This window comes from Gavia stellata, chromosome 17 (genome assembly GCF_030936135.1).
Source record: "Gavia stellata isolate bGavSte3 chromosome 17, bGavSte3.hap2, whole genome shotgun sequence".
NCBI lineage: Eukaryota > Metazoa > Chordata > Aves > Gaviiformes > Gaviidae > Gavia > Gavia stellata.
In genome coordinates this window covers 9,180,610-9,252,698 of record NC_082610.1, presented here as the reverse complement: position 1 = coordinate 9,252,698, position 72,089 = coordinate 9,180,610, and the positions used below count along the sequence as shown (strand labels likewise).

At 40.1% G+C, this 72,089-nt stretch overlaps 1 protein-coding gene across 1 annotated transcript; it reads right to left on the bottom strand.

Moving 5' to 3' along the window:
- Positions 1-19,723: 19,723 nt before the first annotated feature.
- RCN1 (reticulocalbin 1) lies at positions 19,724-33,874 on the bottom strand. The gene is made up of 6 exons (XM_059825757.1): positions 33,654-33,874; positions 28,604-28,797; positions 26,835-27,013; positions 26,234-26,294; positions 23,119-23,318; positions 19,724-22,163 (listed from the first exon to the last, which is right to left on the bottom strand). Exons 1-6 carry the CDS (start codon positions 33,872-33,874, stop codon positions 22,056-22,058), a joined length of 963 nt encoding a protein of 320 aa, XP_059681740.1. The 3' UTR covers positions 19,724-22,055.
- Between the last annotated feature and the right edge of the window lie 38,215 nt (positions 33,875-72,089).

The following is a 72,089-nucleotide window of genomic DNA, read 5'->3' as shown; positions in this document are numbered from 1 at the left end:
ATGAGGAAATAAAGATATTGCCCTCTAAAATCTTGTCAGCCAAAATCCAGCTGTTTGTTGCTGCATCCTAATCCTTTTTGCTTTATAGGTTTCTGCAATGATATGATTTTAATTTAATGGGTGTTACTGAATTTATTTTCAGAATTGTGAATCTCCCTGTCACAGATCTTATTAATGCAGATTAAGCGTGAGGAACATTCTTAGTGACCAGGATGGGCATGTTGGTATGTATTTCTTGATTGTCCCTTGGTCCATGCAAGGGAGGAGTCATCAGTGATCTGGGAGATGTAGAAAGCACATGTGGGATGGGTCTGTTTTCTTTCTAATTTAAGAAAGTTAAGATGTGTGTTTTCGTCACAGATAATTTCAGGCAATTTAAACTGCAAGGAAGATGTACGTATTTTATGTATATTTGTGATAGTTTTCCATATTTTTTATTAATATACTGTTGTGTTTGGATAGTTCTCAAGTATTTGTTATTATCTATTCTTCTCAAGTGGATGTTAAACACGGCCTTGCACAGCTCTTGGTACATTAAAGGTAATTGGCAATATTATTGATATTTGCAGGCATGCACTGTTTCAAAGGATTGCATTATGATGAGTCTTTTTTCACTTAATCATCCTTTTTCCTCTGCCACTGTAGACTAAGTTAACTCCACTGATCACTATATGAGAATTTGAACCTATATTTTATTGCCAGTGATGTCAGAATTCATGTGAAGGTATTAATATGAACCCTTTTATTCAGACACTTAGTGGAAAAATATAGTGCAGTGAAAACTACCTGTTTTCATGGTCTTCTTGGTACCTAGAAAAATCTTTCATGCTTTGTAACTTCTTATTGTATTATGTAGGACCCATGGTAGTTTGGTGCACTTGGCAAGTGTAAGAATGAATGCAGAAATGTTTCAACAGATGTCACAATTGTGCATTATTTTGTATTTTTGCTGTTTTCAAATACTTCGTGCTTTTAACAGCACTCTTGTCCTACCAGGAGGAAAAAAACAAGTTTTATGTGTATGCTCAGTGTTAACCAACATGGTGCAAGGCAGCTTCTATAGCGTGCTTCACATGGGCAGCACAGAGCTCTGTAGCAGCTGTAGTGACACACATGCAGTTAATAATAACAACAGCCCAAAGCCTGGATTTATAATTCCCAACAGCTGGAACAGAGCTTATTGCATTTGCCAGTGTATTTCAAGGCACTTGAACTACTGTAAAGAAAACCCTTTTGTTGCTACTTTCAAACAGAAGATAATATCTGCTAAAGAGTTAATTATATAAGAAAAATCAGTAGTTATTAGCTAGGAGAGAAGTTTAGCGGTATGGCAACTGTATGACAAGGAAGGAAATCATGGTAAAAGAAGGATGGTAGAATAACTTAGCATGTAAATGGATAATATTCTGAGTCTTGTATGTGTCATGTAAAGTATTTAACAAATCAATAATTTCCATGTTTACCAAAGCATATAATTTCAGTTTGCTTCAGTGGTGCATTAAAATGATGGAAGTGTGGTAATAGTTGTAATATAGTTTAGTTTAAAAGAATGACTTTTAGCAGAATTATATCAGAATTTGGAGATGTTGAGCTGATGTTTTGTATGTCATGAAACTGATTTTTTTTTTTACAAGGAGAAAGACCTCATTTATGTTTTTTTTAAAGTACCTAATTGTAAGCTGATGTTTTTATGTGGTTGTATTTTGTCCATAAATTGATGTTGCAAAAAGTTATTGCTTATGCCTAGAAAAGAGATTTCTGGATTCTTTTTCAGAATGTGTTCATCTTCCCATTTGTGCTTAGAGGTGAAAATGATTTTGAAAGTGCACTTTTTTCCAATTTGAAGGTGTATTTTTATTTGTGCTTTTACTTTCAGTATAGGGCTGGCTGGCTTTTACCTTTACAGATTAATGGAAAAATACAAGGTCTGCATTCATCCAGAATTTTGATTGCAGCATATAAGCTTATAAATGTCAAAATTTAAAGTAGAGATATTGTTGAATAATGTGATGTTGAAATGGTACTGTTGCACTAACATTATATCCCTTTCATCTTGCTGTGTGTGTAAAATTTTCTTGAAGAGCTGCATATACTTTTAATGCCCTACTGCAGAACTGTTCTATATGCTGTGCCTTTCATCATGTGTTAATGTAGCCTTTGCCTTATCCAGTTGTCTGTACTTTTGGCTCTTTCAGGCCAATATCTCTGACTCTAGAGGAAATGCTTAACATCTGAAATTAGTTGTAATTATCAATATTTCTCTCTTCCCTCAATAATTCTTAAAGAACTTTGAAAACCAAAAAACTAACTCCCAAAGGTGATTGAAACTTGTAATTTCCTTTTGCTCAACGTGAAGTTATATAATCCTTCAGCACATTACATGGTTGTCCTGGGGCATTAGGGTATTAGTACTAATGGAAAGACATAGTTATTACAAACAATTCCAAATTTCACGGTGTGTATCTTAATAGCAGAAAGGGATTTTCTCATGATTAAAAAGAAAAATGGGTGGCAAAATAAGGAAGAAATGCTTGTTACATAGGATGATTCCCTGGAGGCTTAATTACTGGAAAAACAAATAGGAGGTAAACGTTCAAGATGTTTACAGGTTAAACATTCCGTAAGTATCTTTTAAATAAGAGTGTCTGCAGCCTTTGGAGCAGCTAATTGCTCAAGAATCACAGCCATTTATGCTGCCTTATTTTCCCCTGGGATCGACACTCACAACAGGATAATTCTTACCCTGATATAAGTGTCACAGTAGGGACTCAGTGTAATTTGCTGATATGATATCAAAAATAGCATTAAGGTAATTACATTTTGCACTCGTAATGTTTCACAGGCAGTAATATAACTGAAAACTACTCTTTTTTTCGGTTGTAGTAACCTGGCCATTCCCCACCAGAACCACTTTTTTTTTTTCCTTTTTCCTCTTAAGGTACAGCAGTGAAGTTACTTAAAAGTTTGGGGGGTTTTAAGTGTCTTCAACAGAGAAGTGTATCCAATAATCAGAGTTAAAGAACAAACTGAATTAACTATTACACTGTTTGACTTCTTGGATGTTCTCTAGACTAAGCTGATCCATTGCATGATTTGTCTTCAGTGCTGTTCCACAGCAGTTTGAATTCAACCCTTTGTTCCTCTCATTTTTTGGAGGAAAAGTAAAATGAGTAGATTATTTTTTGTTGTTGTTTGGATGTATTTCTGTTGACAAAATTAAATCTTGGTGTTGAAAAATTAAATTCTCGCTAACACTAACTTTAACTTGTGAATTATGCAGCCTATGTAAGGAAGATCAGTATTTGCAGCTGTTAGGATTACCTGATCATACTGCTGTTCTTACAGTCCAGGGTAATGAGAGTGCATTGAAGAAGTGATTACAGCAAGAAAACCAGACATTAGTTGGTTGGAAATTGGCATCAAGCTCTGGATTTAAATTGAGCTCCTCTAGTTTACACCAGGTGACAGAATGGATAGGGACAGATAAGTTATCATTTAGACTCAGCTTGACCAGAGATTTTGCAAGACTTTGTAGTAAGTTGGTGGTGTTTCTTTCAAATCTTTTCTCAGTTTCTGGGAAATGCCCAACAAGTCCTGAGAAGCACTTTCTTATTTACATGTGAGTTCTTATTTAGATGATATCTGATCATCTTATTTAGATATTTTAGATTAGATTTACCACTTTGGTCTTACAGAAAGGGTGATTGCTCATCAAATTCTGGTCCAAACAAGCAAAGGTATCCCAGAGATGGCAAACGTGAGGGATCAGACTTTAAGCTTTTGTAAACAGTAGTGTAATACAGACAACTTGAAGAACTGATGGTTATGTTCAAACTAGGTAGTGTAACTGGTATGGTTGTCGGCCCACAAAGCCTCCCCAGGCTGCCCCACTGAAAGCTGGCTGCAAGCTGCTCTGGAGCCAGCTGTGAGTTGGTTCTGCTTCGTCCAGACTCCATGGAGTTCATGCAGGAAAAAAATAACAGTATTTTTCTACCTGGCATTTGCTCACTGAACACGCTGCCCATGGTTGACTGTTTCCTTTCAAACACTGGGCATGAAAATGAGGAGGGGAGTCATGCTGGACTGAATATTTATTTCTGCAGCTGTTATAATTTTAATATATAAAGAAACAACCATTTAAAAAGAGATTGCTCTTCATTACAAGAGGCACTCTGAGTAACTCAGAGTTAAAGCTTAGAAATGAAGGCTAATTGATATGGTGTATTTGAGGGCTCTCTTGCAATGAGAGGGCTCTCTTGCAATTTGAGGGCTCTCTTTCCCCCCTCCCACCCCATACATAGGGGGGGGGGGGGGGAAGAAAAAGGCACATTTTAATATAATTTTTATTTTGCTATTGAACCAGTGCTAAGGACCCAGTGCTTGCAGACAGACAAATGCTTGCCATTACTCTGTGCTCAAAGGCAACGTTGAAAGTGACCTGGAACAGGCAGGAACTGACTTTTTTCTGCTAATGTGATATGAAAGTTTTATCGTATTAGGAATTTTCTGTCATGGTGGATTAGTATCAGGTCATATTAACGTTCATTTTTACTAACTTACAATGAAATGTGCTAACGTGACTACACTTCACTATCACATGAGGAGAAAAAAGCAGAATGATTTTATATTAATGTGATACTATAGAAAGATTTCAATACCTCTGTCCCGTGACAAGTAGGAAGAAGTTAAAAGTAAAATAAAATACAATGGCTTGGGACAAGGAGTTTGTGATTTTTCCGAGGGATGAAACTGCTTCACCCCCACCCCCCCAACATCATGTCCATATTTGTTTAATAGTTCCTGGATTTTTGAAGTGATTAATTTTTAAAGCAGTTTGGGCCTGATTTTGTAATTATGGTTGCTCTCACGTTTCTAGTTAAAAGTCATTGAGAGCTGCAAATACTGAGTATCTATACAAAACAACCCAAGGTGTTCCAGGCTGATTATCCCTTGACTTTCAGCAAAGCAAGTGTTGTCTCAAAATCTTGACCTAGAAGCCAAATTAAAAAAAAAAAAAAGGGGGGAGGGGGTGTGTTTAAAAAAAAAAAAAAAAAGCCACCATATTGTGTCGATGCTCCATCATGTACAGAATGCTGTGGCCAGAAATAATTAACAGGCACAAAGGGTGGCAGTCAGGCATTTGGCTGTATGATTGTACCTGCAAGGTTTCTTTCATCTGGAGCCAAAATCTGATAAAAATGGCTAATGTTAGAAAAGTTCAATCTTATCTAAATTATGACCAGAAAAAGCCTGGTTTTAATCTTGGCTCCAAACTTCATACATAGATGAGTTTGGCTCCTAAATTTAAAATCAAGTAACCTCTAATTCTGAAAGTCTGTACTGTGGCTTTCAATTTTTCCTTTTGATACAGCTAATATTCCTAAAAGCTTTGGTCTGAAATAAAAGGGGATGAAACCTTTCAAAAACTCCAAAGAGATGATAAATTAAAATGCACTTATTTTCAGAAGTACAGGATTTTCTTCATTAGATGAGATCCATGAGTAAGACTGGGTTTCCTGCTAGAAGGTGATGAAACATGTTTACACCAGGTCAGAGGACATGTGCACTCGTCTTGCTGCATGTGTAGCCCTTTGCTACAGGCCCTTGGCAGGTAAGGGGATGAGACCCCCCCTTCCCCCCCTTTTTCAGTGTGAAGGTAAAAGGTATATTTTTCAGTTGCTATTATAAGTAACAGAAGTGCTCTTGAGACTGGTCTGGAGTCAGTCCACCTTTTGCTGTTTGTCATACTCGCCCTGCATTGGTTGCGCAGTGACGACTTCCAGGAGGACTGTGGAGCTGCAGGGCAGAGCTGGAGGTGCTGTACCTGCTCTTGTGTTTTAACACCTACAAATGCGATAGGTCTTTGTGCTCAAAAGAACGCGAAGGGCAGGCAGACATGGTGGGCTGTCAGTCTGTGTCACAGAACAGGACACTCTCTCCATCGACTGAACTGGAGACTTCAGCACTGCCATCGAGCTGGGGCAGAAGTCTCCCCCTGATCTAGGTTGTTCCAACTGCCTTTATGAGTATCATCGTTGAGCTGATCAGCGCTCAGAGATATAAAAAAGGTGGTCTCTACCCAGGGAATTTGGTATCTGAAATGCTCTGCATCATTCAAAATGCTGACTTGGGATACTAATGCAAGCAAATCTCCTAATCCATGGGTCAGCACAGGGGTAATAGCCAGCTGCTAACGGATACTGGGGAGGAGGTGTAGAAAGCCAAGCTGAGCTTGATCTTTCTGAGGAATGTAAGAGAACATTGTATTAGAGAGAAAAACTCTGAAGTTTTTATGTCAGTATATTGGAAACGCATTTGTTAATCACATGTAGTCAATTAAAACTCTTGCAGGTTAGACACCCTAGCCTCTTCAACCTAGTGCTGTCCCCATGAGGTTCAGAAGCTTCTCATCAGAATGGCCTTGATTAAAATGGCAGCACCACTATCCGTAGATTACTGCTTTCCATCATTAATACTGTGTTATCTCTCTCTTCAGACTGATTTTTAATTTTTATGTTTGCAATTATAAGTGATTTATAGGAAGATTCATTGCACAACCTGTCCAGAATCATTAAATTCACCTAGGTTGAATAACCTGATGTTCACCTGGAAATAACCAAATCAGTGACATTATCTTACTGAATTTTCAGCTACCTTAGAGGTATAGAGCTTATCTTTTCTTCTTTCCTTTTCTTCCACTCAAGTATAGTGGCTAGTGGTGGTGATGGGGGAACCAATTTTATTTCATAAGAAGTAATTAGCCAAGTCTGAAAGGTGTGCACTAATTACAGAATGCTGTATATCTTGTGTAGCTGATTGCAGCACAGGTTTCTGAATGGTAGCTATGATTTTTTCCAAACACTGTTCAGTAATTTGAAATGTTATTAGGGGATTAACTTTCCATACGAAAAGCTAAACTAATACTTATTATACAGATTATAACAGCAAGTGGCCTAAGAAGCTGTTGAGGCCATTATTTTGCAGGCTGTAGTCACTGCCAAAGACCAAGCAGAGTGCAGGGTAACCAGCCCAGCTAGGGGAATGTGCGGAGCACCATCCTCTGCTGTTCTTCGCCCCTCCTACCTCTGCCAACACAAGTCAAGCTGATGGGCTCCATTTATGAACATGACTCCTAAATAAAGAGGCAGAGGAGAGAGGTGTAGGGATTGTTGTCTGTTACATTGTTTTGCTGCAGTTGCAAATCAAAGTATGCTTGATCATACTGAATTTTTAGCTGTTTTGGAATGTGGTTGTCATCTTATTTAGAAGCCAGTCTTTGGGAAAAGACTACATGGGTTTACTATTTTGAGAAAACAGCTGAGTAGTACACCTTTAAATATTTAGTTCATTTTGGTTGATATTGGGTAAAGCCATTTTTCGCACTCAGTATTTTTAAACCACATTAAATGGCTTGTTTTGATGTATTCTTTGTGGTGGTGTTAGCTGTTGTTTATTCTCCCTCCTTCCTCCCCAGGTTTTATGCTTCTATAGAGCCATATATTCTCTCTTTATGTGACCTCTGTTACTTGTTCAACACACGGGAAATCAAACTGAATTCCTCCAAGCTAAAAGCATGAGGCTGCAGCTAGAGCTAAAGGCTTGTAGTTACAGTAAAAACCTCCCATTCCCTGTGAACGAGGCAATAGCAAATGCAGACCTAATTTTAAATGAAGGCCATACAGCTATGATCATGGCGAATGGATGTGGGACTATGTGGCGTAGTAGTTTGTGCCAGTGGTGATGGAGAAGGAAGCTCTTAGATTTCTCTGCTGAATAAGTCAGCACTTAAGTGCGGGGCTCAGATTGGGGACTGCAAAATGCACACTAATCGGTGGATGGAAAATATCTGTGTACGGTTTGAGCTTCTAGGGGAAATGTAACCCTGTTTTGCAAAAGAAAGGTCTAAATTATAAAGCTGGCTCATCTTTTCAATTCTATACCCTAGTTTATTGTTAAATCCCACTGGCACCACCCCCACCCCCCCAAAAAAAAACCCCAACCGCATTGCCATCCTTGTAATAAGAAAAAAAAATCAATGAAAAAATATATAATCAAATAATATTTACACTGTATTATTTACACTGAGTTGTATTCTTTGTCTTGTAAAGTGCTTGGTCAGTCCAAGTATAATTCTTGATTAATAATTTAAAGTAGCTTTCCTTTTGACTTTTTTTTCCTCTACCTTTTGCCTTAATTCTGGATTCTTTGATAGATTAACTAGTGTACCTCTTCCTAAAAGGACTTGCATCTTCTCTTTAACAAATGTGCAAATTATTTTATTGAAAAGTAAATGATCTCTTCTTCCCCCCACTCACTTTATTAATCAAGGCTTCCTTTTCTTTGCATTTCAGTGCTGTTTCTGTTTGTAAAATTATTAGCCTATCCCACTGTTTGTACCAATACATGATTAAACAGCTTATCGAATGCACTTTGTACATATTTCTGGAATACATTTGCTATTCTAAATTGTTTAATGCATTTAGCTTCCAATGTGAAACTTGGGGAAATTATTCTGAACATCTCCACATCAGGTTCCCATTGCCTCCCTTTGTCTATCCTAGTGGTAATATCCTTGGAGACTTTCTCCTACAAGCATCTCTAAAACCCTTAATTGAACCACTAGTGTGCTTGTTTAAAGTGTTTCCCTCGCTTGGTTTTCTAAAATGATTTTTAAGCTTTCCCTACATACGTTTTCAGTTTCCCTAGGCTTTCCCTTAACTAATGGCATTACGATGGTCTCTTTCTTGTCTTCAGGGATCTCTCTTGAACTACGTGAACTTGTAAAGTGTCAGTGAAGACTTCTCTCAATTTCTGTTCCCACTTTTTTTGCTCTCTTGGATATCTGATGTCTACTCTGTGGGCTTCCTTAGGGCTCAGTTATAAGTAGCTCTGCATCCTTTTGCAAGAGAAGAAAGGGGCATAAGTCACTCCCTTACTCCCTTGCATGGGCTGTTTCAGGGAGGAGGGCACAACGTGAAGGAGCAGTTGCTGCTACCACTGAGCTGATAGGGAAAATAAGTTGTACCAGTAAAAAGTTGGCATAGGTCATATTACCAGTGGATCAAGCAGTAAATTCCTGTGACTGCTTATATCAGGATGTGCCAATACAGTGCTTGCATCCTTAGTTTAGTTGTCTAATCAAAGTTGGAAAGCTCAGACTAAAATAGCAGTGAAGTCTTTTAGGATATAGCTCTGGTTTACGTGTAAAGTCAAAGTTATGGGAAGCCTTGCAGGAAAGATTGAGGAAGATCTATAGAAGACCCAGTGTGCTGATAATTTTAAATTGTTTCTCTCAAAAGTTTACTTTGATTTAGACAAATCATGCAAAAAACAATGTTATCATAGTTCTTTTAATTCAATAGAGCTCAGTTACCATGAAAAACTTCACCTTTCCACTTTTTATCATTATTACAGAGTAAGGAGCCAGATAGGTCTGCTAAAGTCACTTTGCCCCAGTAACCTATTGCAAAACGGTCATTGTGAAGGGCTGGCATGGTCTGTACCATTTGCTGTCATGTCAACCAGAAGTAACATGCTGGGAACGCTCTGCGGCTGAGATGGGGAAGGACAGTGTGTGCAATGAGCTATAGCCCCGTGCTCCGCCAAAGCTTCTGAAGGACCTTACCTAGGAAGTGCGTACAGCTCCCAGTCGCCACACACCGATAATTAGAGTCTGTGAGAAGGGCCGTTACCTTCACTCATGCTGAGTGAAGATGCAGTGCAATAACTGCAAAAACCAAGGGAAGGAATTGCCCCTCAAATGTCTGCTACTGCAGAAGGTGAGGTTGGTTATGCACTGATGGTACTTCACACAGTGATCACCTTGTCTGTTTATTCAGTTTGCCTGAATGTGAGTAAAGGTACTTTTCCTTGGTAAGTGCTGTCAGTGCATAATTTGCATTGAGACAAGAAAGCAGTAAAGGTGGGGAAAAGCCTTAAAACCCCCTTATAGGAGTATTCAGGTACGTTGCACCAGATAGTTATACCTTAGAATAGTTGCAAATTAAATGTTCCTGGAAGTCACTGTGTTTTAATTTGATCTGTTTCACTCTCATTCTGGAAAGCGAATTCTTAATTCTTTCCTTTTGTCCTGATTTAAAAAAAAAAAATTAAAAAAAACCCAAACCAGAAAGCCCCCCTCTCATACTGAGAGGTTTTGAGCTGTATGATTCACTTTTGGTTCTGTTTCATTTGGTTTAGCCTTTTTCTTTTAATACTTAATCAAATCTTTCACTTCTCATATTCTGTGGATGGGTTCAAAAGCTTTTTTGTTTATCTTACGTATTGTTCCATATATCTGTCTTGAGCCATGTTGGCTTCTCTTGTCATTTTGACACTGATTTACTGGAATGAACTTATATTTTAAACTCCGTTACCATTCTTTAAATGCCTTCCATTTCACATTAACATTTCTCAACAATAGGTAGTTCTAATTAGTTTTTTCCAGCCTGTTTGCAAAATCTAGCACAATGCCTTCTGAAAATAAACATACTGAAGAATATCAGACATCTTAAGATAATAAGTGATCAAGTGACTTTGCTGCTGGTAGTTCATCTATGTTCTGTGTGTGCTTGTACCTAGTTATATATGTATCAAATAGTCATTTAACTCCTAAAGAAAAAAGTTTACTTCTGGTAGAAGATCTACTCCAGAAACTCATTTTTTTCAGTGACCTATAGTAAGTTGTTTCAAAGGCTTTTGAGTAGGTCATAGATTTCCATTAGGATGTTCCAAAAGAGCTCTCATATTCCTGTTGATAATGTTTTGATGGCATTCTCACTCCCCTCTGATATGTGTATACCTGTCCTTGTCTTGATCTTAAATAGGCTTTCAATTCTTCTGGAGACAATGGAAAGCTACAGCAGTACCAGGATATCTTTATAGGCCTCAGTGAAAGAAATTTGCATATATGTGGACATTGTTATTCTGTTTTAATCCAAACAGCTGAAGAATTTGCTTCCTCATCTGTCTTTCACGTGCTGCTGCACACACATCCATTACATGTCCTCTAAAGCAGCAAAAAATTGCACAGGGATGCTTTACTCAATGTTCCTTTTTATCTAGGAGGATTGTTTACAGCCGGATTTATTTTAAACAGTGCCTGTGGATGTAAATGAGCATAGGTACATTAAAAGAGAGAGATAAAATGTATTTTTTGGAGCCATACCAATTAATACTAACTGAGGGTTGATGCATTTGCATTGTGCCATTCTGACCTGTGTGATTGTTTTCTCTCTCCCTTGTATGCTATTTCTTCATGGTTTGGTGGTCTTGAGGTATGAATTTTAGTCAAATAAAGTTAAACCTGTAGTTGTTTTCTTACTTGTATTACAGTAACTCTTAGGAATCCAAGTCATGGCAAAATTTCACTGTCCTAAGCACTGTACTGGCGCTGAACCAAAAGACATTGCTGAAGAATTTACAGCACAAGAAAAGGGAAAGCACATGGGTGGAGGCAAAAGAAGGAATGCATGTAGCTGTGTTCGACACTCAGGATGGGACTGGTGGAAGTCCTAACAAGTTTCTTCTTCCCTACCCTCTGAAATGTCAATTGGTCTGTTAGAGAGCTTCCTTTCCTCCTCTCCGTTTTGTCTTGGTGATAGACAAAACATAACATGCTTGTTAGCAGTTATATTTTTAGAAGACATCATGGCTGAGGAGAGCTTTGGGAGGGCATTGTGAGCTAACTAGTTTAGAAAACCCTCTCACATATGAGGAACAGCATGGGAGCATACGCACAAAATTTTTGGCTTCTATTTCCACTTTAAAAAAGGAACCATTTGTGTTGTGGGTGAATGATAGGAACAAAACTTCCAACAGTGGGTGAGAGATCAGGGATATTGGGGACTGTAGGCTGTGGAGAGCTTTGAAAGTGAAGATGAGTCACTTAGAGTTTGTTGGATTGGAGGGAGTGGAGGCTCTGCTTTGCAGTAGTGCTTTAAGCTGAGCATGTGCAGGGACAAGTCTGTTGTCAGGGAAAATGGTATTGTAGTAATAAGGTTATGAGTAATGAGGGACTGCCTGATTAAAAGTTTTAGCTCTGTGGATGGACAGGAGAAGTCTTGTATAAAAAGAGACTTCAAAGAATGCATTCCAGAAACTGGGTTTGGATGGAAGTCTAAAAGAAATGTAAGTGCAACTTGATCAAAGCAGACTGTTACTCCTTGCCTGAGTAGATATTTACAGTAAATTTGGCACTACCGTTTTTCATCTCTCTCAAATTTTCAAGGGGGCCAGAGCACAAAAAGTGAAACAGATTTCATTTGTGCAAAGGTTCGTTTTCCAGGTTTGATTGGAGAGCAGTTGGATAGGTAAAATCCCCTGCCTTTGCAGTATTATTGCTGCCTATATATGCCCATCTTTGTGCCTACTTGTTCTACCCTAAGTCTCAACGCAAATTTCATAGCACTTAGGTGACCGTCTAATTCCAGTCTTTGGCTTGTTTCCTATATGCCAGAAGCTCAATGAGATACAAGGATGACACATGAATGAGCAAACCCTTGAGAGAAGAGGATTTTTGGAAAAAAGAGCTGTGGCAATCTCAGCAAGAAAACTAAGTCTTGCTCAACTCCTCTGTGTTGTACCATGGTATCAAAGAAATGCTTGATGCTACTGTCAAATTACCTTTCTTCCCAAACAACCTGCAGGACCTGTAATTTAGGCAAAATACTCAGATTAAAGAAGCAAGCAAGGCATAGTGCCTTCTAAATTTGTTACATGAATTTTGTGCATTCCTGTCTGCATCACGCAGCCTTATCCGTGTGCCTCGTTATGGCTTCGTCGTGCTCCCTTCGTGGCTGTAAGAAATGTGAGCGACTCCTTGCATAACTGCCTCTGCCAAGTGGAACTAAGGAGGCAGCTCTGTGTATCCCCCATGCATCACAAAAAAAAAAGGCATAACAGGGAAGGGACGAGTGTGGTTCTGGTAACACAGGGCTGTTCTTTATCTGAGATTGGTCTGAGTTTTACCGGGAGCAAGGTGGAATGGTGCAGAACTAAAGAGGGTACAGGAAATATAAGGTCTTGTTTGCCCTTCTCTAGCCTGTGCTGCGGTGAGGCTATGACTCACACCTTTGAATAAATTGCAAGGTGCCGGGCTTTGCTCATGATGTGTATAATCTTTTCCCATTAAATGTATTTTTTAATTTAATTTTAAAATTATCTTTTGGAGATGGTGTAAGCCTGTCCACAAAGCACATCTGAAAATCTGGCATGCAAATAAGCGTAAAACATTTGATTTGATGCTCTTCTAATCAATCCTTGTTAACAGTGTAGCATACAGGTAGAGAAAGTATAAAAAATATGGTGTAATGCAAAGTGGAATGCAAAAGTATCTTTTCAGTTCTATTCTGAGAAGGCAGCAAAAATAGCCCAATGTCAAATGCTATTTGAATATCATTTCTTAATGTGTCTGATACACTTATTCTTTATGTGAGCCCACTGATATCTTGCTTATGCCACAAAAATTTAAAAATATCTATTTTTTTGCCTCTAGGTGTACTGAAGTAGTTTCTTGGTTTCATTCTCAACTCCTTACGGTTTTTGCAATGATTGATTGATGGCATTTCTACCATCATGTTGTATAAGAGAATTTGATAGTTCTAACTTAATAGCCCAGTATACTGTTTACAAAATCTAGTATCTCTGCAGGGGAACGAATCCTACGCAGTTTCACTTCTTGCTGTTACCATCTTGCCAAATTGAGAGAAGGCAGCTGTAATAAATTCTAACACTGGTATGTCTGGTCTGGTATCAATAGTAGACAATACTAGAAGAAGTGGTAATAAGGAAGCTACACAAAAAGCTTCTCTGTAAACCCCAGCAGACTCTGCAGTGGTAAAGGCAATACTGTGTGAGCTTGAATTTTATTCTTCACTATCAGTATACAGTAATAATAAAGCAAGCAGACAAATGGGAGAAAAAGGTATTAAATGTACTGCATATATTAAACAGCATTTTTAGCTAAATTACTTGATCTGTACATCATAGTAGAACCGTCTTGCTATATTGTCTATAACCTTTAGCCACATCTCGGATTGCAGACTTGAGTTACGTACTGACAATAACCACACTGTTTCGCTGACTTATTTTGACAGTTTATGTCCGGTTACTTTCAGTGATTTGCAAAGCTGACATTTCCCTTTAGTGAACCTGAAACTCTTTTCTGCTGTATTGCCCAGATATTTTTAACATACCAGACAGTAATGAAAAGCAGAGAAAAGAGAAGAGGGCTTCATTCTCACTGAACCCATAGAGTCTTATAGCAAATATAATGGGTGAAAGGAGCTGTAGTATAAATGAGGATTGGGCCTAAGATAAGTGTATTTGTGGTCAGAGGCATATTTTTCTGAATTTCTTATGCTATAAATGTCACACAACTGTTTTATTCCTTAGCGGATATTCTTCTGATATTGCAATATTATCTTTCCTTACGGTAAAGTGTATCTGATTGAGTCAATTTATACTGACAGCTTTCCTAAGTTAATTTATCTGTGAATTCCCAATTCATTTAATATTTTTTCCTCCTGCTTCCCACATTTGAGCTACCTTTGTTCTGTGTCTGAAGGATACTAAGCTGATAGTTATTTTATATTTATATTTCAAGGCTGCTTAATGTTTAATGAGGCTGAATATGTTGCAAAAAGCTTCAGAACACTCAGACTGGTTAATATTTCATGCCGATCTACAGAGACAACTGTATTGATCTTTTAAGCATCTGCTAAACAAGACAAGGAATAAATTAGATTTTGGTCAGTTTGATTTGGCTGGTGAGTTAAATAGCTTTTAGAGCATTATCACCTTTTAAAATGTTTTGTTTCCAGTTGAATAAAGTAGATTTTGAAGGCGGTATTTCATCATGTCATTTCTCATTGCTCTTCATCTTGTCTGTTTTATTTCAACTGGGTTTGTATATGTTATGAAGGGATGCAGAAACATAAAGGGAGGATATTTGTACTGTCTGCTTTATGCACCCGTAATTATACCTTCTGAAGGCATAGTTGAGGCGGCCCTACTTGTCTCTATTGACTGCATTTTGGACCTAGGTTCCCACTATTAAGGTAATGTTTATTTACATCCCAGTTACATGCCTAGAAAATTTTCTGAATACACTGCAAAGCTGCGCAGTCTGATTTAGGGGAAAACCTACCTTTAGCCTTTAGCCCCAAGTTCCTTATCACAGATGACCCATTTTAATATCTTGTATGCTATCTTCCTTCTTACAAACTTTGGGGTAGCAAATGTGAAAAGTTGATTTCCTTGCAAAAAGAGGGAAAATAAAATATTATGTCCATTCAGATGCCTACGTAACTGTAAATCTAATGCTAGTTGACAGCAAGGCTTTTGAAAGGTCCTTTTTATACTGAAATAATTTCATAACCTTTTTGTGATGACTGAAAGTTTCCCAACTTTGCACCCAGCACATGCAGGAATTGTAGAGCTGATATAACACAGAGATTTTTATTAAGAAACTGAGTAGGCAGCCTTGCAGTAAAGTCATGGGGTTTGATTTTTAGCTCAAGAAGGTATCTGAGAATTGTAATGGTCATGCAACTACACTGAAGAAAGACCAATGCAGGAAACATTTGCTTCACAAGGTGCTAGTTTGACTAAACTCAAGTATAAATTACTGCATTTGTTGTCTCTAGGAAAACAGTACTCTGTAGCCTACAAGAAGTATACAAATACTTTTCTGATATAGAGTTCACTTTTAAACGTTTTTGTAGTAAATTAAATATTCCAATTCAGTATAAACCTAAATCTGTCTGTTCCAGGTTAGACATTTTTGTTTATGAATATAGGTGGGAATAATGGAATAATACTCTTTTTAGTCTCTTGCATTTGGTTTCTTTGTTTAACTATACTTTGCTGTACCTAGTTTGGAGCAGATGTAATAGTTGTGAAAACTTCCTTTCTTCGGCATAAAGCATTTCAAAGTTATCAGTGACTTGGTGAGTTTTGGGGATTCCCAGAAATGTTATGTCTGTACTGTTCACTGAATTTAAAACTTGAGGACAGAGAAAGAATAGGGAGACTCAAGCAAAGGAATTGGTGCAAAATCTTCTAAATGAAGAGCAGGAAGAGAAGTTTTTGGTTTGTTAGATCCTAGGACACCTCTCCGGCCACTCTTTTCCCTTCATTTCTGCTGCCTGTGGAATTCACTTGTGAATTCACATTTTTAAAAATAATCCCCCCTATGATTTTAAAATGTTTCATCTAAATGTTACCAACTAAAGGTTTCAGGAAGTTTTATCTATTTGACTTCTTCATTTGATGCATTCTGTACGGGCATTCTTTTTTTTTTTTTTTTTCCCCTGTGTCCCAGCAACCAAGGCCCTGTGAGACGCAGTGAAAGCAATGTCAGCAGAACTTCAGTTTAGCAGTTTAGCTGAATTTGAAGTTGGTAAGGGGGGGCGTTGGGAGTAATTTGGGGGGGATGTGTCCAACCTGTCAATCTAGTCAATACTGTTTTTGGTATGTCTCTGTTATCTTACAGTTGATCTAATGTTAAGAGCCTCCCTTCCTTTTTTTTTTTTGTCTTCCTGAAACATTAAATTCACTGGCTTTTATCCAAACAGAAGATATGTCCTGAGACATCCTGAGAACATCATGCTCTTGGGAGTTGAGTAACTGACAATTAGAATGATTTTTTTTTTTTTTCTTAGTAGGTACTGCAGCCTTGATACCAACTTGTTAACTTGAATTCTAGTGGTGGGATTCATGGTGACCAACACAGCATTAATTATCATGCACCCATCAAACTTCCTCAGAATCCAATGGCAGCCTCAGGTGGGAGAAGACAGTGCATGCTGGAGCAGCCTATTGAGTAGCTTTATTTCTACACTTTATTTTTACCTAAACCTCAGCAATCTGTTGGGTACGAATGCAGCATCTTCAGTGATGGCAGTTTCTTTTGCAGTGCTGTCCTAGAACTGTTTGAGAATGTGGCATACGCTATGGGATTATCAATTCATGTTTCTGTGACACCACCCACAAAAGCACCAAGGAACCTTACTGAGGATTTCAAGGTATGTCTTCAAAAGCCATGCTAATTTTTCATTAAGTTTTTGTACCGCCATTAGTCCAATGGACTTTCATTTTAAAGGTTGTCAGGCTATTCCCATATAAAGAAAAGATTTCCCACTTAACTGTGAAAGCGTCTTGATGCATATCTAAATTCTTGTTGATATGATGAAACATTGTCATTTCTAACATATGTGTCACTCTTAATTACTGTTCAGATTCAGCATCATGCCATGACTTGTTCTATATAGATGTCCTGGAATTTCAGGTATGTGGTGGTTTCAGACCACAAATGTGGCCAACCTCACAAATGTGAGGCCAACTACAAAACACTTAAGTAAATACTAAAACTTCAAGTGCTAGCCAACCAGATCGTATTTGGACACTTTATGAAATAAATTCTTCCACAAGGAAAATGACAAACATGCAGTATATGAAACTGAGCTCCAGAACTCTGCTGCCCTCACCAGAGCCAACACTTGTGCTGAAGATGGCTATCCCTTAATTATCAATAGGAATAGTAATGCAAATACATGATAATTGTATTCTTGTCACTGGCATAGTGAAGAGACACTCCCATCTGTTGAAGATATTTTACCTTATCCTGTGGAGAGACAGAATGCAGGTGTGTAATTGCCTGTTGTGTCACATACGCATGTATGTCCCTTGTACAGTTTCACGCTATGGGAAAGCTGGTACCTTCTTCTTCTGAGATTGCTTTGAAATTCATCATGTTTGGAATAACCTATACAGCACTTGGTTTGAAGGACATCAGTCTTACTGGTGCCTGAAACTTCTGTGGAAAATAATTCTAAATTCTTCCTTTGTAATTAGTTAATATGGTTAACATGCTCCTTGCTGGACATATTAAGTGGAATATAGCACACAGTAAGTTGGAGTGATGAAAAGAGAAGGGCACTGCTGCTTAGTGGTGGATGCTTCCAAGTGTTTGACTACAAGCCAAGTCAGGTTTTGCAAAATCTTTGGCCTTGAAATGTTTTCTGTGGTTCCTTCTGCCCCCCTGCAAAACTAGTTCCATTTGCTAATGGTAACTTGCTGTCTAGTAGTGATGCCACCATTGCTCAGTAAACAGCTAAATTTACTTGAACAGACCAGTAAAACAGTAGACACTGTCTTCCATTAACTAGACATGCCCTAACTATCTTACGTGAGTATGAATCACTCTAAATTCCTAAAAGTTAGTGTTCAGTAGCAGTAGTAAGGAGATGAGGATCTGATGGTTATAAGGCTATTTCTAACCTCACATCTCACGATCCTATCGTTCTGCTTGCCTTTGGGTGGCTAAGGCCTTAGTCCCTTTATATAGGGACTAGGAGTTCTGCCATTAACTTCACAAGGATCAAGATCAACTTCTGCACTGCAAACAGTAAAGCATTATGCAACTATTGTAAGATACTTGTGTTAAGCGTAATTAGATCAGGATGAGCTGCGTTCTCCTTTCCTCAGGGAGTCACGTATGGTACCTTGATTGGAATAGGAGACAGATTTAACCCGATTGAATCATTAAATGGAAATATAAGACAATGAACATTAGCTACTTAGTTCATTTCATAAATTCTAATAATTAAAACTGCATGTGCAATAATAATGGCTATTCTGGAAACCTAAGTAAGAAAAATGCACCTTTGATATGTTGTGGCATAGGCATAATGAAAACATTTAGTTAATGGAGGATCTATGTAATAAGAGTTACCATACAGAACCTGCAGTTGGAAATATATAAACACGTTTCCCAACAGAATTTCACTACGTCACAATTCATTAAGAAAATTGGCAATAACTGACAAGATAGGCACAAAATGGATTTTCATGTTGCTGGGATGAAGTATGGCTCCCAGCAATTAATGGGTTTAGTCATATTAAGCAGATAAATAATGCTATCTGACATTACAGTATTTCACATTACACTAAAATTTTGTAACGTTTGCTCATAATATGACTTGAAATATGTTACCTAGGAAAAAAATGTTATCTCTGGAACAGTCAAACCCCATTAGAAACCTTAGGCTTGAAAAATCACAATGTTAACAGTTATATCCCCTAGCAAAGGTTTGCTTTCCTTAAATAGTGTTAAATTTAAACCCAGAAGCTCTAGTCTCTTTTGGAGTTACTCTTCCTTAGTGCATTGAGCTTGAAAGGAAAATTTAGTGCACAAAATGTACTTTGCATTACTGAATGTTGGTAAGTGAAACACTATGAAGAGCTGCCGAAAGAAGAGGGTAGCCTTTACAGTGAAATCACTTCAGTGATACTTACGTTCTCTAAAAAAAATGTTTCTATATTCTAGTTTATAAAAAAGCTCCTAATCTTAATATGACCCCATTACCCTTACAATGACTGATAAATAATTTGGTTATTTTAAGTCTCATTCTAATCGGCACATTTGCCTTTTTCACAGCTGGTCATAGTCTACCTGAGTACCATTCTTTTTGTAAAAAAAAAAATTTACTGTAAAAAAACTATGGGTCTAAACTTCCAGTTCCTGTTTGCATAAGTAACTGCTCTGATTTTAGCATCGTTACTCATGCAAGTATAGTTTTATACTGGAAAATGCCCAATGTGTTCCAAGCATTAATAGAAATCGAGAACAAACACAGGAATACGATTTCTCTCTCATTTAATGCTAATTCTATTCCAAATTCATTGAGTAACGTGGAAGAAAATGTGATTGCTTGTCAAAGCTCAGATACAGTTTTGTGTTGGGACAGAATGCAGTGGGTTTGGCAGTGTCATGTTTAGCTGAAGGCAATGATGCTTAGTGTCTCAGCACCCAACTCCCACTGAATTTCAACAAGAGTTAGCAAACAACCTTCCCTTGGGCTCCAGTGAAAATCCTTGGCTTAAGTATACAGTCTGAGCTGCAGTTTCACTTGCAGGAAACAAGCTTTTTGGAGGTCTTTTAAGGTATTGGTTCCTGAAACAGTAGAATATAATCTAAGTGCTGAGAGTACTGCAATTCTTTTACTAAAATACAAAATGTTAAAATTTAGTGTGAAAGGACTACTAAAAAAAAATGTTCTTGAGATTGTTAGGATTATTGAATACAATAAACTTTTCCAAATCCAAGTCATAAACAAAACAGATAATCTCTTACATGTGCCAAGATACAATTTTATTGCTTCTCAGATAACACTGCATTTAGGCATTTATTTAACTTGAGGGTACTGGAGGAGCAAAAACAGTTTGCTTATGTCTTATGACATTTGTCCTACTGTATGTTAGTGGAAGAGGTAGGGACTTTGCAGAGACATTGCTGGCAATGTCATAAGAAGTGCACACCAAAAGCTTATAATTTTGCTAGCAAGAACATGTCATCTCTGCCAGACTCTGATATCTAGATTTAATTGTCTTCAATTGGAAGATGTAAAATATTTCACCACAGTTCTTATATGACCTTATAAAAATGACGCTGTTTATTGAGCTCAGTTCTGCATTGTTTCTTGATGATTTTCACAAATTTTTTAAACTGCTGAAGTATATCACAACCTGGGAGTCTCAAAGCTCCTGTCTGGGTGGTTGTGTAATCATCAGTGTGTGATGCTGTACACCAAACCTTCAAGGAACCTCCAAGTGAACTGTGTGGAGCCCTAATCTCCTAGTTAATACTAGTGTTCAAACAGAACCTAGTGATAGCACTAGCAACTATGTATATTGGACTTATTTCTAGCTTTTTTTTTTTAATGAGGTGAAGAAGAAACAATTGGTGCCATATGTCCAGCTGCTGTTTGTAGATGAGCATCCAGTGCTTTGGGAACTACTGGCTTCAAAGGTTTGGTTCCTGCTTTCACATCATCTCTCCACGCTAGTCTGTTAGTGTTATTGCACCTTCATAGTATCAAAAAGAAGTATTGGTTTTATTGTGCTTATTTTAAACCCAGTACACAATACCAACCAAACTTATCTAAGTTGGGTATATAAAAATATACATGTAATAGCTCACGTTATACAGTAAAAAAAGAAAGCACCTGTGTGGAAAGCTTACCCCTTTCTTTAGAAGGAAAGCTGTCTTCATGTAGTTGCTTCAGTAACACATACTTATACGTACATACATACAAAACCAGAACTTTGGCCACATAAATTTGTCCTCTTATGTGGTACAGAGTACAGAAGGCCCAGAGGGGTGATATGTCTCATTCTTTCTCCATCACAGAACTGCTGCCATTCACACTGTGTGAACAAGAGTACAGCTTGGGTAAAGTGCGAAAAGCGTGAGATAAATTATGCTCCATGTGGCATAATTCCTCCCAGGAAACAGCATAACCAACAGCCACAAACAATTGTAAGTTATTCTGTTGTCAGAAGGAGCAGCTGTCACTATGAACTCTACCACCCTTGCTGAGGAATGCCAGCACAGGGTGTTGGGCCATGTGTGCTGTCTCTGCACTGTGATGGGGGTTAGACAGAAGGGCCAGTTGTACATGTTGCACTTGCAAAGCTATGAACCAGAGGGCTGCTGGATACTTCTTCAGCACCTCTGGCCCAAACCAGGACAGAAAAAACGTGTGGAGAAAAAGGTTGCGGTTCTTGTTGTGTCAAACCTTTTCTCTGTATAGGAGGGCCAAAGTATAACTCTTAATTGTTATATGCTATTAAAAAAGACGACTAAATAACTTAGTCTGTTTAAAGATTAGGTTTCTTTCTAATCCTAGCTGTGCTTCATCATAGTAAAAATGGGTATTGGAAGAACATATTTCACTATTAAAGATCCTTGCAATTATGTTTTAGAAGTGCCTTTTCCAGATCAGGCTTGAATCTATTAAGAAAAGTTACCTTTTTATTTTTTCCAAAATAAAACTGTAGTAATTAGATATTGTATTTAGCCATGTGAAAAGAGTAAAAAGCTATTTGTACGTGGTTTGTGAGGTAATAAGCTGGCATGTTAAAAATATATTAATGCAAGTCATTCAGTTGTGAGTGTGTCCTTTGCCCATCTTCCCCAAAAAGAGGGGATGGACATGGTGATTTCAGTGAAGTGGAGAAAAGGTCTGTGGCATACTGGTTGGTACACTGTATCATAGTTCATCATGGTTTCTTGTGAGGTCCTCCCCGTAATTAGTAGCTTGACTTCCAACGAACATATTCCAGTTGTCTAGAACCTCCTCTTTCGTTAGTTTTTGATCCTGGTGGGAGGAAAAGAAAATCTGTGTAAGAACATTTTCAAAGCACAGACTTACAAGAGCCCTGGGAAATAGACAGTTCTTCAAAGCAGCAGACTGCAGGTTCAGGAATCATTATAGCTGTCATGGTGAGTGAAATTCGGACCCCAGTGGAAGACAGAAGTCCCACTGGCTTCAGTTGGGTCAAACTGCTAATTGAAAGTTCTTTTGTAATTAACTCACTGCCAAACAGTATATGGGTTACCTGGTACGCAGTTTTGCCCTGTGGTTTGGTTTTACCTTCCTAACAGTAAAAATGAAAATCCTCTGGTGTATTTTCTTGAAGATAGTTGCTTATGTTAGCAATTTACACACACCCTCTGTGTAACAGTGTTTTAGCTTTTCAGCTTCCAGCTTTGCTCACATTACACTTCTGAAGATCACCATGTGGGAACCATTAATCTCCCACGTTAGAGGAAGTGGATGCATTGAGCCAGTCTTTAAGTCAAAGATGTGTGTTTGACTACAGAAATGGGGGATTTTTTGCTACCTCCTATGTAATGTATCTTTAATTTTTCTCTTGCAGTCTAAATTAGTATACAAAACCCATGATCACTCTTAAAAGGAAAAAGAATATTTCTACTGTGTTAAAACTTCCAGGTTTAAGATGATAAATAATTTCTTATCTAACCTAATGAAAGCCAATGGGACTTCTAGACCTGATAAACTCCATTTTACTACTTTTACTTTGTGATTCTAACCCTACCAACTGAAACTGGCATTGATACATTAATGCACTAGCAATTCTAGCCTCTAAAACTCCATTTAAAGTGTACTAATAAGAAAAGTTAGTTATAAGAAAATAATTTATAGAAAAGTTAGTTATAAGAAAATAATTTCCTGCTAGCTGATATGTTTAAAAAAAAAAACACACAACCTTATATAACTTTAAAAAAAAATATACTAGAACACTAAGTACCTTGTCTACATCTGATTCATAGACTAAGTGCCTGGCTTCAGCTAGCGCGTGATCGTAGTCTTGTGGGAGAATCCAGTGCTGAATCTCCTCTTTGTCCATCTTTCCATCCTTGTTGAGGTCACGAAAATCTGAAAACTGTTCACGCTCTGTAATCACCCAGTCAGGCTCTGGTCCACCCTCTTCATTTGCAAACATATCAGCTGGAGAGGAAATAAAAAGGTCTCACTTGAGTCATATTTAATTTGCAAATTACGCACAAACTAAAGACATTTGCATAGTGTTCCTCAGAGGAAGACTAAACTTTTCATTCTCTGCACAGCGTTTCTTTGGACAGAAAATGAAATGTGGGCTGTAAATAGAGTAGCTGGATGTACCTTGTCTCAGGCCTATTTCTTCACTGCTGGTGGTTCCATCCATTCTTACATTTGTATTGTAACTGTGCACTGCTGGTGAGGTTAACGTGAGAGGTGAATGTGTCCAAAGGCCATCATCCACTGAATTTCAGAATGAAAAGAATTCTTTAAGGATCTTCAGTTAAATAGAAATCATAATCTTTAGTGCTGGGCTCAGTCACATGGGGAGAAAGGAACTCAGCACTTCTATCTTGTCCCTGCCAGCAAGTGTCTTTGTGGATAAGATCAGACTCCAGCCAGCAGAGTGGTTAAGGCAAAAAAAGCACAGGGGAAATTTAGGAAAACAAAAATTGATAAATGGAACATGAATGCTTTTGTCCTGCTTTTAGAGAGGTCTGTGTAAGAGTAATTCACCTTAGTAGAACCATGCAGTGCTGCAGCACACTCCAGTAGAAGGTATTCTTCTACAAAGAAAGACCTGGAGAAGTCATTATGAATCAGTGGTGCATTCTGTGTGAGAAACCACAGGCACGGCACTTGTCATAGATTGGTACCTTGGGATGGAGTACCATTTGTGACATAGGATGCATAGATTACATACACAAGCTGCTCTGTACATCAGGCCTGTGCTATATTTAAGATGCATCAGTAGGAAAATGCCACAGTGGCAGCTGCTATCTGTGTAGAGTTGAGAGAGTAGCAGTGATTATTAAGAGCAAGTGATTTTTATGTGTTCTTTACAGCATAGGTCTTCCAAATTATGAGCAGTGTGTCCACTTTACTCTTCTGGTCACTGTGGCCAATCATTTCCTGCACATCAGGGCTGCTTATTCCTCAAGCATTCCACTTTTCTATTTATAATTAAAACGTGCTTTGTGGTACTACTCCTATGCCTTTTTGATTTGGTTCTCAAGGATGTGCTAAGGAAAAGTGCACCCCACATGGATGGTCTCAGGGCCAGAGGCTGGAAGAATAAATGCTGGTCCCAACTCTAGGAATAACCTCCCCGCACCCTGCTGTGTGAGTACACTAGGCTTAAGTTCTCTATTGGTAGAACTGTCCACATTGTCCCTGAAATACACTGTTACCTGCTCATGCACAATAAGAATTTAGTTCTCTCTGCTTAACATGACTAGGGATATTTTGCTTTGCTGCTTCTGTAAAATCTAAACCAAATTTTGTGAAAGAATAAATAGGAGGAATGAAGGAGGAGGAGGGGAGGAATCGTTCTATAACCTTCAGGAGATTTCCCCATCAAATATCTGATCTAAAGACTGAAATTTTTTTACTTCTTTTTGTTGTTCCTTACAAACTACCAAAGAAGAGATTTAGTTTTCTGTTTGTTTTTTAACCCCAGTTTGATCAAAAATAAAAAATATTACATCTGAAAAAGGGAAGTAGGAATATTTTAAGCATAGTTTTCCTCCACTCATGAAGAAAACTTCAAACAACACATTCACTTTCTTCTTTCATTTTTTAAAGTGCAAATTATATTGTTTATTTGAAGCAACTGACATGCCCTGTCAATTTGATTTTTATCATCCTTGCCAATGTGGGGTGATCGTGACTAGAACATTCTATGTTCCTATCTATAGAAGACAAGAAAAACCAGCATTCACATGGTAACAAATGTTGACAATTACCTTATAATTATATGTAGGTAATGTCACTGAGTGAACTGAAATTACTGTGGAAATTATGCTGCTCTGTTATTTCAGTCATAAATGAATAGCATTCACATTCTGAGGCTAAATATAATTTACAAGGAATAGAAACCCCCTGCCATTAATTAACGTGTGTATATTGTTCCTGATTACATGTGAAGTGATCTTTATAGCACTACTAGAAACAGAAAGATTCATCTGAGTTTGCACTAATGCTTTCCTGGTGCTACTTTCTTGATTTAAAACCCATCAAAAAGTGAGTGCAGTGGGAGAAGTTACCTTTTGGTATCAGCATAACGACTCAAAAGGCTAAAACGTATTATGTACTGCTGACCTCCAGTCCTGCTTCCGTTTTGTCTTCATAGGCCTAAGTGCAAGACAGTGGCTAACTGCCTAGTGTGACTGAAGTTTGTGCAAATTAACTGTGACTGATCTGCTATTGATGTTTCCCATTTTGTTCTCTTTCTGCCACTGAAGTAACGCACAGCAGACTTTCACACACTTCACAACTTCTTTGAGAATCTTAAATCTTAGTGCTTATTTTTACAGTTCATTTTTAATGCATCTTATATTTCTAGAAGAAACATAATGGCATCACCATACAAATCATTAGAGAAGTATGGGTTCTTACTTACTAATTAAATTAGGAAAATAACTAGTAGAAAACAGGTGAATTTTCTTTTTTTGCAATGTGTGCTTCCCAGCTATTTTGCATAGTCAAGTACCATTCACACTTGGGAATAAACTAATTCACTTCCTGATCCTCCTGTATTTCTAAACAATGCCTTCAAAAACTGTTAATGTGGTCAAGTATACAGACGGTATTCCTGTCATGAAAAATATTATTCCAGACCCTTATAGCCAAATTATACAAGAATAAGAGGAGAATCTTATGCTGTAAAGTGTGAGGAACCTTTTGCTAGTGATGTTGCTATCTGCCTAAAATGAAATTAAACTTTCTGGGTTGGATGGCTGATTTAAAATAGTTGAACTGGAGCACAGAAACATTCATCTTTGGGTTGTTAATACTGCTGCAAATTTGAGAGACGATGAACAAAGGGACTGGAGATCATATAAGAAACAAACCTCAACACTTACCAATGTACTCATCTTGATCCACAAAACCATCCTCGTTTTTGTCTATGTCTTCTAAGGTTTCCTGGAAAATAGTTTTGCATTGAAGTAATCAAGAGAGTACTGAGAATTCTGGCTACTTGCCTCTTCGAACATTTCATGTTTTGAGGCCTTGACCTGCCCTTGTACACAGGCAAATGTACTCTGACTCCAGTGTCAGTCAATACACGTGAATATACAAATATCCTTTCATGTTGAAAAAACTCCCTGCATGAATGAACTGGACATCATGCTTCAGTTTTAAGTTAGGGGCAGACACAAGCTTGCATGAAACACTTAGCTGTCTTGTGTCAGCATACCCTTCCTTTTATTTTGGTGCAAGTTGGTGCCCCAAGACAGTTTCTTGATTCTATCTAGGAGCTGCCTAAGTGCATTTAGCAAGTCTTTCTTATACCAAGAGCTCTAAATCAAGTGAATTTCATGAAAGGCATCCCTTTCCGTTCCCCACTTGGCTATTATGCATGTGTGTCTTTCTAAACCCTGCATGGAAAGATTAGAGAAGCATTTCAAAGCTCATCCAAAAAACCAGAAGTAAAAATAATGTCATTGGTTTTGCTCTGCTTACTAAGACAACGATGTTTTTCATATGCTCAAACTCCTCTGGGTGAAGGAAAGCAGTGAATTCTTCACGAGTGGCAGCTAAGTCTCCATCCAGATCTGCAGTTTTGAATCGTCTTTCATCTCTGGGCAGCATTTTTTTAAAACTGTGCTGATCGGTTGCATCTTGGAATTCTTCTGGATTTTCTGCAAATTAATCAAGACAATCTCAAAACTATGTTCCTTTAAAAACATATTACCACAACGAAGCACCCCAATTTGCTGTTAGAGTCTAGAAATACAAAGGCTTATTGCCAGAATAGCTGCTGTGTTAAAATGGAACTTCTCTTTGCTGTGAAGTTTTAAATTCAGAGGTCAAGCACTTGGTCTGATTTTTAAAGGTGACTCAGTAGTATAGGTAAATGTCTGAGTAAGTCTTCTGTTGCAATCCAGGATAATGGATTTTGCAGTATTGTATATTATCCTTCATAGATTTTTTTTTTTTTAATCTGCTTTTCCAAGCACTGCTTAGGCAGTATTTGGGGCAGATTTCATTCACAGAAGTTTTATTCTTCCTAGGAATCAGTATGATCTACACAACTTTTCAGTTTCAAAAAGCAAGCAAACCAAGGAAAAGTGGTTTCAGAAGCTGGCAGACTGACTGAAATTATCTAACTGCTACCAGGAACCTAACAATTATTTTCAGTTTAAAACAATGACATTTTTTCAGGGTGTTTGGTGGCATAAAACAAATGGTATTTGATATAAGTTTTAAAATGGGATCACTAAACTGACTTCAAACATGAAAAATACTTATATTAGAACAATTTCACAATTCACATGTTGGTAGACAAATGCAGTTGAAAAAGACTAGGCCAGGAATCACAGATAAGAATTTTAAGTGTGCATTAACACAAGACCACCATGTAGTAGCTGTTCTCCAAATCTTGGGCATTACAGAGAGCAAAGACAAAGAGCTGAGAAGGGCTCCCAGGGATACTACTGCAGGGATTGTGCGTCAAGTATTTCCTTCCACAAATCTAATAAGCACAATTTTAATCTAAAGTAGACTTTGTACTTATTACTGCTACTGGAAGCTTGCTCCAGAAACTGCCTCTATGGTAGGTGGATACTGTCTTCTCATTTCCAGTATAAACAGTCAATTAATACCAATTTGTTGTTCTGTCAGCATTGCCCTTTAACTTAAGTGATCTCTTCCCCTTTCCCTTCATTAACTTATAAAAAGCAAAGGGAATGTATGTGGGAGGGAAGAAAAGATTCAGGTATATTTTTTAATATATGTTTCTTTTGCCTGATTTGTTAAGGATTTTCATTTGCAGTTGATCAGTCTGAAGGATGTTATTCTGCAAGAACTATTTTAATCAATAATTTTGATATAGCTTAGACACAGCCTAAATTTTTAGCATCTAGACTCTTAAGAGTTTAGAGAGACTGAATTAACAAATACTGGTTAATTACTCAATATATTATTTTTTAATTAAAGTACTACGTTTAATGTTAAAAAACTACATATTTCTAACTGGAGGAGACTTTAATTCAGCTTTGTCAGTACATTTAATAATCCCTCTACAAAACCTTCTATGTGCTGGCGACCCATGTGGAAATGGCTGCAATAAACAACTAAGAAGTGTGTTTGACCTCTGAGCATCTATAAAATTTAATGTGATTTTCAGGAGTCCTAAATGTGACACCAAACTCCTGTTGACTCTAAGACATGAAATCATGCCTTATAATCTCAGTAGTCTTTGAGCATATAATCTGAAAATGGTATCTTACCTAGATAATAACCATATGTAGCTTGTTTGTATTCTTCCCAGGCGATTTTATCGTCCTTGTTTAGATCATAGTCTTTCCAAACTTTAGCCACATTTTCATAGATATAGCGTTTCTGTACCCGTTTAATCCAGTTTTTTAATTCCTCTGTTGTGAGATAGCCATCTTTGTTGTCATCTATTCTATCCACAATCTTCCTGTAAAAAGAGACCAGCCTTTTTAAGAGTTGACAGAAAAACAAACTGCATGTTAGTCCAATTATAGTAATCTTTATCTGGCCCTGATTTTCCACAAAAATGCAGTGCCAAAAACTTATAAAGCTGCCCTACTGGCTAAGGCTTTCTTGCATTTTGCAGATTATCTTAATGGGTATGTCTCTATTCATTATTCAATATTGCTATGAATAATTGAAATGGAACTCGCACGATCAAAATTAGTGAACAAAGTACCTCATATAATACCTGGATTTCTTAGGTTGTATCTACTAACTTAAGGGACCTGTTCTTCACTGTCAATCGGGAGTGGCCATGCTGGGCTCAGAGTAGTAGACACTAACTTCACCTCGGGAGAAAGCCTGTACTGCAGCTTGCTGGAGGCAACCAGGGCAAAAAACTAGGATTTGTGGACACCTGCAGTTTCTCCCATGGCTTTCCAGCAGACTGACACTGGGGTGGAGTGAGTTATATGACTGTGTAATGCTGGGCATGTGCACCATGTACAGTCTTCCCTTCCTTTCCTGTCCCTCCACTTCTGTTTCTTTTCTTTCTTTCCCAACGAAAAGCAATATTGCTTGTGTTGCCAGGAATGCCTGTTACTTGCTAAAGCAATAGCTAGTCTGCAGCAGGTCTCCACTGATTGCTGGCAGTTGAGATATAAGCTACTGTCCTGTGTAAAGCTGCTAGCCTCAAGTCCTGTTGAAATCAGCAGGAGTGAAAGGTACTGGTGTACTCCCAGGGAAACTTCCATCTCTGAAAAGTTCTGCACACAGATGCAGATAAAACTGACCTGAAAAACTATGTTAAAAAAAAAAAGAGGCAACGCTCTCCTCTACCATTTAGGTTCTCTGCAATAAATCTCTCAAGGCATGCCTGCAATTGCTAAACACCACCAGTTTGGGTTTGAGCATGTAAAACTGTCTTTTGCCCCAGCTAGTCATAGACCAGGTGATAAAAACCTTCATCTGAAATAAGAATTCAGCTTTAATCCCAGTAGCTTGGTAGGTAAACCTGTGATAGCGTTGTTATTCTCTGGGCACCGGCCTGTGGGGAAACTATGTACCCTGCTCTTGGAACTGGGGCAGTTAGCCCCATGTCTCTTCTGCACATCCAGATTGGCTTTAGGCCCATCAGCAGTTTTAACCCTTGTATCACTGCTCATGAGGTACAGAAGCAAACTGTCTGTAGTTGCACTGCACCTAGTTCGGTGACCACCCAATGGCCCACTCAAGATAATCTGAATGACTATTCCCCACACGCTGAATCACCATGCCTATGGACTAGTTACATGTCATTTGTAAGAAGGGGTAAGAGCAGGAGCTGACTTGTCTAAATCCTGACTTGCGATTCCACAGAGGAGGTCCCTAAACCTCCAGGCAGACAAAGGACACAGGGAAAAGTTCTGCACTTTTAAATATTCTTTGCAATTCAACATCTTGGTTCTCCACAAAGAAACCAACCCTGGCCAACTGGAACTGCTCAACTAGTGAAGCAATGTCTTTTCCCGAGCCTTAGTTATGAAAGTGGTAAGTAGAGTGACAGCAGCAGCTTCTGCTGAATTTCCAGCAATCTTGTGCGAGTCTGATAGTATCAGGCTGAATTTATAAACGTGCTATTTCTGAGCTGCGGGCGCAGGGGAAAGGGGCTGCTGAATTTGCTTTCTGAAGTAGTAAAGTATGAATTAACTGACTGGAAAACCTTTTCTCTTTTGTATAAATCTCATGGGGAACTGACTGCCAAGGGTCCCTTTCACTGCATGATGGACTGTATTTGTCAATGAATTTGCCCCACAATGAATTTGATTTAATTTGTTTAGCTGATATTTGTTTCTATGGTTAAATGTATTATAATAAATGATTCTGCTAGTAGCTTTTTGGTATTTTTAACACGGAAGAAGTCAGGACTGTTTACCAGAAAATGTTTCATGCCTCTTCCTTTACACCTGTACTCTTTTATAGGTTTTTATAGGTCCATTGCATCCATGTGCACTATTTCACTTGCTTCCGAGTTGAAGATGGGGACAAAGCAATAGTCTTGCCTACAGGCTCCTAAAGGTACAGGTAAGAAGCTGTTGCATGGACTGTGGACCTCACTTTTTATACCGATAATTACCTGCAAAAGGGCTCGGGATCATTCTAAGTTTTGTAGCAGAGCTAACGTACATCGATCAGTCTGAAAAGCCTTAGTGCCTTTATTTTAAATAGCTAATTCATTAATACAGCAAAAATTCAAGAAGCATGTTAACAGACACAAAATGCCACCTCGTACACAGCAATTTACACGCACAAGTGTGTAATATCTGAAAGCTTACTTTCTCCCTTTAACTTAGGTGGGATTACACTCAGAATTATTTTCCCACCTCATAAAAAAGAAGCTAGAGGGCACACGCAACAGGTGCATACAACCTGCTATTACAGAGATTTACGCTGCCAGTCTGCAAAGACACCTGGTGATGAAACAAAGTTGGGGCAAGAAAATCATTGCTATGAAGTGCCTGAAAAAGGAAGGCTTCCCCTCTACACCTGATGTGAGTACAACTGTACGCTGATAAATTCTGGCCTTGGCCTGTATAAAGAACAGAGACATTTATATTGTGAGGATCTGTAACCATCTTCTATGTTCTCTGAAAATGACAGGCCCATCACAAATGGCAGGGAGAAGGTTCAGGACTGCAGCCCCACTCCCCTCCTTCTTAGCCCACCTCGAGTCCCTTAATTGCAGTCCTTGGATGCTGCACCAGGATTATGTCATGCTTCTCCAAAGCCAGGTGAGTTGCAGTACTGTGCATGGGTGGGCAACGTGTGATTCTTCCCTTGTGAAGTGATCTGGTGTGGGAGGATAGGGAGAAGGGATGCCCCTGCCATGGAATCTGTCATAAGGGCAGGTGGACTCCCAGCTCCCCGATTATGGGCTAGTATGTGCCATGATCTCAAACCAAGATCATACTGTGCAGCTGCTCCTCCACTGAGGCTGCAGGTAGTTGAATTTGCAGGGCTTTTTCTGTACACCAGCTAGTTCCTTTTTGTTTGCTGGAAGAAGGTGAGAGTAGCTTTGCATTACTGCTGTCTAGCCCTGGGATTCCAATCCCAGCATTGGTCATTGGGATAACCAATGTGCTGGCCACCCTTCCTAAGCAAGGTAAAATGACTTACAAATGCAGCAGCATGCACTTTGGTTACAGCAGCAGACTATATGTTCCTGTTTCCTCCCAGAAAGCATTTAAAAATAGCTTTTCATTAAATGTCTTCTTCCTAAAAGCCACTCACTGGCTGAGACGTAACACTATTTGTAACCCTCACTGCAGAGGTTGCCCATAACAAAACTTTTTCTCAGCATATCTGATTATTAAATCACAATAAAAAGAAGAAAGTGGAAAGTTTTAAAAATCCTCTCTCTCCTCTACCTCCCAGTATATCTGAAATTACAAGGTTAGGAAATGCTGAAAGTTATTAAACTGTCCCACAGGGCCCCCCAGAAACTGCATCTCTGATGTTCTGCTGCACAATGCTCAGCCCGCAATGTGCTCTTTGGTCCTCAGAGGGATGCTTTAGTCACCTCCATTTAAAAGGTTATTGGCTGTGGCTGTAGCTTCATGTGCCTGTGTCACCTCTCCAAGGTGCACACAGTGAGATTGCTAAAAGTTAAGCTTCCTCCCTTGGTGAGTTAGAGTTTGTAAAAACTGTTTAAAAACAATTCTATTGTTAAATCATATCCCCAACTAAAGTATCTGTACTTTTGTAAGTGTAGACCAATTTTGAAAAGGCATGTCCATTTTAGTGATACACTTTATGAGAATCTAAGTCATAGATCATGTATGCTGAGACCATGGGTTTTTTTGCTCCTTCTTAACACAGTGTGGATGAAATTGGTCATTTCTGATAACCACTTTATCTGTTTACTCACTGAGATACAGGTATATGGTAGTGACAGCTTCCAGAAGGATCAAGAGGTCAGTCTGTGAGCTAACAGTGATACTGCACTAAGAGCTTATGATGGAACTACACAGACATACAATGAGTAAGTACCACTCCCTATGGAAGGGGAGTAAAGGCAAAGCTAATCTTAGTGAGTACATGCAGATATTTTAAACTATTTTCTCATTAGCAAATACATAAAATGATCTTTCTTTAACTACTGTTAAACTTAGTTCTAATTAATGATCTGACTCCTTGTAGATGTAAAGGAAGGAGAAGCAGTAAAATAAGGCAACTGTTGCATGGACTCTGTTCTTGGCGTTAAGAGCAGCATGGCAGCAAGAGCAAGGCTGTAAGACAGTGGGCAACGATGTCACAAGTGGAAAAGCCGTGGGGAGATGGCTTCAAGCAGACTTGTAAATGGAGCTGTGAAGAAGGAATGGTTTAAACTTGATTCAAGCTAATATGGTCCAGGCAAGTGACCCAGAGGTAAGGAGCTGTAGCAGCAAAGCTGCAGCAGTGGGCGAGGTCTGTCCAACACCGGGCACAGCACCACACACAGCAGCTCCCTCCACGAGGCTTACTGCTGTAGGACCAGAAAAGGCAAGAGAGAAACATGCAGAAGTGATGAACTGTTGTTGGTCGCTCCTTTCCAAAATCGGCGGGGTGTGAAAGATGCGTACCTGGAGAGGTATCACTGGCTATACAGGGGTACAGGGTCCTACTCCACGAGCCCCTCGAAGTGGGAAGGGGCCAGCCGCCCCTGGGGCCGGACACACAAGAAGAGGCAGCCCCACGCCGCCTCCCTTCCCCGCGCCCACCCCGGCCGGCGGGCCGCCCCGGCCGGGCCCTCCCCCTGCCACGTTTCCGCAGGCCGCCGCGCTGCCGCGACCGGGGCCGGCGGCCCCCGCCCGCGCCTCTTACCCCAGCCGTTCCCGGCTCTCCTCCGGGCTGAGCTGGTCGAAGCTCCGCGCCTCCTCCTTGCCCAGGAAGGCCTCGTGGTCGTACTGGAAGCCCGGCCGGTCCTCGTGCTGCGCCGCGCCGGGCCGCGCCCGCTCCTGCCGCGCTGTCGGCTTGCCCAGGCCGCCCGGCGGCAGCAGCAGCAGCAGCAGCGCCAGGCACCACCGCGCCCCGCCGCCCCCCATGCCCCGCCGCCTCTGCCCCGCGGGCGCCGCGCACCGAGAGTCCCGCCGAAGCGGCGGCTAGCACCCCTCCGCTGCCCGGCGCCCGCCGAGGCCGGCCCCGCTCATCGCACCCGCCCCGCCGCTCCCCGGCCCCGCTCCTCCCCCGGCCGGCCGGGGGCGGGGGGGCGCGGTGTGGGCGGACGCGATTGGGCAGCGGCCGCCGCGAGCACAGCGCGGCCCGGCCCGGCGCCACGTCTGCAGAGCGGCGCGAGCTGCCCGGCCGGCCAACGGCCGCCAACGGCCGCCGCGCGAGCCTGAGGGCCGCGGGGGTCCGCGCGGTGCGTCAGGAACAGCGGGAGAAGCCCGTTGGGCAAATCCAAGCGGGAAGGTGGAGTCGCCTTCCACTCGTTTATCATCAAAACGTCCTAACTTGTACTGTTAAAAATCCACGTCGGCACTACGCGGCGGGTCGCTCCTGCGCCCCTGTTTCTCTGTACAGTTCGTTCATCGGCAGCATCGGGCCGGCGGTTTCTGCTGTCGTCCTGAATTGGTTGGGGAAGGGCGAAAGTACGGGTTTTTTCTTTTCAAGACAAGCAGCAGTAAGGCTACAAGTTAAAAACACCAGAACTCTGGCTCTGTCTTGAGTGTAACAGCAAGCTGATACCCAAAAAATGTCGGAAAAAAGGTTGTCAGCACTCTGGTAGAGGGTATTTATCACAACAGGGTCACTGTCGCCGTAAGGGAGGTGAACTCAGGATCCTGAAAATTGCAGCCCAAATCCTCTGGCACAGAAAAAGGTTTTGTTTTTTCCTTAAATTATAGTTTATTTTGCTCAAGATTGTAGAAGTTGAGACAGAGGGAATTGAAATTTCCACCTAATATATTTCCTTTTCCTATCTTATATCCTTAATTCACTACTAAGGAGGATTGTCATTGTATGCAACATGTGTGTTAATGATCCTGTTGCTAAGGGTTCTTGTTTTAAACTACATGACCTAACCGTGCAGATAAGCATCACCACGGGGGCTCGTCCGTCCGTTGTTACTTTGGATCTGAGGGGACTGCTAGTTTCAAATTGCAGTGTCTGATCTGCCAGCCCAGGCCACAGGGTATATAAACCGTATTTATGATGAGGCCTTTGGCTGTACCACTAACGCTGACGTGCAAGGTGCTGAACCTGAGCACGGCCTCCCTTCTGCTGTTACTACCCTGGTAGACATCCTTTTGACCTAAGCCTCATGCGTAGCTGAACCGTGTCCGGCACAGGGCTTGGCTGCAATGACATTAAAAAGGTGGTGCCAGAGACTTCCATATTTGCTGTTTTCTGCCTTTTGTGACTCGTGCAAAGTGTGAACAAGAGCCATGCAGGGCTAGTGGTGTTTTTGCCTCAGAACCATTGGCGACAGCAGCAGATTTCAAACATTTAAACAGTCAGATATGTTGGTTTATTGCTTAAGTCTAGACAGAGCGAAACACTAATGCACCCTTTCCACTTCAGTCACGCGAGCTGCCCTTTTTCTTTAGGTCTGGATAGACTGTCCTGCAGGTGTGACTGTACGTCCTCAGCTGAGCAAGTGCTTCAGTGCTGTTTTGGTGAGAGCTGATACGCATGTGGCAGCTTAAAAATGGTTCAGCTGATCGTACCAGCTGTGTTTTGAGTTTACAAAGTTAGTGAGATGCAATACTTTCATTGTTCGGGGTTTTTTTTGTATCAAGCATATACCTGTAAAACAAAGTTTTCGTTAACGTATTTGGGAAACCCACATTTGTGCAATAATTTAGATACGGCTCTTTTTTGTGTCTCAGTCTTCTAATGTTCCTGTCCCTGATTCCTATGCCCATAATACTGTTTCTAATGTTAATCTAGAGGTGAGGCTGTGCTGAGGTGCTGAATTTTTACCTTTTTGATCCACATGGTGCCAGAGTGTGCTGCTAGTTAAGAGGTAAGTCATTTGCATGGGTAACAGGTATGTTTAACCGCCCATTCTCCCCATCAGTGTTGTAACATTTTAGCTTGATGTTTGATCTTAGTAGCAGAGGAATGTGAAGTCATTTGAGGGATGTGAGAAATGAATGTCTATGTTCTGTTGTCAGAACAATTTGGAGCTGCTTCTGTGAGAAAAGCTACAGTAATAGCAATGCAGAGTGGGCTATGTGCATACGTGGTCATTCATTTGAAAGCCTCCAGACATTAGGAGGGTTTGCCTCAGGGATATGTGTTCTGGCCATTGGAACATTTTAATTTTGCCCTGTGTTTGGATTCAAGTGTGAGTGAGCCTTGAAATGCGGTGATCTTATGAAAGATGAGAAATTGCAAATGTTCTGCTCCTTGTAGACTTAGTTCAGGACCGTTGGTAATAACAATAAAAATTTGATTGATCCAATATGACTTTTTGTGGAAAAGGAAAGATATTGTGATTACTTGTCCTTAGAGGGCTGAAGTCTTAGATTTTAATGCTGAGAATAGACTGCACGTTCAGTCAAACAGTTGTTGATCTGATAAGTCTTAGTGTTGCCAGATTTTTGTATCACTCTGATTAACATTTACAGATTTTGCCATTAGGCTATTGTGACCTCATCAAACACCTTAAATTCTCATTCCTCTGTGAAAAGTCATGCCTTCTACTCCTAGTCAATTCACAAAATGGTAGAAGTTTTCTCTTAAATCCTTTTCCACTACACTTGTTTCTTAAAATACTGCATAATTTTCTCTGAGATATTGGTGTTTTCTGTTTTAGTAGTATTACTATGAACATCTCTGCTGAGAGAAACCTACTGCTACTGAATGATTAATATTAATTAGGTTTAGAGTTTAAGGTGCTATTTTCGTAATCCACACTTCTTTCAGTAATGCGTCTGAGTTTTATACACATAAGGTTTCTTTGAAACATTGCAAAATACCATGTCTGCAACATCGACAATGTTTTTTAGCAATACATTTATGCAGCAGCGGGCATGCTGGGTAGTTTATAAGCTTTTAATGAAACGCTGGCAGATATTAGGGTTTTATGGGCTGGAAAACAGTGCAAATCAAAGAGCTTTGCTTACTGTTTATAGCATTTTTCCCCTGAATCCAACAATATTTATCTCGCGTTTTCCATCTTGCATTTTGCTCTTCACATATTTACTTTCCCTTTCACTGATATATTTACAGTCAACAAACTATTTTGTATGAAATACACTTAGTTACAATATGCCTGTCATCATGTGGGTCCAGTTACACAGACAAAACCAAAGATGACTTGTTCCATATCCTACTATGTCTTCCGTCTGCCTTTATCCTAATAAGGCTACACTTATATCTTGCATCTTTAGTCAGTATTTCAGGACATCATTAATTGTGCATTTCCTGAGGCCGTTTAAATGATCCCTAAGGGATGCCACGTTTTCTGCCTGTCTGCTGGCTAATACCTGTTCTTATCATGCTTTCAGTAGCAAAACTCTTCTCAGAGCATATCATCTCTATCAGTATGTTTTTCAAGTCTGATCTGCTGAAATAGTCAAAATACTTGATGGTGTCATAGTGTAGCTTTCTAAGTAAGGACCTCTTTGTACTCTTACTTACATTTGAAGTCCATATTAAAACTAGAATGAGATTCAGGCCTGAAGACTGAGTCATAGTTTGGTTTGAAAGGATAAGGTGAGAGTAAGAGTGATATAGCACCTGGCAGTTCTTAGAGTGCAAATATATCTTCGGTTAAAAAGTCAGCCTGCAAAGCTGCTTGAAATCTTCTGCCCTGTCTGAATCTTTACAGACTGTGCAGCATTCCTAGCCATCATGCAAAGACACACTTATCCTGGCGTTTATACTTTTCTTCTTCTGCCCTTTGCAAAATTCGTTTGTTTATTTCCTGCTCACATGCAGTACCTCATGGAGCTTGGCTCCATTTACGTGGAGATCCCTATGTAAATCAGTAAAGCACTGATATACTCACTGGTTTTCTCATCAACAAATCGAATGCATTTCAGAGTCTCATGTTGCTATGATTAATAGACCCATGAGGCAACCTGGAGGAATGAGAGAGTAGATTTAACTCAGCAGTCCAGGCTCTCAAGGTGGCACTTCATTATCAGGGGATGATGGCTTTCTGGGGCTGGATACTGAAACACAAGGGAGCTTAACTTGCTGTTGGTGAGTGTAGGGAAGTGCCATCATTGTTAGGGTCAGTGTGGCAGACTGCCTGGTTTGCTAGGGAGAACTGTGAAAGGCTAGGTCTAGGAGTAGAGCCTGTTTCAGCACTGAAAAAATGTATTCTGCAGCTCAGTTAGGGAGAATGGTGATCTTTGATGATAATTCTGCTAATATTATTAGGATGTAAAGATAAATGTCTGCGAGAAGCAGATGATTTCTAAGTAAGCAAAAGAAGAACTTGTTTTTCAGAGATGCTAGAAATGGAAAATATAACATTTTTTCTTCTCAATTCTACTGTACTCTGTAAATCCAGAATAACTAAATTATAGTATTCCCCTGTACACAGAACACATGATTGGTTTGGATGGATATGAGACTAATGTGTGTCACCTCAAATTAAATTACAGAAACCTATTTTGTATTTTCCAGATTTATATTTTACATTCCAGTTAGCCTAATATTCTGTAATATGCTTTACTCAGATCATAGCATTAGCAGTATTTTTTTAAAACCTTGTCTTTTCCTTAGGGCACAGAACACCTTCATCAAAGTTGTTGAAAAAATTCCATTGACACCAATAAACCACAGCTCAAGCTGTTTGTATACAGTGCTGCTGTATTTTATTGGAAATGTAATTGTAGCAGTATTTCACAAAGAGCTTTTTATGTCTAATTTATTTTGGATGATCTAGCATTACATACCCTGTATTTGTACTTTCAGCCTAATCCTGTTAGGTGTTAGTCGCTCTCTTCAGCTTGGATGTACAACTGTAGATGGACTGTAACTTTTGTCTCAGTCCCTGTGGGAAACTAGAAGTTAGGAGATCAGGGCACAATCAGATCCCAGTCTGCAAATGGCAGCAGAAATGTGCAGGAGGGGAACTGGGGAAACTTTCAGAGAACGACTTTGATCTGATTTAGTTTTGGCCTGTCCTGACTAGCTGCTTCATCACAACACTATGTCCCTTTTCGTTTTTTTGCATGTGTGTAGTCTACATCACTCCCTCATCCTTCTCTTTATCTTTTTGTGCCTGGTTTGCCAGAAGCAAGTTTCTTGACATAATCTACTCAGAATAATCCACCCAAAATAATCATGCCAATATCATGAGGTTGACAACCTTGTTTGCTCTGTGTGATATACCACTTCTCTTGCTCTGTACTTTTTGCCTCTAATTGCACTGTTAACTCTTTGGGCAGGGATTTCCTACTGTTTCTACTGATTAGTTTCTGGTTACTACTACTGGTTACTGTTTCTACTGATTTTCTCCTGAGCCTGTGCAGTGTCTGGCTCACTTGGGCATGGTCTGAATTGGCCCTTAAGGTACGGTTGTCAATAAGCATAGTTAACAACCATTTTAGATCACTCAGGTGTAGTCTTGAAGTTTTTCTCTTATCAGGAATCTTTGTGATTAGTGTTTTTTCAAACATTTACATTTTCAAGTGTATAAAAAGATCCTTTGCTTCTGACAGCATGAATCTGTGCGCTGTATGTGCAATTTGCCCTGGTAATTACTTATGTATGGTGATAACCATAGCAACATCCCAGGTAGATAATGTCATGCAAATTACTGCAGCTCCAGGGATGGAAGATGTTAATACAAGTATGTACTCGCACCCCTGGTCTTCAACATTTTGCAGCGACTCTCCCTTCCCCTCCCCAATACGTGCTGGTTTTAAATTTCCTTTCCTCACTATGATTGGGAAGGAAAAGAAAACCTCTTGCTATTTTTCTCATTGCTATTCGCACAGAGGGAGGGGGAGGGTGGTCCTTCAATGTTTCTGTCATGAATAATTTTGTATGCACAGTGTAAATACCACAGTGTATGTAGGACATAAAAGTCTAGAGACTCGGGTACACTGCAGGGCCGTGTTGTGCTTAAACCCAAGTTCTTGCATTTGTAAACTTGGAATGTGAGCATGTGGGCGTGGAATTGTAGCCACAGATACTTGGACTGAGGTGTAAACCTCCTCAAATCATTTACAGAGGATATGGGAGAGCAGCTTTGTTTTTCAAAGCAGACACGCTGTGGCTGAATACTTATCATGGCCAGTGCATTGTTACTGAAATGAAGAAACAGCAGAGAGGAAGCTGGTAACAGTTATCTCTTGTTTGGTCATAAGCAAGAGAAACAAAAAAATCTATATGAATGCTGATGTGCATATACACTAGTCCTCATGTAACCTTAGAACCCTGGAGGTATGAAAATAAGATAAGCCTCTAACCTGTAACTAGAGTCTTTTGTTAAACACAAAAAAAGCAAGCAAGAAAATTGGTTAAGGTTTTGCTTTTCTGGTGAAGAATGAAATTGTTGTTGAATTTTTTTGCTCTGTGGTTAAATACTGGGAATGTGGGTTTTAGACCTGCAATCAGTGCTGAAGTTACTGATAACTGAAGGCTGCACTGCCCCACCCATTAAATGAGGAAATACCCTGATTAAAGAGTGTGGAGATTTGTGGAGAGTCAGAGAAAGACTGTGCAGGCAGCCAGAGGTACATATGTAGTCAGATCCCAGTTTGTAAGGAAAATGTTCCCAAAGCAAGTTGAGCTATTCATTAGGCCAGCACTGAATTGTCTTCATCATAAAAACATGGTCTGTCTCAAACAGAACCATCATGGGGAGTGGAAACAAAATTATTGAAGTCACTAAGCAACTTTATTTGTGCTAGAGGTAGTAGATGTAGAGTGTTAATTAATTGGAGATTAAAATACTGCCAATCTGTATCCCCTGGTATCTGTACAGGGGTGTTTGCCACACTTACAGGTCTGCCTACAAATCCCAGATTGTAAGGTTTCATCTTTTCCCCTCTAATTTCTCTCTGAATTAGCAATTCAATACCCTGCCCAATGGTAGCACTGATAGCACTGTTCAGCCATGCCAGCCTGACAAGAATTGCTATTGATGGCAGTGGAATTTGAAAGGTACCGTGTCCGAGTAATCTAGTTTGTTGTTAAAAACTGCAACAGTGCTTGGAGCTACAGACATCCCTTTACACTGGCTTTAAAAAAAAAATCTTCTAGGATGCTCACCTAAGAAAAACAAACTGAACCAGAAAGATATATATGAAGTCAGGCTTTTTATCATCTGACAGAAACTATTGAGCCTAATTGTCTGCTGGAGTTTTTGCCTGTCTCCCTACTTTGCATATAATGGACATTTCTTTTTCATTTCTGTATTCAGCATGTGATTGCCTGAGGATGGCCTCCCCTTAGACTCCATATCACGTTGAAGGGAAGAAGTAGATGCATTGGAATTATAGGGATAGCAAAACTGAGGACCTGGTGAGTTAAATACACGCTCTTTTCGAAATTAAATTCATAATATCAGCATTGCTAGACCTCCTGAAACCCTGTTTGTAGGCCAGTTTCTTTGACTGACCAATATCATAGCCAGACAAAATATTTGACTGTTATTATCCAGTCCTCTGCTTTCCATGGCTAGGATGTCTTCTTCAGGACTGAACTGACCTCTTCCTAAATAAGTTCAGGGGACATTGGGGATCATAACTGGCATATTTTTTTGTTTCCCTGTGGTCTTGTTAAAGAGTACGTCTCTACGGTTTTGATTTATTTTTTTTATTCACAGTGTGAGGTATTATTAACACTGGATTAAAAATGAAAAGGCTGCAAATAACCTAGGAATGTCTGAGAAACAATGTCAGTTGTTAATGAAACTCGTAGCACAGGCATTCAGTTGAAGATCTTAAAAGTTCATCACAGAAACTGCTGACATTGCAAATCTTCCCTCAGAGCTGCAGTATCATTCCAACACAGGGAAAAGGGTGTGCGTGAGAAAAGATTTGCCTAGGTTAATGCCACACGTGGGGTGAAAGTTGTGTTTAATGATTCTGGTTCCCTGCTCTAGCAAGGGTATTGCCTTCTTCCCTGCACTATGTAGTCTCCACATTTTTGTTTGCTTTTAGCTGACAAAACTAAGGGAGCCCGCCTATGAAAAACTGCTATATTAGCCAGCTGTGCAGTTTGTATTTAACAAGTGGGTGTATTTTATCAGAAAGCAAAGGAAATAATAACATCAAATTCATATGTCAAAGAAGCATGTGCATTTAATAAATAATAATTTATGTGCATGATTTTATTTACTGTCTCTTCTCCTCACTTTTTCCGCCTCACCAGTTGCTCACCTTTGCTAGTTTATGACATGATGTTCAGGGAAACATTGCGTTATCACATGCAGCAGACATCAACGGAGAGAAATTGGCTTGTCATTAATAATAATTGTAAAACCAACCCTACAATAAACCCTGCTTTTGGCCACAACTTCTGCCTTCGGGGAGCAGAAGTGAAACAACATCCACAGCTCTCATCTGTTGATCATTTTTAACCCAGGGTTAAAATCTCCACATGCAAAGGTCAAGTGTAGATGGAGCTCATCATAGGGCTGAGAGATGCGTAAAGGCTCTAGCTGCAGAGCAACCTGGAATGTAGGTATCCAGGGGAATGGGGGAACTCAGCTTTCTTTCCTAGCTTTGTTGTAGGGTATCATTAAATGGCAAGGTTCTGGTTAAGATTGACCATTTGGTGTCCGTTGTGCCAGGGGACAAATGGCACAAGAAGCCCTGGTAACAGTTCACTTCCCAAAACACCCATAGATTCCTCCGTTACTCCTGCAGAGATTTCTGAACGGCTGGTATGGCTGTGAGCAACTGTGGCTGTGTGATACATTTTCCAGCGGCTGCCTCCAGGTTCCTCCTACCTCTCAACCTTCAGACCTGACAGGGATTTCCCTGACTGGATTAAGGTCCTCATTTTGACAAATGCCGGGGCGTGACAAAATGGCTTGCAGTTCTAAAGCAAGCTGCAGCAGAGGTGCTGTGGGCTCACACCTCTGTGGTTTGGAGCATAAGTGGAAGGAAACATGAACACTCAGCCCTCAGTAGGCAACATGGCTGTCTGGGAGAAGCAGAACAGGGCTGGCTTGGAAATTAAAGGGGGAAACTGCCTCTAAGCCTAGACATTTCACAATTACCCTCTGAAATTAAGCTACCTTAGAATAGAGGCACACCAACTGCAAAAGGAGTCTGTCCAATGTCCACTGAAATCACCTGAAAGCATTGTAGTAACTTTAATGAGTTTGGTTTAATTCTCAGCAGTGCAAAACAATGCTGTGCAGCTTTTAGGACAGGAAGTACGGTATGGTGTAAGCAAAGCAAATTCCTTTTGCTCTTTTTTGGATGGCTGATTTTTATTTATCGCACAAACAAATCATAAACTGCACACAACCTTAAATGCAGACATAATGTACATTACTGCGATAATAGAGAAACTGTGCTCTTTTAACCAGACAGATGAAATAAAAATAGGCATATTAAATGAGTTCTCTTCAGTGGAACATTCAAATTCCTTATTTTTCCAAATCTTTAAATCCTAACTTGTCTGTTAAGGACACAAAAGTGTAATTACACTAAAATATGCTCACAAAGGACAATACATCAACTATATTTCTTCAGACAACAACATATGAATGTCCAAAGACTTGGTTGAAAGACTTTCATGCAGGGCCTTGCACTCAATACCTTTTCAGAGTTTTGCTGTAGATTGGCTATTTGGAATTTACAAACCATTCAACCAGAATGCACAACAATTGCAGTTTTGAGTGTGTATAAATAGCACTCATGTAAGAAGGGTTAGCTGCTTAAGTATATTAATTAAAGGAAGTCTACGTTTCCAATTATTGTTTTGTTTTGTAGCTATCAAGGCTGCAGCACACCAGTTCCTAGCTGATCACAAGTATAGCGAACTAGATAGGCAAAGCCAAAAACATCTATGGAAAAACATATTAACTAGTGCCAGAATTGTGAAGTGAATAGGAGATTATTTAGATAAACTGAGTTATGAACTGAAACTAGCTATAGTACACAGTTGTAAATGTCAGTGAACCAGACAAGCTAATTCCTTGCCTGTGAAGTAATGCTAGAACACATATTATATGCAGTTTATGTATAAGTATAAATATGGGATTACCTTTTAGGTTGTGAAACGGAATCATATAGGCAACAAACATTACATCTAGGGTCTTCTATGAGTGAAAACTGTTGTGTCAAATACGTTTAGTTTAGTGGGGTTGATGGGCTTTATTCAAGGTTCCTAGAATTTATCTGCCAAGCATAAATAATTATTTAACAACTAATAGGGCAAGGCCAGAAATATAATAGCTTTTATGTTGAAATTAACATCAAGTGATCTGTAGACATCTGCTAAGCAAGCCAAATGTGGTCTTATGTGCTGTATGTTTTGCCTCACTGCCTCAAAATAACAAGCAGTGCTTATATTTGGAGGGGCAGTTTTCCTTGTTGAAGTGGAAAAAAAATGCTCTGATAGAAAATCACTTGCACTGTTAGGATCAAGTGTGTGATGAACATTAAATAGCCCTACAAATTTAAATAATGCTCAATACTGAGATTTCCGCCTTGCAAATGCCCGTTTCCTCATGTGTGGTTCAGAGGCAAATGAAAGTCCCTTTTTGTTAGAAAGAAAACAAAGTATCGCCTAGCGTATTCCAGCCCTTAGCTGTTGCAGCTTTTTGGGGGCCAGTAAGTGTGGGAGCCTGGGCTCCAGTGAATTTACTTTTCCAAAATGACTAGAAGGGTGGGGGAAGCATAAGAAAAGCCACAGCATCAAGAAAGCCTGAAAAAGTTCCAAGTAGCAAAGATCCCTTCCAAGCAGATACTCGCTGTTGCCTTGCAGAGATCTGCATTGTGTGTGTGTGTTTGGGTTATGCAGATGCCAGAAAAGAAACTGTACTTCCTTTGCTTGAGAGCAGTGCTGTTGGCATGGTTTATTTGCTTTACTGGCTGACACAGTTCATCTGCTTTCAGGGCTAACCATTAGATCTTTGGCATCTTCTCTAGGGGTCTTGGCCTTTCCTCTGTTTTAAAAGTATTAGAAGGAGGTTGAATTGCTGAGTGGGGAACGTAATCTCTGTGAGGCCAAGTCTAAAGATGTTAGTAAGCTGAAAGGGCTGCACTGGCAATTTACCGTGTACTATGGAGGAATGAATGAGAGACTCATATTCATTGTGCTTATGTATACTCAAGTTCTTTATGTCCATATTTAGATCTATTAACACAATAAGATTAAGCCAACTTGACTTTCTTGAATGAACAAAGCAGTAAATGGCAGAGCCTCAACAACAAACCCCATAAATGTGTACTACCACCAGCAGCATGACTAACACTGGACCCGAGATCCTGTGAGGTTTGGCAGTGATACAGAAGACGCTGTTCTGAACAAGCTGGATTCCCTTTCATACAGGAGCCTTGGCACCAACCTCACTGTAAGCTGGCTCGGGCTTTTACGGGGGCAATGAAGGCTGGGCTCTGCGCTGGACTCAGTGTCTCTGCCCCAGGCTTTCCTGAATATAGGAGTGCAGCCTCAGGCTGCTCTGGTTCACACTGCCAGGAGTCCCTGGGGATTTGTCTGCCAGCTGGGTTAGCCAGAACACACAGTGCTCCAGCCAAAGTCAACTTCCCCCTGTGAGGGCAACCACAGCGAGGAAATCTCAGATGCTGGCTGTGCCAGTTCTCAAACCACAGCTCACCCTTCCCAGCAGGGATTTCCCCAGCAGATAAGTGGCAGCAATCTCTGCCCTGTGCTGGCAACTCCGAGTTAGAAGAAAAGGACAAAATAGCTGGGGGAAAAGAGCTGTTGCATTGGCAAATCCAGACTTCCTCACAAGAGACCAGGTTTTGACTGTGACATTTTTCTCTGCTGCTTCAAAGCACAAATGATGAGAAGGAAGAAACCCCCTCTGCAAAGGCCTTTTCTCAGATTTCTGCATTGGAGCAGTGCACAAGGGAGTTAGGAGTGTCCTGAGGCATGAATGCTACGTAATTTTGTCCATGGATGAGGCTCCTTGTAGTCCAGCACAGCTAGAGCGAGCAATATCCAAGCTGGATGGAGAGAGTGGACCACCAGTCCTGTTGTTTGGATATTGCAGCCTTGACTGCTGCAAGGACTATGCATGGGACATTATTCTAGGTGGTATAGTTGGGCTTCTTTGCAGGCATTTGTCTGATGTAGGTGAGGAAGTTGCTCTGTGCCATTTGGTCTTGGCTTTCTGTGTGAAATGTGAATTGCCGATTCCAAATCACAATACGTAAGAGCTCCTGGGCTGTGCTGAGGGTGCATAACGGCCCATTCAGCTTTACTCAGATGATTAGGTTACTGCTTTTAGTACAAAACACATGGCAAAGCAGTCATTTCTATGCATGTTCTAGAGTGGTGCATTATTGCATTTTAGCACTTGACATGAGAGTAATTTACGCACAGTCACTGCTTTGTCTTCAATGAAAAACAAATCCTTTACAAGCAGATGCAAAAAGTCTGCTAAAGATTTCATATTATTAATGTTTACAGCATTTGTTTTAGTGTTGCCTGTTAACTACCACATTTAAGAGTGCCCTTCTTCTGTGAGGGCTAGGCATCTATTTGGAATGATACTTCTTGAAAAAATGTTGACGCTAATTCAGCATTGCTACATCTCAAAAGATTTGTGGACCTGAGTCTGCTCTCAAGCAAAGTGCAAATCAGGACTAAGGCTGCTGAAGAAAGTGAAATTGGCCTAGTGTAAAAATGGCTTTGGGGAAGAATCAGACCCTCTGGTTTCAAAGGCTCCTTGCAGTCCTAGTGCAATACAAGTCAGTGAGAAAACAGGCCATGTGTTGGAGGGGGCACATGTGCTAAATTTGTGAGGCAGGGACTGGCCAAAGGAGGGTACACGCAACTCTGAAGCTCTGCGTCTAGCACTTACCACTGTTCAGACAGCAACTTCTTCCTCCTCTCGCTGTGGAGTGCCTCTATTGTAGCCAGACATTTTACTGGGAGTGCAAAAATTGCTGGATAAAAAGTAGTGCTTTCTTTTGTCTGTTTTCCCTCTGAAGCTGGCTCCAACCATTTGTTTCTTCCTTTGACTGTCCCTTGTGCTTCCGCCTAGCCATTTCTTCTTGTGTGAGTGGAAAATCCTGTTGCCTCTCCAAGCGCAGACGTTGTGGTCATCAGGGAGCTGTGCATGGCCCTACATATAGGGGCATCACACAGGTGTTGGAAAGGTAGCATCACTCAGTGAAAAAAAAAGGTCAGGAGAGTCCCTAACTTGGCACCGTGCCCTCTCACTGTTCCTGTTGCCCACACCCCCTTGCTGTCCTGCTGTGGCTGGCTGGCAGGGAACCTGGGCCTGAGAGGTGCTGTGTGCTTGTTAGGAAGCAGCTTTATCTACCTCAGCGGTGTCTGAGACATGGCCAGCCCCACGCTTGGTTTAGCATCTTTTGTTCTGCACGCTGCTCTTCAAAGTGGAATTATTATGTTCTCTAGAAAAATTACAGTTTGGCCTGTCTTTTATGCATCTGTCTCTCACTGTGATCAGGGACTCTCTTTTGATTTGGGGCTGTCTTTATCTCCATAGGTCTACCCGGCAAAATGAAGGTGTGATTGTAGCATGTTGGCCTGTCTTAATTTAACCGGCAGAGGTAATAGTAGCAGTGAGGATGCAGCAGCACTGGCTAGCAACCAAGTTATAAAGTCTCCAGAGTCCTTGTGTATATATCTCAAGGTATGTTGACACTGCAGCAACTGGTGCTTGCAGGGATACCCTGAGATAGCTGTTAACAATTTTACAATGAATGAATTGTTACTTAGCAATGACCGAGTTAAATAACTGCCACAGTGTTTATTCCGCTTCTTGGGTGAGTTTTGCAGCTTGTCCTCAGTACCACGCTGCTGTGGATGGGATGCATGTGTTTTAGCTAAGGGAAACAGTGTTCTGGATGAACAGTGTAAATGTCCATCCAGACACATCCTCAGCACATATGGAATCAATGCTAAGAGACTAAAGATAGAAAACGAGGCAAAGAGAAAACTGGCTCCTACATAGAGCAACTTTATGGGTGGTGTGTCAGAGGAGGGATGGGGACAAGGTGATGTTTCCACTCCAGTGCTGGAAGTATGAGTCCATGCTGGAAAAATGGTGACCAGGACTGTTAAAAGCCTCCCATGGTGCCTGACTCTGGAAGAGGCAAAGCGCTGGCAGAGACCATGTCATGCTACAGAATAGCCTGCCACTGACTCAGAGGTGGTAGAAATAGAGCAAGAAAGCTGGGCCTCAAACCCCAAACAATAGTATACGGGTGTTACCTGCCACAGACTGACCCCTGGGGCTCTCGTGTTTTGCACTGTGGCATGGCTTACGTAAGCTATCAGGCTAATGAAGGTCCACAGAGCTGAACTGAACAGCTGGGCTCTGCAGTGGCAGCCAGTACTTCTCCTCACTGGACTGTGCCTGCTTGGTAGAGTCTAGAATCTGGATCTGTCATCCTTGCAAGTGGTTTTTGGATGCTAAACCCAACACCACCTTTCTGTGCCCATTCCCGCTCCTGAAAAAGGGCTCAGCTTCACGTTCAGTCCAGCAGAATTGGACCTTTGGACTTGAAAAGAATCTCATCTTTCAGCTAACAAGATTTGCCCTTAGGACTTGCATTCTACTTTGAACATCGTTTCTACGTGCTGCTAACTTTGATAGGGTAATGGGAACAATCTGCACATGGAGCTGACCCTTGTATTATAAATAGTTAGCTTTGAACTGCAGCATGTGTTCTAAATGAGATGTACTGAAGTTTTTTAGGAGTCATGCAGGTGTGCTCCTCAACTGGTGTAGGCTGACTTCGTATCACAAGCCAGCGGAGCTTTGCCGCTAAAAATGTGACACAGATTTGGGACAAGTCTATGCATGGCCTGTATCTTTCCGAATCTGTGTTTTAGTCACACACACAAAAGCACTCTGGAGTTTTGGTAAACCTCGCTGAGGCCAACAGGCATGATGAAATAAGTCGTCTGAAAACCAGGCCACCTGCGCTGCGGTTCCGAATTTGAGACTCCCGTTTGCCGCGGGTGAGCCGGAGGTGCCAGAGCCGCCCGTTCCCGGCGGCCCCGCAAGGCTGAGCCGCCGGCGGCCGCTGCGGCCGTCCCGCGGAGGGCGGCACTGCAGTAGCCCCACCTGCTGTTGGACAGGGAGGAAGCGGCCTGGGCCTCTCCCGCGGTCTGGGTGCGCGATAGCAGCGAGTCACTTCAGATTACCCTGTCTCTTATCGCCCTCTTTTACCCCTGCATTCTCCCTTCACACCCAATTCTTTGCGGTCCTTGTGTTTGTCATACCTTCTGTTGATTCTAAGCTCGTCCGGGTAGGAAGTATATCTTATCTCTGCTTGTAAAGCACTAAGTAAATTTACACACAATGTGAGAGCTTGATAATAGTAACCCTGATCTTTTGCTTGTACTAGCATTTGATTTCAAGAGCTCTCTGGGAATCCAAATGAGAAAAAGTTACAAAGGCAAAGGTATGATTAGGGTTCCTGAGATGGGTTTATTCTAATCTGGAGAGGGCGACTTCATATTGTTTTTTTCTCTTTGGAAATGAGAACACCATAAACAAGTTTGCCTAGAATAAGAAAGAAAATAAATGAGAGACTTTTTAATTGACCAATAGTTGTAAAAAGGATAGGGTGTTAAACGATGTATTAAGAGACTTTTTCTTAAGTTGAACTGCTGCTTTTATGAGTATGAGATGAGCACAGTGATCAGGAGTAAGGCTTATTTACACAGCAGAATTCATGTGAGATTAAGGTGCTTTTGGAGCAGAAAAAGACTTCTGTGTCTAAAGGATTTCTTTTTTATATATCATTTATATCTTTTAGGGCCAAATTCTGCAAGGTACTTCAGCTCATGCCTGTTTTCAATAACAGTTCTGTTTCAGTCAACATGGATGTTGCTGCATCAGGATCTAGACCATCAGCTTTTCTCCCCCTAGAAGAAATCTACAGTTAAAGCAATCACTATCTCCCCAAGTATCTTATTTTAGAACAGTTTGCTAGCCTGCAGTGCGACACATTGCATTGCATTTGGGATGAGAGAGGGACTCAAACCAGCAAAATTTGGGTCTGAAATATGATTCCAAACACTTTGCTTATGAGGATTCTTTAAACTCAACCATTAGAAATGTGAAATTGAGAATGCATGAATGTATGTGTTGTTATTCCTGCTTATAGGATATGATATGTACAGGTAGAAATAGAGTGAAAAGGTGTTGTTATTTAATTTGGGAGAGTGTGGGGGCTCAGGATAGTTGATATAATATAATTTGTTACTAAAGCAAGTAGAATTAAAGTTCTGCCATTATTTGAGATGGGCAGAGCTTCTTCTGAGAGACTTAGTCTGCAAAAAGCCGGCAAAACTGGCTTCAGCTGACATTGTGAAACCCTTCGTATTTGTGACGTAGCATGTGTTTTACACCTGGGCTTATAAAATTTTTATTAAAAATCTGTTATTAAGCCTCAGTATGTCATTTTGATAGGCTGATAGGATAGCTAATAGACAACATTGAGCATCTGCTCATTTCCTGTGTATTGAGAGTTTGATTCGTCGTGAAGCAAGATTTTAAAAGTCAATAAAACAAAAAATGTTGAACCACAGATCCTTAACGGATAACAAAGATATTTATTTTATTCATCAATATAATACACTTTCTCTCAAAAGATAGTTTAAAGCTTAGTTTTTAAGAGGATGTTTGGATTTCTTAGATGAATAAATGTGTTTGCATGTGTCTCTGCCTAATCTGCTTTGTGCCTGTGTAACGCAGCAGGGAGAGCACAGCACTTTTTGATATTCTCAGAAGGGGTGAATGCACCTTGCTTTGAAGATGAGGGAGGCACAGTAGTGGTTCATATACCACGTGCAGGTTCTCCACAGAGGTTACACTTTACCCTGCAAGAACTTAAAATGTCACTACTGCCACAAAGTGCAGTGATTCCAGAGACTGGATGTGCATGATGTACAAAGTAAAGAGGAGAGAGAACAATGTAGCTGCTGCACTTCTTTATGCCTTTTGAAATATCACCATAGGTATGTTAGATATTTATTATGTTTCACAGCAAGATACTAAGTAGCTGGAAGTTGCCTTATTTGTTTTCTTAGTGTAAAGCATCCTTGTTGGTACCTCTGGTGCCAGAGTCACTGCAGTGGCGTGTAACAAGTAAGGATGTTCACTGGCTTTACCTTACAGGCAAGACAGTCCCTCCCTTTCTAGCAGTATTAGTATTCATTTATCCTGGAATCCAGCCGCACCCAGGCCGAGACATCTGGTAACGACATCTGTGTGGCAACTAAGTGTTCTGGTGTCTGTAATATTCCTATGTGAGTGCAAAGTAGATTCAGATGTTTGGAAAATGACAACAGGAAAGAAAGTATGGTTTTTTATGGCAAGTGGGTCATCCTCTATTATACTTATGATTGCAAAAAAATGTAGTAAAGGCTGATAAACAGGAATCTGGACTTCTGAAAGATAAAAGCGTCATGACAGTCTTTGTGGAAAGTATTGTTTCTGTTATTAGGTACAGGTCATAAACAAATAAGGGACTCTGAAGTGACTGATTAATCTTTTCTTAAAATGCTTATTAATAATGTGGTGACTCTTCATAAACATAGCAGTTTAACAAATGTATGATCATGTCTATGCATGGGCTCCTGTCAGTCTGCTCACTCAAGAACGGGGCAAAGAAAGTATAGAGAGAGGTATTTTATTGTTTGCTCAGCTTTTTAGCTAAGCATGTTAGAAAGGTCTGAGTTAGCCAACAATCTGAATATCCCTAGAGTACATGGCTGAGGTAAGATTTGTAAGGGGGAGTTATTAGCTTATTAAATCTACTGCTAGAGTTGGAAAAAAAATACACAACGTTCTGGGCATATGAACCATCCTTAGGGCACTTCAGAGGGATTGATGGCAGCATTTCCTATGTTGAAAGCTCAGTGGATATGAACTTATGTCTGTTTGGCTCAATTACTGTGCTCTGAGCAGTGTAATTTAAATATTGTGTGTTTCCGGAAGGTTAACATTGCTGGTACACTTCATGCTCTTCACTGTAAAAAGCAAGCACTTTAAAAACAAGTGACAATCTTCCATTTGCCACTATGCAATCAGTGAAACTGTTCTGTTAAGATCGAAATTTCCAAGGCTAAAGTCAATTAGAGTGGGGTACTTAAATTTGTTAGTCCACATGAAACAAATGCAGAAATGACACTGTAAAACTCATGATAAGGGGTAGGCAGCACACCAACCAAGTTGTGAGCTAAATTTGCTTAACAATACTTTCTGTACGGGGCGGGGGGAGACTGTGGTCTGAAGGTAGAATTGCCCACCCTTGCATAGTTTAGAAACACTTGTCAAAGATCTGATATCACTGGGGCAGACACTTGCAGAGGGGTGGCACAAGGTCATGAATTCTGCGGCTTCCCCGGGAGCTGTAGTGCTGCCATTTCACTGCTAGCAGTATTCCACGTTCGACCTAGAGCAAGCCATGGTTTTACTAGCAATGAGTACCCTCTATGTAAGTGCCTTGAGATCAATGTCTCTTGACATGATCGTAACAAGAATCCTTTCTCCAGGTACGCTTACACAAATTACTGTGAAGCAAGGTAAGGTATGGACTTGGTATACATTTATCTATACATTTAACTATACAGCAGTGTTAGGACACTTTCAATGAGGGAGAGTACAGACACAGACAAGCTGCTGTGAAGTTGGTCATTGCACAGTGAATAATTCACCTAAGCTATTCTTGCAGTAATTTGTTCCTATAGTTGTATTCTAGGATTCAATACCAGTCTTAAATTTCATCAGAATTTAAAGTAAAGTTCATTATGTGCTATTTAATTTTAGATATTATTACTAGTTTCATAGCAAACTTTTTGGAAGTCCAGCTCCAATGTAGCAGACTTCACAGAATGACTGTATATATTTAGATTATTTTCTTGACTTCCAATCACTTCAATTAAGTGACCCATGTTTTTTGTGTTATAGGACATTGCAAAAGATGCACCTGCCAGTTTTATTTCTGCTTCTATATTGTTGGAAGAGGTTTGGAAGTTTGATCTAAGTATATCCCTGAAAGTTGAGATGTTCCTCTGAATCTTTCCAATTTGCTGGAGGAATATTGTGGTGTTTGTTTTGCTGGAGGGCAGCCCAGGGTCTTAAAGGTCCATTTGAGACTTATAGCCTCTGATTCCTGGAGCCCAAGTTATAAGCACCTATATGGGGATTTCTAGTGAACTCAATGAAAATCTTGTAAGAAATATGTGCTGTCAAATGCTGTGTTGTCTTCTGGGCAGATCAAAAATATCACGTATCAACATTTCTCATGGAATAGCTCTATTTTTGACTCAGTAGCATGTGAGCAGAAGCTGGACATGACATAGAATGCAAGTGAAAATCAAATACGAACAAGAAGAAATCTTTCTTTACCCATTTATGGAGGGGCCATTTGTCTGCATCTGGTAAGTACATATCTATTTTAAGGAGTAGAAGAACATTTGAAATGTGCCACTCATATGTAATTTGAGTCCTAAATGTAGCTTGTGGTTATGAGTCTGTCTTTAGCATATTGCTGTGTGCTGCCCCAAAGCCTTTAGGTCACGTAAACTTACCTCAGATTTAATTTTCTTTCAGTCGTAATATTAATTCAGGGGTTGTTACAGTTTGTTTGCTTAAAAAAATCTATGTGATTTTTCTTTGCATTTTGCAAACCTCATAATTTTGGAATCCTAAATGAACTGTTAAAAGAACTATTTATTATCACTCTATTATATGGATATATTTTGACAAAGAATGTGCATGAGGTTGATGGTGCATCAAAGCAAAAAAAAAACAAAATGGTCTTTGACTTTAAGGAAAAGGCTTGAACCACTGTCAAGATCAAAGTATATTTCATGTGCTAGAGTCCTGATTCAGCAAAGCATGTAAAAAAGAATTTCAAGCACAGCAAGCTTTGGTGGCAGCCACTGAACATGATTGCATTTATGGCTGTGATTCTTGCTTCTCAAAAATCCTGATAAAACAAAACATTTGCCCACAAACAAGTTATCAAAAATATTGTAATCTTTCTCCGTTTTCACATCCTCACTCAGTATTTCTTACACAGTTTGCATTATTCATAATGATTTGCTTTAATCTGAAGGACTTAAAGTTTTAAAAGTTCCTGCATTTGCATATCTGCTTCTCTTAGTAAATGTGCTTAGCTGATGAGAAATAGCTTGTATGCTTTTCCATGTCCTAGTAATCTTTTATTCACGTAGGCTTTATGCAATAGAGATACTCACTGCTCTTCCTCCTTCTCCATCACCAGGAGTTTTAGAATATGTATGCTGACACCAAATAAATTAAAGCAGTACTTTTTTTCTTAATGGAAAATGCCTGGTAAGACACTCTGATTCCCTATATCCCTCTTTGTTTTTCAAGCAGACCAGTGTTATAAGAAAGCTTTCAGCCAGACAAATGTTTTATGGCAATAGCGCTTTATGTTTTCGTAACACCCTTCTTCTAAGGGTATAAAATGCTTTACAGCAGTAATAAATTAAGCCTTACAACATCCTATGTGGTAGGTAACTATTATACCCATTTTATGGGTGCCAGACTTCATGGAATAAGCTGCATTCAACATGCCAGCACACTATGAACAGCCATTCGGGGTTTCATCCTAGAATGATCATGTGAATGCCGTCTACAATGGAGTCTATAAAAGAGGTACCTACAAGGCAAAGCATTAGGACTTTTAGGAGCAGTGTTTGTCTTTGGGCCTTGCGCAGAGACCTTTAAAAAAAAAAAAGTTTGTGAAGAAAGCTGTGATTAGGCACTAAGAAAAGTCTTGGAAAGAATTCAAGATAAAAAACCCTCATAAATGATGGAATGGAGGTTCAACAGTCTGGAAAGAAAGCTAGTGTGGAAGAGGGTCTGGGGGAATCAAAGGAAAGGTTTTAGAGTGGAGGAGCCATGACCAGATTTTCTTGGCTGCAATCCAAAATGTATAGGAGAGTCTGGCCTCCCTGTAATACTTCAGCTGAGATGATAAAAGAAAGTCATGACTGTTGTTAACAACATTCATTCCCAACCTGAAACCTAAATAACCATCGGCAGCTGTACTAACTCAGTTTTTAAATCAGCAGAACTGAGCTACAGCTCTGGGTGGTTAAATGGCAAACCAGACTTCAGCGATGTATTTGTGTCTGAAATAGGTACCTGACGGGTGGCACTCCACAAACCCATGCAGGTGTGCCAAGCTTCTTACAATCGCTTTTGCTTAAGTGCTTGAAGTGTCTTCAGAGTTTGCAATGATAATGGCCACTTAGTTTTGAGGAAACACCAAATCATGGAAGAAACTGTGACACCAAACATGTAAACCCTCAGTCTTGTGACCTGAAGTCACAGCATAAGTGGTCTAACTTGGTGTCCAGCCACCAAGGCCTGGAAGGCTGGCTGGTGAATTCAGAGGGAAAGGCGGCCAGTTCATTTGGAAAGAGCAAAGCTACTACTTTGCAAAAGTCATCATATAAACATACATATATACGTCTCAAAGCGGAGAGCTTGTTGTGCAGAGTGCGTAGGAGAAGGGAAATAGCAAAACCTAAGCTAGTTTTAAAATGAAGCTCAGCATTGTATGGATGAACATGTAAGGTGTGATTGTCTGGATTAGCAGGGGTCAAGACATTGACCAAGGAGGGGCCCCTCCCAAGATGAATTAACATCACATGATAAACTCAGTGCTTCATGGCGTGCTTTTTGTTAAGTTGTTAAAATATCATATCATACAGGAATAACCTCATTATTCTGTTGAGATGAAAGAAGGAATACAGGCAACAAGGAATATCTTGTGTTCTGAAATATTCATAAGTTTTTTCGTTTTCTTTTTCTACTGACACAAACAGTCAAAAAGCAGCCTGGAGGAAATGTCCTTCGCTTTTGGAAAATGAGTTGGTAATTTATTCACATAAGGCCATGTAGTCATTTTGAATTAGCACATTGTGGAATCTACTAATAAAATGAAGTCAGTTTACATTTTAAACAACCTTTAATATTTGTAGAAGTAAATATCCCTTAATTTCTTAGCAATTTAGATGTAATGGAAATTGTCAGAAATTTTAATTTCTCCCCGTTTAGCTCACTCACAATGGCTGTCAAACAGTCAAGTGATATGACGTAAAGTACTGCTAATCGTTTCAGCACAAGACAGTACTTCAAAGGTAAGGCAAAGGATGTGCAGACACTAATGAAATTTTATTATCAGAACATAGAATTAGAATTGTGACAAGAGACAATGGTGGCAGTGACATGCAGCTAGAATGTTAAGCTTCTGAAATCTCCAAGCTGAGTCTCACAGACAAAAATAGCTAGAGCTACAGACTTCTTAATAGTCTGAAATGGAAATTGAATGGGCTCAATTAATCAAATGAACAAACTATAGGGAATTAAAAAAAGGCTCATTCTATATTTTCAGGCTATTAACCTGCGTGGCCATTATGTCCTGTTATAATGGTATGGTTTGCAATCCATGTGTTGCTCTTCTGAGAGTACGTGTTTTTGTAATTCATAGGGAAATATGCATGGCATGATTGTTTTTTTAAGCACATGCTTGGGCAGACCCCACTGAAAGCGGGTCTTGTTTCACATGATCAAGCCAATTCTGTCTGTGGAATAGGACTGCATATTCCTGAATAGGTTAGCATGAGAACTTTATTTCAGAGCAGATAACTGGTCCCCAGCATATCCAGGGTTAAATGATGAATTTAACTGACCTATGGGCATCCGTTACTATTTTGGTGTTCACTAAAAGAGAATCTACTTTACAGAAACCTATGAGAAACTGTCAGGTGTTAAAGAAAAAACAGCTTTGATGTAAGTGCGTTCAGTTGAATTTAGTCCTCAGGTATTTGTAAAGTAACTGTCACTGTCCTCCGTGCACTTTCCTAAGTCCCTGAACTGTGGTAGGTGTCCTGTTGCCTTGAGAGCCTCAGCAGCTGCAAGGGGAAATGGAAAATGCCACCTGGAATTTATTAGGTTTGCTTCTTTTTGAATTTCAGTTAAACTTGGGTAAGAGTGACCAAAGTCTGGAAAATTCTCTCTTCTGTGGAGGGGACCTGTCCTCTGCCATTAGGAACTTGGTCTCTGATTCTCAGATTAGTCCCATCTGCAATGGCATCAGAGATAGAAAAGTATTTGAGAAGGGTTTGAGACAAAAGATACCCATCATTATATTCTACAAGTGCACTTTAGGCCCTTTTAGAGAATGTCTGTTCCCTAGGAGCCCTGTACAAATATAAAGGCTTTATGAAAGCTCACACCCAGCATGGATGTGCTCTTCTGCAACTTCCACAGGACACAATCCAGCAGGAAGTCTGCAGTGTCAGGCACTGGCTTTCCCTCCTCCATCAGCAGAGTAGCTATTGACTTTGGGGAATGAAAGTGTTTTGAGTGTAGAACTGAGACTGGAAAATAGTTACCAAACTCCTCCCGTGCACTTGAGTAGTGCACATTCCTTAGGGTGTAAATTCTAGCTTCATTTTGAATGGGGATGGAAGGTGCATTGTTTTCTTTAGGAGATACTTCTGCATTCTGATGGATCTCTCAGCGAGAAGAGAGGCTTTCCTCTGTGTAGTGAAAAGATCACAAAAATAATGTAATTTATTAGCCCTACCATGTAATTCCGTGAACCTGGCAGTAACACTGGTTTCTAAATAAACAGGTAAAGCCACAGTATATAGCATTAAGATGTTGCTTTGGCCTGGCAGGATAGTCCAGATTTTGAGTCCTTGTCAAGTCTGCCTATGCCTGCTGCTTTCTGCTCAGAGCTGCTGCATTTTCATTCCAGGGAACGTGGCTGTATCCCACCGTCCCTTTTCCTATTCTCTGTCTACAGTGGCTGCATTTTATCTTTCCCATTTTTTCCCAAGCTCTTCCATTTTTTCTCTCTCTTGTATTTTCTTTCTCTGTAGTTTTTATTCTTGCAGAGGCCATCTCCAGAGAGTCCTAAAATAGATAATTCATGTTCCCTTGTGCTATTTCCTGTGCCACACTGCCACTCCCCTGCCAGCACTGAGTGTAAACATGTAAGGATTCAAGCTATGCTAGTACAGATGCTTGCCAACGGCAAACTGTAACCCAGAGTGCTTGATCATTAGCTGAAAGCAAACTGCACATCGTACATGCACATATGTTGTCTGTTTACCGTTTTGACTCCATTGCTAAGTTATGCAAGTCTACCAGTCAGGGAACAAAACCAATACCACATATGTTTGGTGACTGACCAAAAGCATGATTTGTCCTCACAATAAAAAGGGGAGGGGGGCGGGGGGAGGCGTGGGGGGAGAGTTAAGAGCTTGTATTCCACTTAGTAACACAGTTTGGAATGGAGGTGACACATGGTTTGAAAATATTTTGGGTGTTGTGTTAATAGTAAATCTAGAGGAAATTCTGAATGGGCAATATTCAGCTGTGTTGCTGCAGGGAGAGGGAAACATTGCCGCACGGCTTATGCAATCCAGCCAGCACCATGCATACGGTATCTGCAGCAAACTGCTCTGCAGAATTTATACTAATAAGTAACAGTTTCCACTAAGTTTCAAATTCTCACAGTTAGTTCATATGCAGCAGAATACATCAGAAAAGTGGTCATAAAATGAATCCTTGTGACTTGTTTGTTCAGGAAAGAATAGGCTCTGTTCTCAGAGCTCTAACCCAGGAGCTGGAGGTCCCGGACCATAGTGACACGGCCCTTCTCCTCCAGTTCCACACCAATGACCTGGGATAGCAGCTCTCCCCTCAAGAATGAGGAAGTTGGCAGATTAATGAACTGAAGACTATGATATGCTTATGGGATCACAAAGCTGTTTAAAATGGATGGATCTGTAGAGCTGCCTGCCATAGCCACTGCTAGCTCCTCCGATAGCCTAAAGCCCCCCTCAGTGATGTCAGTGAAGCTTTCTGTGAATGTGGGAGCATCACCACAAGGGCAAAGGAATATGTGACTGCCTGGTAGAAAGCTTCTTATCTCCCTATGGTATTCTTGAACAATGAGGCTTCCCTTATCTGCAAAACCTCTTGCATGTAACATTCACTCGTACTTTGGAAGGACTGTTAATTACACAAAATGGGATGCAAGGAAAATTCAGATTAAAAACGTGTTCTTATTGGGAGCAAGAAATTGTTCTCCTGGCAACAGCAAGCATTTGGGGTTTTTCTCTTTTTTTTTTTTCCTTGGCCTTGCATTGGATTTGCAGTGCCCTGCAAGAGGCCTTTCAGGCTTTAGCTGTTCCTCTGAGTTACAATGGCCAGGTTTGTCCTTCAAGTAGAATTTCATGCAGTACTCTGCAGGGGAGGTCTGATGCTGTTTTTTCTCTCACTGGACTCAGATAGGTATAAAAGTGGCTTAGCAGAATCAAGTTCTTTCTTGGACAAGAAGGTTTGTCTTAGACAGTGACCTGCTGTTCAAATTTTAGTTAAAATGCACTTGCACACTTCATGGAAACAACAGTTCTTGCAAGTGAAAAGCTTTATATGCAGAAGGAAATTATATGGAACTTATTTTTCTTCAAATTAAGGTGGCTCTTGGGAGATCGATAGAAAAGCTGCAGACTTCACTGGCTTATCTTAGTGTATTGGTACTTGTTTTGTATATTTGACTGGGATAAATTAACAATTATTAATCTGTACCTCTCCTAATAGAGTTAAAAATGCAAGCACAATATTTCAGTAAGGGGGAAAAACCTTGAAATTGTTATAAACCTCTTCTCTTCACCTTTAATACAACCTCTTGGTTTTTAATTACTCCTGTAAAGTGGAGCAATCACAGGATCCTCCTGTGACATTTTCAAGTTTTCTGTCTGCTCCACTTACGAGAAACAAATGGGTCTGCTCAGCTCCATCTAGATTGAGTTTTTCATGAAGTCATTACTTCTGTCACAGGGACTATTTTCAAATTGAAAAATCTGAAACAATAAATGATGGTGAAGCAGTTAATAACTGTTAAGAAATCACATTTGGAAAATTGCATTTAAGCAATAACCTTTCTCCCTGTAATTAAATGACAGAAAGGTCCTGGTTTTAATTAAGTCAGCAATTTATAGTTATGAAGCTATACTTCACTATGCAGATTAGAAGATGATAGGTCACAGAACACCCTGAGTGCATTTTTAGCGGAGCTGATCTGGTAATTACTCCACTGTTCAGTGGTGACCACAGTGAACCGTATCTCTAGATTAAACAATTTTCTTTTCCCTGCTCCATGATGTATAACCAGGATGAGTAAATGTACCACTAGGACTGCATCGAACATCTTTAAATTAAAATGGATTTTAAATGAGGGGGCATGAGCGAAGAAAGTAATGTTTGAAGAACAGCGGTAGAAATGAATGGGCCACTAGGCAAGTCTTGCAAGCAGAGAATATATCATTGTTTTACAGGGCTTTCTATCTTGCGCCTGAATGTTTGGTGCAGATTTATGAGGAAGTAAAATGCTAATGTTAGTGTATTTATAAACATATGATGGGGGTTTCATCTATAATTTATTCTCAGGCCCTGCATTATGCAGCCTATGAAAGAAAATGAAATGCTGTGTTGGACAGCAAAAGGGTTCATTAATACAGCTTTCACATTTTATTTAACTAACCCCTAGCTCATATTACACATTGATTATTACATTGTGAGATGTTTTTGAACGCTTATTGTGTTCTGTTCCTCAGGCCTTTTGCTAGCTACTTCAGTAAGATTTCAGCAGCATTCAACTGTCTTATTTCAACTAGCACTAAGTATATTCACTTGGCCTTCAGGCATATGAACAATGTATGTATATTTATGGATATATTTTTTTTTTCTGGAAGAGTTGAGGGAATGGAGGTAGAGTTCAGTATTACTGTTTATTAGTAAAATCTGTTATTTTTGTTAGATACTCATTAAATAACCTGTACTCAAGTTGCACCACAGAATCAGTTCTAATCGAATGTAACTACAGTGTAAGCCTTGCTGAACCAGAGTTTGTAAATAAGAAATATTCAAATAGCACTTCAGTTTCAGTTACTACTTCCTTTTACTCATAAACAAACTAATTCATTGACCAGAATAACTTCTTTAATGGGTTAAATTAGCTATCAGTGTAAATTGCCAGCACTACATGGAAATCTGTTGAGATTTGCCAATACACCAGCCTAGAATTTACTAACAGATCTCAGTTTTTCCCATATATTACAGCACAGTGTGTGCTGAGGTGGCAGGTGGGGGTGGGGTGGTGGCATGTATGGAAAGGGATGAAAAGCCAGTTACAAGATGATATTTATGAGAGTGGACATCAGTAACTATTGACATTAAGTGAAGACAGCAGATGATGTTTTTCAAGTTTACTGATACAAATACTTGCTTACAATTTCTTTTTACTCTGTTTGCTGTGTGGTTGTTTTATTTTTATTCTCAGGTTTTTGCAAACCCTATTCTGATTCTGTCTGACTTTAACAGGAAAGGGCTTCAGCCAGCAGTAGGCAATAGCAGGATTCTTTCAAGGTTGAATCTGTCTAACAAGGCAAGGAAAAGAAAGGCAAAAGTAGTATCTCTCAAGCAGAGCTGCTGGTGCCTTTTCTTCCAGGTTTTGGGGCTTTTTTTGTTTTTCTTGTTCATAGAGCCATAGCTTTAGATTTGCTGAGAGCATCAAGGAATAATATACAACACTGAATGCCAAGTTTCTAAAATATACAGTGGTTTAATTGAATGAGAAATTGTTTGAATAATGATAAGCCTGGAAAGGTCTCATAGAATCAGAAGTCTTAGGAAGTTCCTTCTTTTAAAAGAGGAAAAATCTCCACTATAGATATTCTGGAATGCTGGGAGAATATGAAAAGAATGGAACAACCTTTTATTTCATGTGCTTTCTTTTGCTTATTTCTTTTTTCCATTGAAAGGATAGACATTTAAGTTACTCAGTGGCAGAGCTTCATACCTTCCCCACCACCACACACACATGCACACACCCCCCTCCACCAAATTTATTCTACATGGACAGAAACAAGCTTAACAACTCCTTCCTATACCTAACTGTACATAACTTTATTCTGAGGCATCCAGATGTTTACAATGCAGTTTAGAGATGATGACTGGTTTGTTTAAACACGTGAGCAAAACAAGTGGACAGCTCTTTGGCTGCACAGTAAGCAATGGGAATTTATCTCAAAGTATTGGGCATCTAGTGTAAAGGATACATTTTGTACACTTTACAAAGTCCTAGGGAAGCTGGGTAAGCAGATGCTTAAAGGTCAGCAGAGTAAGCAACAGTTAGTTAGCAGAGACATGCCTTAGGTTCAATAACCTTGACATATTTTCACACCACTGAGTTGTGAACTCTTTTCAGAAGTCCCCAACGTATTAGAGGAAGAACATCTTTCCTCATACAGTTGGCTTGTCTTCCTTCTCTTTTCATTCTTCTCTCTTTCTTTTTTGTTCAATATTTTTATGGTACTTAGGTAATGCAAAGAAATTCCTTTTTTTTTCCTTACCTTTACTGATGTTTACAATCCTCAGTGGGTACGACAGCATCTCATGGCAAAGATGTTTCAGAAGGGTACTATGTTGAAGGAATCCAGTGCTGCAGATCAAATTTTAGGTATTTTGAAAGTTCTTCCCTAGCAATGTATGACATTTGGAGTTAAAAGGGTGGAGATGCAGAGTTGCAGAGTCCTAATCCCTGAAGATGTAGCACAAATAACATGGGGGCCCAAAGGCCTTCTGCATAACACTGGGGATAGAGTCAGTATAACCAAAAAGCCATGTGCATCCAAATTCCAGGATCTACAGTCTGTTAGAGCTCTGAACACCTACTCTTTGCAAGCAATTACCGTCTGTCACACCAACCTCTTGTTATCAACAGATCTGCTTATCGGCTGACTGGAAGTTGTTAAAGGTAAATGGAAATACGTGAGATCTTAACTGGCTCCCACAGAAATGTGAAGTGATCCTCAACTCCTATGTTAAGGCAATCAGCTAAATCAGGATTTATTTTATTGCCTCTGAGGAGCATGAATTTACCATTTTCTTTCTCCCGAAACAGCTGAAATTACTTATACTTGGAGGAGCAAATCTGCTTTCATTCCTTGCAGAGTCTAAAGAAGTTCATGGCAATATTCCCTGTAGACAAGGCCATCAAAATGGCTGTCATGAAGCATGGGGACGTAAAATAAATTGATGACAGAAGGATTATGCATGGGACTTATCCTTCAGTGATCATGTATACCTGCCATATAAGGACATCTAGAGGAAATCTCCCTTCTAGACAGCCCATTCTTACTATGTTACATCTAGAAAAGAGACATACAATTAAGGTGGGCAGGAAAGAATTTGAATTATGGAGAGGTACGTGCTTCGTGATGTGTTTGACAGCAGAAATCAGACAGGGAAAGCTGATGAATTCTTATACTTCTCAGGGGAAAAAGTGAATTTGAATCGATGTGACAAAAAAATTGTCAAGTGATACTAGCATGCTTTGGAAAAAGCAGTAAAATCCCTCCCCCCTCTCTTTTACTATGGGCTTCTTGAAGAACACCTTTTCAAATTCATTTTACTTATGGTAGCTTTGCAGAGAAGCCTACTGGAAAATGTTGGAATAAAGTACTTTCACCACCTGGTGAATCAGAATATTATCTTCAGTCTCACCACTTCACCTACAGGCAAGGATGGTGATACTTACACTGGCTTTCAAGCAATCCCTGCAGCTGCTTGGTTTCTGATTCCAGGTTCTGCATCTAATGTTGAAACAATTACACTGATCAGTTTTAATCATTCCATTGGATCACTGTGGAGGAAGCCTAATCCACAGATTAGCATGATGGGTATTAGCACTTACTCATTTCCTCCCTTTGCCAATGACTTTCTTTAATGACATGGAGGTTACGTATTTACTATTTCAGTTATCACAGGAAAGCCCTTATGGGAGGTACTGTACACACAGAACAAAAAGCTGGCCCTGCCCCAAAGTGCTCTCAATCCAGATACAAAATTACAGATGATAGATTAATTTGGAGAAGTAGTTTTGTGGTGTCTAATCCAAAAATGACCGAAAGCTAATGACTGGTGAAAAATATCTCAAGTGAATGATTTCTTTGGGGAGTGGGAAGTGTGAACTAGGGCTGCTGCTCAGGTGAAGACATGCAGGAGGAACATGCAGCTCAACAGTTGCAGGAATCATGAACATGAAAGTTGCAGGGATCGTGGCTGCACGTAGGGAGTAGAGCCACGAGTGGGAATGGGGAAGGAAAGCTGTTACTAGCTATTAACCTTTCCTTGTGTGTATCGTGGGCTAATACATACTTGTCTCCATCTTTAAAGGCTGTTGGGAGCTCTGAAAGCCTTCTGACACTTTATTTCAGGGATTACAAAATTATCAAGATGGACATTTTTTTAAAAATTAGGGAAGTCAGTGTTAAGGAATTTTTTTATTTGAAAGTAAAATGTGAAAAAACTGGAGTCTGCATGAGATAGATTATGCATTGTGGCTAGATTATGCCTAAAACATGAAGCTCATCTTTGAAAAGCAGATACTCACTCAACTTCCTTCAGGAGGTTGGTCAGGACATAAGCATGCAAATATCTGTAGCAATCTGAGCCTCAGTTTCTCCAACCTGTTTGAGTCAGTGTATTTTCGTGAGTAAATTAGAATAGCTTTGCAGAAACTTCAACAGATGCTGGGGGTCAAAATGTGAAGCCACAAACATCGGGTCCCCTATGCGCCCCATTCTGTCCTGTACTGCATATAGTGTCATCAGCCCCCAGCCTGGACTGCTAAGTTTGCAGAGTAAAGTATTGGATTTCTTTCCATTAATTTTGATGGAGAAAATGTGAGTTTTGTCAAGTTAAACCTCCAAAGGGTTTTTTGTTCTTTTTTTTTCTCTCAGAGAGCCTTGCCGTTTCTCCTGGTGACTACAGGAGTTCAGCCTTCTGGCTTATAGGAGGATCATCAGGCCCACATTGTTTGGCCTCTGCTTATAAGCTGGAGAGCTGACAGTCAGTATTACATCGTGGGTTTTGCTGAGTAGCCTGACAGTGCTGCCAGGAGACCCCTTAAATCCTCTCAGATTTTAAAATCTCTTTCAGAATATTTTACTGATTCTTCTGCTAGTGCACTTGACTCTGCATAAAGAAGCCATGACACAATGCGCTTTACTGATGTACTGTTGAAAATTGCCAAAACAAGCCATTTATGTATCAAAACCTGTCCATTCTTCTATTGTTTAACTGTATTAGTTTGAACAAACAGCAGTTAGCAAATATCATACTGTCTTGTAATAAGATAGTATGTAAAAATTTTAGGAACAGTCCACTAATGAGAAATGTTTCCTCCTCATTCATCCAGAAAGGTCTCTGCCAACCTTGTACCAAGGGCAGTCAGGAGTCTCATGTTGTGTAAGTGGTCTCTGTTACATTCTGCTCCCTGTATGAACTGCAGACTTCACAGCGGGATACTTTATGTTTGACTGCAGCGTTCATGTCTGGCAAGAACAGGACATCTCAAACACTGTTTTTACACTTTTCAACACCCAAATGGGAACTGCAGATTATGTTTGCTATGTCTCACCTTGGGTTGTGCGGTACTAGAATACAGTCATCTTTGTGCAGAGTCCCATCCTTAGTTGCAGTTTTGTCCAGTTTAGTCTGGAAGTCACATGGCCTTCTTTTTAATGGCCATCCATTTAAAATCTCACCTAAAATCTAAAATGGCAGCATGTATGGCTCTTATGTGTTTCTTAACTGAGCTTTTTCAATTTTGCTTTAGAAGCATACAGCAGGGTAAGTTTACTTCTTTCTGTACTGTGAATCTGTAAAGAAGCTATTTAAAGCATTTCTTCTGTGAAATGCCTGTTGTGGGTAAAGACTGAGTGTTAAGTCCATTATGTAAGGGATTGTATTCAACTTTCTTTGTCCCAGCACCTTGCTGTGTCTCCCCATTGACTCACTGGGACCCAGTGAAGGTCACAATCTGTGCCTGAGTCACCTATTGAAAAGTAAGCATAGTAGCACACTGGAGGTTCAGCAAGGCTAATTCCAATTGGCATTGGCATGGAAGAGAGGGTTTAAATGTTAAGGGAAAGGGTGCCATGGCAGTAGCTAAGGAAGTGACTTGGAGGGGGTATTGTTGTGTGGTATCTTCAGGAACTGTTTCCGTGAAGTCTACAGGGTGAAAAATGTTCTCTGTAATGTTGCTGGGAGTAATTTGCAGTCATTTCTGGTACAAATGGACACAGCTCTGTTCTATTTATGGAAGGTTCCTGTAATGTGTGCAGGACTCCCACTGACTTCAGTGAAGCTGTGCCCACTTACAAGGCTTGTGAACCTGGCCCGTGAACTCTGCCAGTCACTCATCAGGTCTGAGATACAAAGTCAGCCTGAAAGCTGTCAATATTTATGTAATTCTGCCTGAAGATTGCTGTCTTGGGGCGAGCCCAGCAAGGAAGAGAAATTTTGCATGCTCAGACCAAAACCAGTAACATTCAAGTACTTAATTTTTTTTTCCTGGAATATTTGTCCATTAACTTTAATGAAGCTTTTTCTAGGCTTACAAGTCTGAAGAGAGCTATTAAACAAAAGAGAGAGAGTTTGCTTGCCAGGCATTTTCTCTGCTCTCTCGGTTCTGTTTCTTTATGGCCAGAGAAACACTTTCAGCCATATGTCTTTAAAGCAATGCTAACACTTAGTGACCAGTTAAGTAAATCCCACTTGTTAAATTCTTGTGGCTGCATTATGCTGGAAGCCTTACTCTAAGGGCCCTGTTCTGTCACTGCTTGTTTTTTCCCACATTAAATGAAGTGACTTGGATGGGATACACAGATTGGTGATTCAGGAGAAATCCTCTTCTGCCACTAAAAGGTGGCACAGTGCAAAATTTTAATTGTTATTTTCCTCTTCCGTAAAAGGTAAGCCAAGAAACTTGTTTGATTTCCTGGGCTTCAGGCTAATGGGGCAAAGCCTGGATGCAAGCCAGGCTGTAGATGGCCTTCTTTACTTGTGGCTCCCACTGCTGAAGCAGGAATCAGGGGATTTGTGCGGGATTTGCTTTTTTAGGCCTCTTCAGTTTGCACTTGGACCGGTGGAATTGGAAAACTAAATGGTAGTGAGCCGGTTTGGATGCAGTGTCTCACCTCCGTGGCACCTGGAGTGCCCCCTTCCCGTCACGGTGGCGGACACAAATGTCCCTAAAAATCTTACAGGTTCACATTTGGAATTCATGAGCTTCCTCGGGACAGAAACTGCAACTGCTGATGTCTTTTTCCCAGACCAAAGAGACAAATGATGCCTATGTCCATTTGCCTGCCTTCTCTGCAGGGTGTGTGTCCCTCCCGTAGCCCTCGCACTTACCAGCCCCTGACTCCCTTCACAAACACCGAGGTACCACATTTATCTTTTACTCTTCGGTGGGATTAAGGCCTGTGCATTCGGGATGTGCTCTAGTTTAAGATGAGCACCTAACCTGTACCTGTCTCATCTCTGTTATAAATTTGCCAAAAAATGCCTAAGATTTCTTTGTGTAGCGTATCTCTTCTTTCAATTACAAAAAACTGTTCAGAAGTCATAGCTTAGGAGTTCTGGCCTTATTTCTCTTACAAATTGCTTATATGGATTTCTCTTGCTTGAAAATTAATTGACCATACAATAAACTGTTTTCCCTTGAGCAGGGACTATTCTGTTTCCTATGACGTTACAGTAAGCTGTCTTTGGGCCAAATATTTAAAGGTATTTAGGTGCTTAAAGATGCAGGTAATGTGAATTTTCCAAAGTACCTAGCTGCCTAATACACAGCGATTTCAGTGGGAGTTGCCATCTAAGAGCTTCTAAAAATCCCACTGTGCACCCATCTGCTTCTTTAAGCACCTGAATCCTTTAAAAAACAGGTCCTTCCCTCCATCAGTGGAGACAAATATTATTTTCCTTAATGTAGACAGAGCTTCTTAATACAGTTTCTTGGATATTGCCTGCCACCTTTAACTTATTTTCATTGTTTTGATTATGATGTCAAATCTAGTTGATGATCATGTTTATGCAGTTCCAAGCAGAGCGTGGGCACACAGCATCTATCCTTTATGACATGAACTTGGCACAGCGTCTAATATTAATAAATCAGGGCTAAGAGGTTTGTAGGCAAGCAAACTGTCAGGAAGTTACTGCAACTTTTGCAGTATATTAAGTGATCTGCGTTTTGTTCTAACTTTTTAAACCCTCTTTGAAAACCAGTATTCTGTTTCTCATTAGTCGGTCTTTGATCCAGTGAAAATATCAGTCCCTTGAGTTAATATTTCATCTGACTATAGGGCCATGTAATTTGCTACGACACTAAGTCAATAGGTCTCTGCTGGCTTACCCCAGCAGGACTTGTATGTGTAGGCAAAAAATTCTCTGCAAAACATGAATAATGTGGATCTAATCAAGAATTTATTTCTTTGGTTAACCAAAGGAAAAAAGTGGAGTGTGAACATCAGTCCATCTAGGCACAAAAGGAGCTTGAGGGAAAGAAAACATTTCACTTTGTATCAATTCACATTCTCAATTTAATACATAAATAGGAGTGTCAGGACATGTGCATCTTGCAGAGCCACAGAAATAGCAGTAGATTGATTTATCACTATTTACCGGCTTAGCCATCCTATTCATGTGCTTTCTATTATAATGTACTTGGAAAGCTCAGACAGTCCTTCTGCATTAACCTCCACCTACTGTCGTCATCTTTCCCTCTGGCCGCCCTGTGCTACATTCTCAAATTGTAATTTCATTGCACAAGGTGCTATAGAATGAAACTAAACTTTTGTCTGTGGAGACTTTGCTGAGTCTAGAATATTCAGTTTGGCTTAAGCTAATTTAAAAACAAGCAACCAAAATTGTGCTTTTACTTTTTACGGCTTTTCCAGGGATATTTCATTCTGTGATCTCCAAAGGAGCGAAACATTTACGAATATGCATTAATCCTCACTGGGAATTGATCCAGAGCTTGTTTTAAGCATATGCTTAAGTGGTTTGTTGAACTGGGGCCATAGCTGCCCAGGCCCATCTCTGGCTGAGCTTTAATTGAGCAATGTGAACATTTGAATTCATTTACTTGTACTTGCAGGTTTTGCTATATATGTATATTTAAATAGCTATTGATGAGATTTATAAGAATTTGTGCACATCTCATATTTGGATCCACTATGTGAGAAAGGGTCAGATCTTTGATATGACTTTGCAAAAAAAAATATCATCTTTAGTTCAATACCTGCCTGATACTCTGTCTAAAGGACAAGTAAATTTTTGTTATATTTTCACGAAGGTGAAAAAAAGATTTAGATCTGTGTTGTGTGATTTTTGATCCTTGCTTGGTTTTGGCTTGTTTTTTTTTTTAATTTTATTTTATGGCTTCCATTTCTCTCTTGGGTATGTGATAAAGAAGAGTCCTTTTGTAGAGGAACCTCCTGCTCTGGTTGATGTGTTAGCATATCACTGACCCACTGCAGCTCATTCATGAGTTTTCAGCTCTGACAGGTTGAATGCCCAGAGTGGTCACTGATTAGACTGCCACTCCTAATATTCTCATCCCTGCAGTTATCAAGCAGGAAAATAGTGACAAGTAAATCTAAGCAGCGTGGGAAATGCAGAATCTGAGAAACCATGGACTTGTAGCATCTTACGGCATTTACCGAGACTGCAGTGGCATTCAGTGTCATAGCCCAATAGTCTGGATCGGAAAAGGAATCAAAACCTTGGCAAATAGAAGGCAAATCTCACATCACATTTGCAACTTGTATGTAGCTGCACGATGCCTTAGGGGGAGGAGAAGAATTTCGGAGTCCTGGGTGATTCCTTTGAGCTTGGCTGTTTTGTGTTCAGTTGTGCTACTGAAGAGATCTGACCCTGAAATTTCAGGGCCACCTCCTGAACTCCAAAATCTCTATTCATCAAGACAAAACTCTTAATAAAGTCACAGGGAGTTTTCCTCAGACAGGGTTATTAGAATTTGATGATACTTTTTTTTTTTTTCCCCAAGAGGGTGGTCAAAGCATATTTATCACTGTACATAGGGATTTCAGTCCTGATGGAAGAAATTCTATTTTTCCAGCTTTTAAAGTAGAGGAACGAGGCATCTTACTGTTTTAGAGCATTTTCTGACTGTCATGTTGTAAAATTATTTTTTTTTCCTTTCGTTTGGGAAAATTTCTTTTTGCACCTGTTTTTTCTTTCCCATTATTTGTGTAGATTTTGGATCCCACTCCCGCCATTGTCCTGCCTCCTTGATGAGTATTCCAAGGCTCCATAAATTCCCTGGGCCAGTACCAGAGTCTGAGGTACATGCAGTTGGTCAGGGCATTCACCTGGGATGTGCTGAGGCCAAAATCAAATCAGGCAAGGCTCCAAGTTGAATCTGGGTCTCCTGTGTCTCAGGTGAATACAGTAATATCTTTATTCTCTATAGCTTTTTTTTCCAAAAAGTCTGTTAGAGTTCTGAAAAATATTTCTCTGACCCTTTTCCTACTGAAAAAAGAAAAGAAAGGGCAGGGTTCCATGAATCAGTATTTTCCAGTGAAAATTTTTTGTCAGAGTATTCCTGGTTGGTTGTAGCTGTTTTCTTAAGAGCACCTTTACTTAGGCTTTTGTCTAAAAATATAAATTCTCCTTAGACTATGGGAAGTGCCGTGTACCTTTAACAAACAAGGAACGTGCTTCTGAAGTTGCACACATCTGAACTGGGTGACCCAATAAATGTGTTAATGAGCAGAAATTAGGAAAATAAACTGCATTTGTGACCTAGACTGGTAAATGTAGGTGCCTGGCTACGGTGAGTCCTTCCCTCTCTCTTTCCCATCTTTTTACCCTACTCAGTGCTGTGTTTTTCAGCTCTGTGGCATAGTTCTGAAGGGTAGCTCTAATAAGAGTGAGTCCATTCTCTGTCCTCTGGGTACACTTCTATCTACGGCTGAGCAGGGCTGTGCGCAGCTGCCCTGCTGACTTGGGGAGAGATGCCATGTAGCTGTGCACACTCCTGTGCTTCCCCATCGTGTTGCAGGGAGTTTGAAAGCCACATTGGACCACACTAATGGTAGACAGAGAGCAATTCTGCATGTTTTACCACACACAGAGAAATGAGCAGTCCTCTGTACTCCTTTGAAAGTAGCAATACTTTAAACTCCAGATGGAGCTGGTCAAATCTGTGAACATCTATTTTCTCTTGGAAGTTGAGGACTTTCTAAGAGCTGGGTGCCAGTGTGCAGGCATCCACGTTTGATTCCATGTGCACGTGAGGAGCTGGATTTGTGGCTCTCGCATGTGTGCACGTGAACTCCATCTATAGCACCAGTTAGTACCCAGGCTTGGTGGAAGGATAAAACAAAGAAAAAACCTAATAGCTGGTCTTAAGAAGTTCTGATATTAGTTAAGCCTTAACAACAACTTTTCTGTGTTGTAACTAGAAAAATTCCACTGTTTTGGGGGGGATGTTAAAACATTAGATACATGCAAAATTCCTCATGGTTAGTATTTAGGCTAACCCCATGGTCCTCATAAAGTCAGTCTGAAAAATTCTCATAGCTGTACCTCAGGTTACATGATGTGCTCCATAGGCCATCCTGCCCCTTTTGCTCCCTACAGGCCATCATCCCTCCACTCCTTCTACATGAGGGAACGAAGGGGAAGCCAGTGACCAGGGTGGAAATCCTCAACTTGAATAGTAAAAAAGGGACAGAGACAGAGTGAAGGTAACTGATAAAACGTGGCAGGTCACAAATGTACTGCTTGTATAAATCGTTTTCTTTTTATCCAGCTGTGTGGAGACATATGGGAAAAAATATGTATGGCTCTTGTTGATTTTGTGACCATATATAAAGTGTTATACTATCCTTAGAGGGGAGACTGTATGGTAAAAGTTTGGGGGTTTTAGTGCAAGAGAATTAAATTAGAAGTGGGAATAATAATGGCATAGAATGTGGTGATGGTTTGTCTTGTACTTCCAGCTGTTGCACTGAGAAGGGAGGGAGTCCTGTCTGCACATGCCTCTTTGCCCAGGGTGTTAGGGAATTTGGACCCAGGTGGCTGGGTTCTCCCACAAAAGCTCTGCTGTGCACTAGGAACATTTCAGGATACTGTTGCAAGTGTGAGTGCATCCTTAATTCTGTTTTTAAAGACAAATCATTTCAAGTAGAATGCATAGAGTTCATGACACAAACACATCTGGATTTCAGTTGTTGATCTGAAGTATTCACAGTCCAATATGGTAAAAGCAGATGTTG

Bases quoted from the DNA above. Each gene is read 5' to 3' on its own strand.
- RCN1 (XM_059825757.1), bottom strand. From the start codon at position 33,874: ATGGGGGGCGGCGGGGCGCGGTGGTGCCTGGCGCTGCTGCTGCTGCTG. The intron at 23,319-26,233 runs GTAAGTGTTGAG...TTTCCTCTCCAG, and splicing joins GGATCAAGATGAGTACATTG to CTGATATGTTTGCAAATGAA. The intron at 22,164-23,118 runs GTACTTAGTGTT...TCCTCCCACCAG, and splicing joins ATGAATCAGATGTAGACAAG to GATCAAAAACTAACGAAAGA.